Source organism: Lycium barbarum, chromosome 10, assembly GCF_019175385.1.
Source record: "Lycium barbarum isolate Lr01 chromosome 10, ASM1917538v2, whole genome shotgun sequence".
Taxonomy (NCBI): Eukaryota; Viridiplantae; Streptophyta; class Magnoliopsida; order Solanales; family Solanaceae; genus Lycium; species Lycium barbarum.
In genome coordinates, this window is record NC_083346.1 from 1,803,918 (window position 1) to 1,876,006 (window position 72,089).

Genomic DNA, 72,089 nt, shown 5'->3' on the forward strand with positions numbered 1-72,089 from the left:
TGTGCTGCTTAATCCTTTCAGTCTCCTTTCTATCATTCTCTTTTTTCCTTTCTAAGACACGACATTCAATTAGAGCATGACCAAGCTTTTTACAGTGTTTGCAGTATTTGGGGATATTTTCATACTCGAGCTTTTGGGCAAAGCCTCTTAAAGGTTCGTCATCATCCTCCGTACCAATCCAAACACTGTGCACCAAAGGCTTCATTAAATCAATTTCCACTCTAACTTTTGCCATGCTTGGTCTGTTTCTAGTTTTAGTAGCCATATCAAGTTCTATAGGTGTACCTGCTTCTTCAGTAATTTGCTTGATGTAAGGCCACGAGTGCATGTGGAATGGAAGTCCAAGTAGAAGCACTCATACTGGAACGATGGGAATGTCTCGCTCTGGCTTGAAATCAGGGGTCCACTTTTGAAGCCAAATTTGGAATCCATCCACTTCAATTACTCGTTTGTATAGAATCACCGTGTAATCCTCATCATTGTTGAATGTTAAGAAAATGTTAAAATTGTCAAAGACCCCAATTTGAACAGTACCTTTCATTGCAAATGTTTCATAGAATTTTGACCTTATTGTGTCAATTTGAGGTCTCGTTTTAAGATATCTCCCAACTATGGTTCGTCTGCAAGGAGTAGCCATCTTCCCATAGTATTCCTTCGTTTTGTAGATTAGAGCAGGCATTCCATTGTGTACGATCCTTCTTGCCATTGTTGACACCCAATTTTGTCCCTCCTTTATTTTAATTTTATTTACTCAGGCTTCTAAATTTATTGACAAGCTAAATACTTTATTGTTATGTCACTACTATTATTTTCGCTACGTTTATTTTCAACATCACGAGCATTACTTTATCACAAATTTTAAATGGTTCGTCATCGTTTCATTTTTAGGATTTGTACTCGTTAAATTAATTTGACTTTATTAAATCCTTTACTTTCTACATACTAATTATTATTTGTCTTCAAATAATATATATTGTACTAGTTGTCAAATTAGAAGCCCAAAAATAATATTTTCGGACCAACATTTGAGCCCATTTCACTACCCAATCCCTACCAGCCCATTTTAAATCCATTAATTCGGACCAACTAAAACTACCCGGCCCATCAGTTGGCAGCCCAACTGAAGTAGCCCACAAATGAGCAGCCCATCTTATTTTCGGTTAAGACCTAATATTTTGAGCAGCCACACCCCTGTTTGCTCCTTCCCTTTTCCTCTTTCAAGAAAGATTGACATTTTTACAACAATGGCAGCTTTCAAGTTATCCATTTTCGTGCACTACTATCTATTTTAAACAAAAGCCCAAGCTCCCTTCTCCCTCCTCCTCTCTCCTCACGCTCCTCTCCACTTCCCCTTGTCCCCCACGCCTATCTCTCCCACTCACCCTTGTCTCCCACACACCTCTGTCTCCTCACGTTCCTCTCCTCTGTCCCCCGCTCCTCTCTCTCATACGCTCCTCTCTCTCCTCACTCTATAAAGGGAGAAGAATTATTCAGTTGAAGGGGATCGATTTTCATATTTTGAGGATCGATCTTCAGATTTTGGGAATTGATTCAGTTTTTGAGGGATACAAACCATATTCCAACTTAATCTTCCTTTTTCCGGTGAACTTTAGCCGCGACCAACAATTACTCTATTTTCATTTTTCGTTTTGAAACTTTAGTTACTTTAATCGGGTTCGTTCGAGTTCGAGTGTAGATTCGAGGCCTCGATACCCGTTCGCTGCACCCAACAAAGGTAATTTTCCCTCCTTTCGTTATTTTAGTTAGTTTCTGGTCGATTACTTGCTGTTTTATTTACATTTTAGTTAAGTTTGTGGTATTAGGATGTTTGTATTATGGAATATTTCTTATGTTTACTGGTTTGTTTCTGGTGTAAATTTTGAATAGCATGCCATAAAATATATATATGTCGCATTCCTCTATTTTTTTTTGGTAAAAGTTTGATTGTGAAAGTTGGTCTCTTTCTTTTTAAAAAAAAAACATGTCTCAGATCATGTAGCTGGATATGTTTGTGAAGCTTTGTGATGGAAACGTGTATTAGAAATCATGCTTGCCAATTTATTTAACTATTACGCATATTTAAATGGAAATAATTAAGAAATGCAAACATGTTGTGTTTGTTCGGATATGGAAACATTTTAAAATGGGGATGGTCAGATCTGTATTCTCAAGTCCCTTTTTAGTTATTATTCATGTGTTTTGACATATGGGCTTTTCTTCTAATCTCTTGGTTTAGTGTAGTATGTTAGAATTAATGCATGTTTAAATCTTACTTCTTATTTAGCAAAGTATGATGTGAATTGTTTGGCTGTTATCATGGATTTTTCGGACCGTTTGTCGCGGTGTCTTTAAGTTCATAGCTGTACTTTGAAGTCAATTACTACTGCATTTTTTTTAAAGGGATGGTTCATTTGATAAATGGTTTGCCACAGTTGCTATGCTAAATAGCTGTTGCCTTCTTGAAATATTGTTGCTATCTTACTTCTTTTGTTGTGGCTGTTCATTGCTACTGCTTGTTGCTGCAACGTTGTTTGTTGTGGCTGCTCGTGATTGAGCTATTGCTTTGTTTAAAAAGTGACGTCAAAAGCTGCTATGCGCTGTTGTTATGCTTTTTTTTTTTTTTTTATGGAAAATGAATAAATTGTTACCAAAGTCCCACTGATTTGAATATGATACTATACTTGGGCCGAGGAGAACATTCAATTTGAGATCATGCCTTGTCCGGAAATGTTATCTCTCTTATATGTTAGGCGCTATTATTAATTACTTGAATTCCATTGGAGCCTGAATTCATGTTACATTAATTGAGTTTTCCGTGTTAATGAGTGGTATTTAGTTCAAATGATAAACCTAGTCACAGTTGGATGCTAATCTTTATCTTTTCTTTTCATGTACACTTCGGAGCAAATGAAGTCTCCACAAAGACTCGTTATCCGAACAGTCTCACTTTGAGATTCCGCGGCATTTGGACCTTGCATGCACGTTCCCATTCTTACGATATTCATTTGGACAGAAAACAAAGAGGGTGGTTAGCCAAACGGCGGACCACTGAAAGCGTTACTCTTCTATGGGGGCCAAATGTGGCTTTAGTTATCTTACTTTCATTCTTTATGCTTGTTTATGTGTGACTAACACTTTACTTGTTTTATTTGCTTAGATTAGGTGAACCTTAGCAGAATTAGTAGTTTAGTGTAATGGGTAGTTAATTTAAAAGAGAGCTAACAATTAATTCATAGGTTTCATTTCCTTTTTTAGGTTAAATTATTTATAGTATCGATACTATTTATTTTAGAATAATTGATTTTAAAATAGCATGACTACATATTTTGAGAATCAAGAGTCACTCCTACTATCTTAGAAATTTAAAACGTTACTAATTTTACACTAACGTTAACTTATTTTTTGTGAAATAAAAGGCGATCTAGTTCCCATGGATAACTGTTCCACTTTAATTTCTTTTCAACATTTGAATTACGTATTTGTTGAAACAACCTTTACATAGCTTATATTGAATGAGTACTTTTTTCTATAACATAGTTTATATTGAACTAATACTTTCTCTATAAAACCCTTTAAAAGGTTTATTAATATTAATTTTACAAACGACTGTTCTAATTTATTAATTGGCATAATTTATTTTTTTCAAATACATGTAAACGTTATACATCCCGTTTCTTTTAGTTTATTATAACTAAACTCTTTTATGTATATTGTTATTTCCTACTAGTCCTATTTTAAATAGCATCTTTATACATCTATCTATAACTTTAGTAATACTATAAAAAATATTTTCTTAAATATTATAAAATATTACATTTGCATTCTTAGCCTAATTAATCATAAGTCTGGTCGGTTAACCATTGTTAATGGGTCTTAAAGGATGCCTAATACCTTCCCTTTAGACTAATCGAACCCTTACCTAGAATCATTTGGTTTCGCAGACTTTTAAAACGGAGTTAACTTTAGAAAAAAAAATATAACTTTATTTAACTTTAGGTGTCCTAATTCACCATAATTAATTAGGTGGCGACTCCTTAAAAAAAATAAAAAAAATAGGAATCACTAATATGTTGTACTCTACTTTAACCCGGTTAATATGGGGTATGACAGCCATCACCGGGGTTTGATCTAATTTGATTGCCGATTTTGGGGGCTCTGATAGAGTGGCAGCATAAGAGCTACCTACTAAGAGCTCCTTGTTTGATGGGTTTTCAGAATGAGTAAGGGTTGGGACTGTGTAATCGATGGCGGGTCACCGGACGGTGACCCCATCGGAATGGAAGAGAGAGAAAATAGTAACTAGTTAACGGATCTATTTGTAACGGTACTTTTAATTTTTAGAGAGAAGGTAGACCTTCTATTTCTAAAACTTGATTGTAGTTTTCGGGGCAGGATAGTCCTAAACTTACCGCATGTGCGGGCGCTAGAAATTGCCAAACTTGTTAGTTTCTGGTGTAAAATTTGTGTGTACTCTTAATGTTCGCCTACAAAAGAAAAAGATAAAGCAAATATTATGCATGATAATAGTTTATCTCGTCTCAAATTCGATAATTATTTTAATGTTAGTACCTACGACCGAAGTTTTTGCACAGATTGCATGTAGGGCTGTTCACATTTTTGGTTAACACCAAAATCAAACCGAATAAAAAAATTGACATTTGGTTTGGTTTAGTTTGGTTTTAAATTTTAAACCGATAATATTTGGTTTGGTTATGGTTCTATTAAAAAATAATCGAATAAATAACCGATAAATTATATACATAAATTTTATAATTATTTATATATATAATATTAGTTTTTCATAAATAATTATAAATATTTATACCTTTTAATCATTAATTTGATTTTTGGTCTACTTATTTCACATGATTATTTAAGGTCCATGTTTTTAAGAATATGTCCAAGCCCATGTCTTTAAGTCTTTTAACTCTTTAGAGCTGTTTGGTGTGAAGGGTAAGTAAAAATAGTCCCGGGATAAAAATTTAATGCCTCCTTATCCCATGTTTGGTTGGAATAAAAATCAGGAATAACTAATAGTGAAAATGTTTCTATGATGTATATTCTACCTTAAACTATAAATAAAATTTATCGTTTAAACAAAAAAAAATACATGTCTTTGTCACGACCCGACTAGGGGCCGTGACAAGTACCCGATACTTGTACCGAGCACCCCTTATCTATCGTTTTACCTTTACTTCTCAGCGGGCCGTAGGAACTGTGCCATATATTTTTTTTTTCGTTACTGAACATTAACATTAGTAGCATCATCGTAAACATAGACTAGTAAACTTTGCTATCACGTTATACGGCGACGTGAACATTCCAAAATACAACACATCTAACTGTACATATCTGTCTACGAGCCTCTAGACATAGTACACATATACATAGAAAGGGGCCGAGTACTGTCGTGCCCGAGTATATACACAAAATAGTACCAAGGAACTGGGGCTCCGGAACAACTGGAGCGCTGTCAAATGCCGCTAGTAGAACTCCTAAGAATCAAACCCGCCTGTCTGCTGACCTGCGCGGCATGAAACGCAGCGTCCACAAGAAGGGACGTCAGTACGAATAGTGTACCGAGTATGTAAGGCATAAAAGATAATACAAGCAGGAACATAGAGTACGATTAACAATATCATGAGGTCGTAGGACATATAATGAGGCTAGAAAGTGACCTGTACGTAGGAACGCCCCTTTCAGGCCGGATACCGTGCATGCTTGTCCTTCCCTTTTTAAAACGTTCCTTTTTCATAGGCATAGAAAATAGGGTTTATATCGTGTCGTGTTTTATCATATTATATCCTATCATCTCATAGCGTGTCGTATCATATCATGTCGTAGCATATCATATGATAGTATATTATGTCATAGTGTATCATGTCATAGCATAGCGTGTCATAGCGTATCATGTCATAGCATAGCGTGTCATAGCGTATCATGTCATAGCATAGCGTGTCATAGCGTATCATGTCATAGCATAGCATGTCATGTCATAGCATAGCACCGAACAATGTCGGCTCGCCCACATAGCGCCGAAATATACCGGCTCGCCCATATATCCCGCGTCCGGGCATCCCGCGTCCGGGATGATAAGCCAGCTGATCAGGTGGCAATGAAACATGTTTCCCTTCCCATTCCCCCATGTATCCCTTCCCCCCATCCCATGTTCATATACATATCTTAAATACATATACATGTCTTATATACATTTACATATCTTATATACATATACATATTTCCATTAGAATGGTACAGTACTTATCGTTTGATAATCGGAACGAGGATCAAAAGTTTCCTTTGGATTCTACTCCAAAATAAGTCAAACGGAGCAATAGGGAAAATCCGGGAACAATGGGCCCACCTCGGGTCAAATGAGGCGGCGTACCAAATTTACGTACATTATATTTCATGACGTCACTTGTGAGGGTTTTAAGGTAGTCGGGTCATATTTATGCCAGTTCTAGATGTTTAGGAAGTTTTTCCAATATTTTACACAATTTCTAATTCAATTCTACTGAATGAAAAAGGGGAAACTTTAGGTGCGGATTCCGGAGAATGGAGTTGTCCCCGAGGCTCGTATCCAACTTATTACGTCTAAGACATGCCATAGAAGGAAGGGTGAAGCCTTACATACCTTTTCCGCTTCATACACGTCTCCAAAATCAAGTTTCAAATTCGCCAAAATCTACAATTTGGTCACAATTACCAAATGTTAATTGTAAGGCTTTAAGATTTCAATCTTAACCAATACTTGTCTACAAAAATTTGGGCAGCATCTCCCCTATAAATACACCATCCCCAAAATTCAACTTAGCCAATTTTTAATCAATATCAATCCGGGAATTCAACCCGGCCAAACTATCAACACAATGACAACAACCATGACTACAAAACACAATATAACACAACTAGTCTTCTTTCCAACATAATGCAATAGCTTTCATTCCAACTTCACATTTCCAAACCAATCTCAATGTTTTTACATTCATTACTAATCAAGATCATTACAATATAATTCGGAAGCATTTCATATCATTTCTACCAAATATTCACAAGATATACAAAATATACAAACTTTCCACCAAAACCATAATCCATCCAAAACTTCAAATCTTCAATCTACATATTCATAACATATTTCCATCTTCCAATTTCACCAACCATAATCATAATTCACATCTTAACAACTTCATTTCCATAATATCACAAAATCATTCCAAAGTGACATAATCTTCTACATTCCATATTTCCAACTTCCACCAAATTTATTCAACTTTTATTTCCAATATAAATTTCACCATAACCACAACTAGAATACAACATAAAATTCAACTCATATTATTTATACAACAATATACATATATGTCCACTTACATATATGCACACCCACTTTGTAAACTTCCATAATTCCATAAATTCTACTCATTTCTACATACTACAACATAAACCAACCTTCATAACATAATAAAAAGGGATTAATTCTTACTTTTTTCTACAAATCTTCTTCACTTGACCAAGTTGTCAACTTGAAGAAACAAGTGCTCTTTCTTCCAAAATAATTACACCAAGTTGTAAAGGACCCTTGAATTAGTAGAAAATGATTTTTGAAAAAAAAAAAATTTTTTTTTTTTTTTTTTTTTTGGTCTTGAGCTTGGCCGAAAATGGCCTTCTTATTTTTGCTCTTCTTTCTCTTGTTTTTCTTGCTCTCTTATTTTCTTGAACCTTCTAAGGATTATGACCTCTTTATATTAATTTAGCACATGGAGAATTAATTAAATCAAGTGGGCTTGGACATACATGGCCGGCCACCCCATCACAGTTGGGCCTGATTTTTCTCTTCATTTTTTTGGGCCAACCCGGTTGGTCCCGAGTTGGGCCTAGCCCACTGACCTTTCGACCTTAAAACGTCCATATCTCCTTGTACCGATGTCACCTTGGAACCCACGACCTATGGTTGGAAAGCTAATTCAATTATCTACAACTTCTATTTCTTGGTATTTTTCCAAATTCCAAACTTATAATACCGTTTTTGCCTCCCAAAGTCAGGTCACCCGAAAACGTTTTCTTAAAAATATTCGTTCGGAGGACTTCCACTTTGATTTGGCCCAAGGGTCCTTCTTGAGTTGTGTTTAACTTCACATATGTGATTCATATGACTTGTCACATGTTCCAAAAAAAATCTTGACGTGTGGGCCCCACCTCAGCTTACAAATAATCCGACGTTAAAAAATACGGGATATAACAGTCTTTTTTCAACTTTTTAATGTTTTACTGATAAGTCTCATGGCTGCTAGTCATAAATCGAAAAATCGAACCAAACCGACAATAACCAAACCGGTGGTTATTATTTTATTTGGTTTGGTTATGGTTTTAGACATTTAAAAACCGACTAAATTGGTTTGGTTATGATTTTAATCAATAACCGACTCAAACCGAACCATGAACACCCCTCATTCCATGCCCTTCAAACACATTGTTCTTTAATTCTAGCCTCGAATATCAGTGGTCTTTAATTTTTGTCCCTGTTGCTTATTCAATGAAAATATATATGCAGACCTGCTTCGCTCGGCATAAGTTCTGTAACATTTTTATCTTCGGAAATTGAACTTATGCCGAGCGAAGCAGGTGTTCTGTAGGAATTAAGTTATATGGCATAAGTTGTGTAACATTTTTCAGTTTATGTTAAGTGTTGAAAGTTTTGACTTTTTAGGCATAACTTGTGTGCATGTGATGATACATATGTAAAGCTAAATGTAAACTTTGCTGAGCTTAATCTAAACTTATGCCGTTTTTCAGATTATGTTGAGTGTTGAAAGTTGTCTTGTCCGGCATAACTTGTGGTATGTTATGATACATACGCCGAAACTAAACGTAAATTTGCCAAGCGAAATCTAAGTTAATTATGTCGTGCCAATAGTGTTCTAGGGCTAAAATTAAAGACCACAAATTCGATGGGCAAACATTAAAGACCACCCCGAAATAGGCGCATTTGTGCGATTGACCCCGTATGACCTCTTACCGACCACAAGTACTAAATAACTTTGTTCATCAAAACTTGAATAAATGACCTTATACTTTTTGCCTATGTACTGAGATTTGAACATGAGACCCGATGTATTTTGTATCTTAATTTTGTTGGTTTTTTCTTCATTTTATTTTCATACCTTTTTACAGATACAATATAATTTCAAGAGAACACTAATAGATCATTTCATCAAGATTTAAAAATGATAGCCCATAAATCTGAAAATGAGCACTAGAGTGCCATTAGAACTTCATGAACATAATTACTATATAAGAGTAAAATTGCCCTTCCAGAGAGAGAGAGCTACAAATACTTAATTTTAAGAACTACTGAAACGATGGTAATCATGCAATCTCACTGGAAGTTCCAAGAGCCAACTCGACTTCTCTTCATGTATTTTCTTCCTAATTTGGACAAAACGCGACAGCACTTCGCACTGCAAAAAAAAAGAGATAAGGTCAATAATCTATAGGATTTAATTTATATATATACTGACAATATGAAGCTGACCTGTCTTTTCAAATGAGCATTCTTCTCACGCAACTTTTCGATATCGCAAATAGGACTAGTTAGATTCTTTAGCTTTTCTTTCAGCAATTCATTCTCGTGGAGTAGCATTTCATTTTCAATGATAAGTTCTCTGTTTTCCACCTTGATCTCACTAAGAAGTGTAAGCACCATAAAAACTTCATAAGGCTATAAAATAAATAACAATATATATTACACACAAAAAAAAAATTAGCGGCGGACAACTTCTATAGCTAAAGAATAAAAATCTGTCACTAGCTATATTTAATCACAGATTAGCCATGAATTATCAAAAAGTCCTTGTTAGCTACGCACTTTTTAGTTATAAATTGGTGATGAATTTCATAGCTAATTTATCTTTCTTTATTGAAGGGGAAAAAGGAGAAATGGAAAAGAACTCACCGGTCAAGTTCTTGATTTGGAGAAGCCATTTGTCAGAATTTTGGAGCAAAATAAGGATAAAGAAGCTTGACTTATTTTTGTTTTCTATATCACTTGCTTCTCATAAGAGGGTAAAAGGTCTTTAAATAGACTGTTATCATAATGAAATTACCAAATGTAATATTTGAAGTCCGTATTATTGTAATTAGATTTAATGAGTTCTGAGAGATTATTATTTGTTAGAAAATGGTAAGAGATTAATTTTGTTATTAAATTTCATGAGATAAGTGAGTTTCAACCTACCCTAATGAGGCGATGATCGGGACACTTGGTCTTGAATTATAGGTAATTAGATTTTCCCAACTAATAATTAACAAATTCGAAATTTGATAACTACTTTCCAAAATGGGGATAAACATATACTCCATTATGAATGTCTCTCTGAGTTCTTTGTAATTACAAGTAAGGTTTAGAGTTTTTCCCCTATGAATTTGATCTATTAGAAGAATAATTTAGGTTATCTTTTGCTATTTTTAATGTTGTTGATGTTGTCATCGTCATCGTCATCATTAATTACTATTATTAGTACTATTCATACTGTGTTCTTGCTATTAATATAATAAATATTGCTGTTCTTCATGTCGTCGTGGTTGTCCGATCATAGTGACAGGCTTAAAAGTTACTACTAATATACTGCCAAGTTTGTGTAGCTTTGTTAACTAAACACCTCAATGATAAGGATTTGATTTTAGCGTTAGCCCAAGGGACTAGCGTCTCTATGCTTTCTTTAGCATCCTCTTTACCTGTTATATCCAGTTTCATTCCTTCCTTTTCAGCCAAAGCTATCTTTTTTCCTTGCCAAAACTTTGCAATGTCTTCAAATTTAACTATGTAGACACAAATAAGTATCACACAACATTCTGATTCTTTGAGTTGGGAACAAAAGATGGAAGCTTTATGTATCTTTAGAACGAACAATTGTGCAGTGACGGAGTCAGGACTTTTACTAAGGGGGTTCAAAAATATATAGAAGTAAACATACGAAGAAGGGATGGGGGTTCAACATCTACTATATATACATAAAAAGTAATTTTAAACTTATATATAGTGTAATTTTTAGCCAAACGGGGTTCGGATGAACCCTCTTGGCCCTTAGTAGCTCCGCCCCTGCAATTATGTGCTTCCCAATAACTATGGTGTCCTGAAGTTCGAGCTCCACAACAGGACACCGTATCTTGAATTTCTGTCTCTACAATTATATTTCAGGACAATATCCTTCATTAGGCGATTATGTTTAGGTTATTCACTAAGATGAGTAAGTTTAGGTGATTCACTAAGATTTTCCAATGATTCTTATGCAATTGCCTTAGCATAAAAAAGTGAAAATTGAAATTAAAGTTTAATCTAATGGAGCTAACAGATTTTGATTTAACTTGAGTATCTGGATATATAGAGGAGCTGCTCGTGCGCGCTACATAGACTTAGTGAGTCTTCAACGAGTATGTTTCGTACATTTGTAGTGAAGGTAAAATTGTCTCTGAGTTAGATAAATATTGTTTGCTGTACTTTATGGAATTCGATATAGTTTGTTTCCTTCATATATCTCTGTAGCCTGTCTACTTTGCGTTTAATTTTCACAATTCGATATATAGTAGTCACCCAAATCTTTTATGGTATTTTTGCAGAACTAATTAATCAAATTTTAGAAGTAAGATACTAAATCCCAAACACACAGAGTACCCCAAAAGAAGCCATGGCCATCAACATGCTCATACTACGTAGACAAGCAAAATCTTTAATCAATCGGATAAAACCATAGCTAGTGCAATAAATCAATCAACTAATACTTCAATTTCGAGATAAAATTGAAATAGACTATATATATATATATATATATATATATATATAATATAAAACTTCTAAATCTATCTCTACCCTATTCGAGGATATATGCTCTTAATACGCATGATAAATAGATTCAACTACATCATATATCTAGCAGATAGCCGAAGTAACAACAAGAGGATATTCAAATGTAGTGACATATTGAAAACTAAGTGTTAGTCCAGATTTGAGGGGCGCCCCATCATTGACAAGGCAGTCATTAACTCTGAGTCTCCTGAAAATCTTAGGGTTTACAAGTCTTGCTGAGGAGAATTCACCACAGGAGAAGTGAATGCCACTACAACTTCTTGAGCACGTGTTTGTGATCTCAACAATGTACATCGGAATGCCATTAAATGTCGACCCTGAGGGACCTTGGTGTACTTGGATGCTGGATTTTGAGCATGCAATGGCATCACTGTGACCTTCTTGAATAGCATCACCTTCCTTTACTAGTCTCAATGCGTGATTAGTTTGCATCCCTGCATAGAGTACCATAAGAAAATGTTAATAACTAAACTTGCTTCAAGATTTATTATCAACATTCAAGATAGTTAAAGAGTGAGGGGGAAAAATTCCCAAAAGAATAATAATAGTCAAAACAAGATCCTACTAGAAGCTACGGTATAGGACATGCATGGCAGTAGTTTAATTGACGAAAGTTATAGATTTTCCAACTTTACTTTCTTTCTAGCAAAACATACAAACAAAAACACACACACACCCACACCAGGTGATTTCTTATCATCTGTTCAAATCTTGGTGGACAGTGTTATTACGTGTTTGTGCTGTGTGGTGGGAGTTAGCACCGTAAAGTTAGTCGAGGTGCATGCAAATTGACCCGCACACAACAATTATTCAAAAAAAGAAGAAGAAGATGAAGAGATTAATGAAAGGGAGAAGGAAAGAAAGATAGTAAATATACCAGTGACGGAAACAAGCAACAAAATGATATACACCATGAAAAGGCTCTGTCCAATGTTAATGCTCTTCATAGTCATTCTTATTTGAGAATTATATTCTTCGAAGTGAAACTGCAACTAAGGAAAAACTTAGGTAAAGGGTAGTACGTATAACTCTAAGAGGGGTGATGAATTTATAGCTATCTATCACGTCACTTAAAAGGTAACTGCAGGTAAAACTTCGTACAAACATTAATTGGTAACTTTGAAAAATGGAAAAAATTCAATAGGTCAAAATATAATTAGGATATTTTTAATTAAATTAAGACGACTTCACGTAATGCTCTATACAGGCATTAATTGATAACCTTAAGAAATTGGAAAACAATCTTCTATAATATGTCAAAATATATTGGTAATGTAAGGAGATTTTTACACTAAAATATAGATTTTTACACTAAAATATAGATTTTCACCCCCGAACTTTGCTTTAAAAATCAAATTTCCCCCTCAACATTGAACAATAGACATTCTCCCCCCATTTATCCTATGCAATGTCTCTTTTATCTTTAACATTTTCAATCCTCCATTTATGTAATACCTTTTATATTATATAATTTTTTTTAACCTAGGTATTTTTAGATTTTATTTAAATTCATATTATAAGTAGAATACTCCTTTTATGAATTTATCACAAAATCTAATATTACTTTTTATGATTGATATTTTAATATTACATGCATTAAGTATACACACTCACACACACACATTCATTTATAATAAAAAATAAAATCTTTTAGGATTTTTTTTTATAGAATATACCTTTATTTTTAGTAATTATTTTGATTACGTGCATTGAAATATATTTATAAAGTTATTATTACCGGTTATTTTTACTTGTATAAATTGATATCAGAGTTTTGATTATTATTAATAAAAAAATCTTATTCTTCTCATTTATTTCATTACAGAACATCATTAAGGTATATACTCAACTAGTATTTCTCACTTTTCTTTTGCCGTCTAGAAAATAATATTTATTTTTTATAGGAAAGTTGTTACATAGATTAAAGAGATAAAAATCTTAATTTTAAAGAAGTAAAAGAAAAAAAAAACAAGTTGATAATGTAAGGGTAAAATAAGAATTTAAAAAAGTCAATTAAGATAAAAGGGGGAGAATGACTACTGTTCAAAGTTGAAGAGGGAGTTTAACTTTTAAAGCAAAGTTGGGGGTGAAAATGACCCCTAAAATATATGACGGCTTGAAGTTTAAGTTTTTATTCGCAAAGAAAGAGGTTTAATTATTAGTAAACATTACTAGTAGTTCAGGCATGAGCGAGTGGTCTATTCTTGATTGCTGGAGGTGTTTTGATATAGTTTGAGTGTGGTTGGCTCAATATGGATACCAAAGGAAGGCTTATTGCTGGTTCACACAATAGAAATGAGTTTGTTCTCATCAATGCTGATGAGGTTGGAAGAGTAAATTCTGTGAGAGAATTAAGTGGACACATTTCCGACGGTCTACCGGAATAGTCTTCTTTCCCCTAAAGGTAGAGATAAGGTCGCTTGTGTACATCCTACCTTCTCCAGACTCATTTATAAAATTACATTGGGTATGTTGTTGTAATTAAGTGGACAAATTTGCGAGATTTGTAAAGATGGAGAGCCATTTGTTGCTTGCAATGAATGTGCTTTCCTATTCCTGCTCCTACTGGATCCTGAAATGAAATAAAAAGATTCTTCTTCTTTTTTAAATGCAAATATTACCTAATTCATTTTTTCAATCCTAGATAAACCTCTTAATTAAAGTGTTCCCACAAATTCGATCACTCCACACCCAAATCTCTGATTTAATCAAGAAAAAGAAGTGAATAATGTCAAAAATCTTATCAAGGTTAATTATTGAAGAGTAAGTTTATCGATATTGATTTAAAGGGGGGGTGATAGTATATTGGAAGGATTTACAGATGTAATCTCCAAATTGATACAGTACATTTTATGGTATGAAATTTGATCCCAGAGTTTTGACACACACACATATATATCTCAAAATTATAGAGTCTGGATCCGTAGCTGAATATGAATATCTTCAGTTATGTTGGTTTACTAAGCCTGCAATAAATTCGAAATTTGGGTTTTTTGTTTATTTCATATTTCATACATTTATATAACGGAAAAGGGTAAAAAAATATCCCTAAACTTTAGAAAAAATAGTTTACTCGTACTCTCCGTTATACTTTTTGTCCAATTGTACCCCTACCGTTATACTACGACTCTGATTTACCCCTAATTTAAACGGATACACGTGGCAGTTTCGGAATAAAATAATGGGATCCATCCCCAATTTAACTTAACCAGATTTAGTTAAACCCGCCTAAATATGACCCGATTTCCTTCCAGAATATTTCACCTAAATCACACACACACTCTCCCCTCTTCTCTCCCACTTCATTGGAACGTTCATACACCAAATGGCACAAATCAAAAACTTATTCAGTCCAATATGTTATTTAGTAAAACTCATTCTGCCCATACAAGATGACCGAACTGCCCCTGCAATTCTATCAATATAAGTGCTGCTGATGCAAGATGTATGCTTAGCTTGCGGAGTGGGACCACTATGTTAGTTGTGAGTTAGTTACACTTTTAGTCTCCTATAGTTTAAATAAGGAGTTCCATATATTAAGTATTGGGCTATTTGTAATTTTGATTTATCACTTTTAGTCCCTCAGCTAAGTCACGCTTAGCAGAGGCATATGTACGCAGTGAGTATAAAAGGGCAGCTCGGTGCACTAAGCTCCCGCTATGCGCGGGGTCCGGGGAAGGGCGGGACCACAAGGATCTATTGTACGCAGCCTTACCTTGCATTCCTGCAAGAGGTTGTTTCCACGAATATGCAATGAGTATATGAATGAAATATATAGTCTTCTTCCTTTAGCTTCTTCTTAGTACTTTTTCAATTCCAAATTACTTGAATTTACATCAAATTTCCTCTGTGGGGTTCGGGTGGTCGGATTTGGGCGAATTTAACTAAATCTGGCTGAATTAAATTGGGTATGAGTTATTTTATTCTGAGTTGCCACGTGTCAGTCCGTTTAAATTAGGGGCAAATCAGAGCCATAGTATAACGGCAGGGGTACAACTTGACGAAAAGTATAACGGATCGGAGGTGAGGGTACGAGTAAACAATATTTGAAAATTCAAGGATATTTTTTACCCTTTTCCGTTTATATGATAATTTAACCACATCAGACTCTTAAAAAAGCAATAAAAAGATGTCAACGAAGGCAAATTAAGAAAAAGATGAATAGCATTTAACTTTGAAAATCACGAGCACCAAAGTACAACTAGAATTTCAGAATAATTAGGTAACTTATAAAAGTAGGGTTTCTCCTCGAGAGAGCTACAACTATAAAATTTTTGTTTTAGCAAATATCCAACTTTTTTCTCCTTGCAACAGTATGTTGTAATATTGCAATCTCATGAGAGTTTTTGGGGCAACTCTACTCTTTGTCATTTATTTTCTTCAAAAAATTGATAACAATTGATAACAATGCGTTCTGCAAAAGAAAAGAGACAAATAATGTCAATAATCTATAGGATTCACGTTATATAAATTGACAATATAAATAACTGTTTTACGCTATCTGTGAATTTTAACATGTGATAGCATGTTAATTATCACCTAGATTATACATATATTTTGGTTTCATTAGTCAATGTATAAAACTTAAACTTTAGTACATGCAATGAGATGAAAGCCAACCTCTCTTTTCAGCTTGTCGATCTCCTTAGAGAGCTCTTCCTCGTCAATACAAGTTAAGCAAACTGGATTACTCACCCTTTCACTCAGCAATTTGTTTTGCAAGGAGAGGAATGTGCATTGGATATCAAGTGTCTTGAATTCTCTAAGCAACATAAAAAACATTCATGAAGAATGTAAAATAAATAAGAGTTTAACATATGTACACTAATAGTGTAAAAACAAATTAATAGCTAGAAAAGCCTGTGGGTGACGGATTTCAAAGAAACTCACTCGATAAGTTCTTGTTCTGAATTAGAATCCCTTTTTGGAGAAGCCATTAGTTAATTAGAAACTAGAAATCAGCAATTAAGAATAAAGAAGTTTTTTTTTTATTTAGTTTGCTGTATGACTTGCTTCTCATAAGAGGAGAAAGCCCTTTAAATAGATTGATTTCATAATGTTCTTACCAAATAATATTCAAAGTTCATATAGTGTAAAATATAGGAAACTAATAAGTTCTCAAAATTTTGCATATCTTAAAAAAATGGGTAAGAAATTGATTTTGCTGGTCAATGGCATGAGATTTAATCGAGACTCAATTAAGATCTTGAAATATAAATATTTAGAAATAAATTTAAAATTTGACAACTACTTTGCATATGGGGTAACCAAATATTGTGAGTGCCGACTTGTTTGCAAAGAGCAAGTAGCATTTAGAAAAAAATAAAAATAGGAGACGACTGTCAAACATCAGAATGAATAACATACTCGATATTAGGAAACCTACAATGATCAACTAAATTAACTGGTAAACGTTGAATTCTTCCTCAACGACGGAAAATACAATTATTGCTTATTTAAGTTTGTCTAGAACTCCTGCTTATATAGATAATATATACATGAGATATATATGTACAAGATAGCTAGCTAGTTAGCAAGAGATAATTAAATACAATGCGAATTTCCTAATATATATATATCGTACCTGCATGTATAAGACGCAAGTTACTGCATATAGAAAACACCAATGAATATCCAGCGACCTTTTTTGCTCCTTAAACTTGGATTTCTGATAAAAAGGACATGCGTTTAGGGGTGTTAAATGAGCGTGTTACATTGAATTTGAGAGGGCCAAAATGAAATGTGTTGAGTTAGAAAATGGGCTAATATCACCCCAACTTTTAGATGAGTTGAAGTGGATCGGTCAAAATGAGCTGAGTTAATAAATGGCATGACTTAATATTTGAACACATCTGTTGCCATTTTCATTCTAAGAACATAGATTAATACTAATGTACCAAATAAGGTTGGATTTCAGTTCATCTCTGATAAAAAGGACATGCGTTTTCGGGGTGTCAAATGAGCGTGCTGGATAGAATTTGAGAGGGTAAAAAATAAATGCATTGAGTTAAAAAAAATGGCTTAATATCAACCCAAATTTTAGATGGGCCGAAGTGGACTGGTCAAAATGAGCTGAGTTAATAAATGACATCGCTTAATATTTGAACACATGTATCTATTGCCATTTTCATTCTAAGAACATAGATTAATATACTAATGTACCAAATAAAATTAGTAATGTGCCTAGATGTATCACGCCTTTCAATTAATAATTCTGTGCAGAGGCTCGGACGACCATGGCCAAAACGCAACAACTATAATTCAGAGAGACGAAATGATATGGTAGAAGAGAAGGGGAGGAGGAGGAGCAGACAATCGTTTGTCCGAAGTATGTCAATAGTGGCTAAAAGTTAAATATTTTTATTAAAAAAAAAATGAATATAGCTTTGAAAGTAGGGTGGATAGTACTGGCCACACCATTAAATTTTGAAGTATAATTCCATCCACACACGGACAGTATACATATAGTCTATATATACTACCCCACTAGATTCGACTTGCAAAATCAGAAAGGCATGATGTTGGTACATGATAGAGAGCAAAAACAACGACTAGAAATTCTATTTTTCAAATAGATTAACCAAACACAAATTCTTACTCTCCAAAAGTATTTTTTCAAAAAGCACTTCTGATTAAAAAAAAAAAACTTTTCTAAATAACCAAATTTTAAAAAGACTTGGTCAACCGGACTAAAATTTAAATAACCAAAGAAATAAGAAGTCTCAAAATTAGTCTATCATTATTAATATAAAAGATAATAGCAATAACATATCTCAGTCTTGAGATTTTCATAAGTCCACAGAAGGGAACACATCATCCTTCAAACTTACTAATATGTTTAAGTTTTAAATCTCCAACAATGGAATAAACAAAATAACAACATGAAATGAAACCATCATAATTTTAATCAGAGCAACCCAAAGCTTCTTTGATGTTAATTACTGTAGAGCTCAAAAGGGAGTGAACAGTAGTCACTGTCTCCATATGTTGCTGCTGGGAAATTGAATAATTATTGACATTATTATCATTGGCACAAATCAATATTTGAAAAGCCACTGTCAAAATTGAACCATTTGGTGTATTTCCAGTACTGTCCTTATCCGCAGCGAGGCGACCATCGGGACTTATGATGAAACCTGAGGGCAATATTGGAACTTTGGTGCTGTCTTCTCCATTGATAAGTGAAGTGACTGTTGGTAAATCAATGGGTGCATAGATTAAAAAGGCTCCCATTTGATCAATATTTGTTTCTTGAATAACTAACATGCTGTTCTCACTTGGTGCATAAGGCTACATATTGATTGCAACAATTTAAGAAATATTAGTGTTATCACTTAGTAGTGTTAAAAAAAAAAAAAAAATTAGTGACAGACAATTTCTGGCGCTAAATAGCAAAAACATGTTGCTAATCCTATTTAACAATTGATTATTAAAAAATCTTGTTAGCTACATGCTATTTAGAAATAGAGTATCGACGAGCTTCGTAGCTAATTATTATTTTGTAGTTATATATGTATATATAACAAAGATAAGTTTAACTTTTTTTTAATTCACTATTGTGTATAAAAGAATTCACATAATTGGATAACCTAAAAGATAATTACAAATAATTGGGTATCCTAAAAGATAGAAGATAGAAGAAAAAAGAAAAAAAGAAAAAGAAAAGTGGTATTCTTAAACCAAAAAATAAGACAGGAAACAACCAACTATAATAGGTTAAATTACATGATAATGTCAAAAAGATTTTCAAATTATCAGTTAAACGCAAGAAAAGCTAGTCTTATTTTGGTGTTTTTACAGTTAATTGACTACAACTCAAAAGTGAAATTGGACCATTGAAAATACCATTTTGATTAAAAAAAGCCTTTAAAGATGCAAGTTAGAAATTTTGATATTTCTGTTTTACAATTAAAGAGATGACTCCAATCATAAGTCATTTTATTTGATTCATGAGAAATACCATTACTTGATAATTTAACCAAAAAGTAGCAACTATAAATAAATATGAAAAATACCTGGATGATTTTAATACAGTTTTCCGGAAAAGTTCCTGTTATTACTCGTGCTAACTCAGTCACAGCATCCCCACTGGTCAAAACATCCCACTGATAAAACCAAAATTAAACAATAAACAAACTCATAATTAATCTTAAAAAATAAGTTCATGAGATGAGAATTGTTTAAGACCATATAATGAAAAAAACAATTATGTATAATTGATGCCAAGAGCTAAACATGTAGATAACAAAAAAATGGGAGCTCAACAATAGCAAATCAGTTGAATTTAGGATTGTACATTTAAAACTACGAGTCATATATAATATTTGTTGAAATTTTTGTGAGTTTCACAAAAAAATCTATATTCAGCGTCGAAAATATTTGGTCCGGATGAACCCGACATTCAGGATAAACAAAAAATTCAATATGGTAGGCCAACATTAAGTGACTAAGAATAGAGATTAGCCTGCATGTGATGTTATTTCTCAAAAGTACACATTATTTAGTCGATCTAATTGAATCCAAAAAAATTAGCTAATGAAGCGAATACTATCGGATGTCTCTTAAGAAGACAACAACTCATTCCTCAACCAACATGGAACAGTTAACCCAGTAGACTTTCACTTTTAAAAATAGTTGGATGATTGAGAATTTTTTCAGAGACAAATTTAGTTCATTGTGCTAACGAGGGACATAATTTAAAGAATGCTCTAAAAAAGGTTGTGTGTGCAAATATCCCAAGAAAATGGATGTCGCACTTAACTCAATACTAAAAGCTAATTATTTTACAACAACTCATTTCCTCGACCGATGTAAAACAGATAACAAACTCAAACTATATTCGACGAAAATCATCAAAACGAAATTTCACTAAATAAGGGTACTTTTAGGGATTGTATCGTTAAGAAACGAGTTATACATGAATTAATAATGCAGAAATTATTTTTTATTGGAAATTTAAATACCTGAGGCCTTGTTCTCTCATCTCTGAAGAAATTGAAAACTGTTTCAAATGAAAGAGGAAGCCATAGGGAAGTAGCAGCAGTAACAATCAACCCTTTTGGTTGGCTAATTTCTTCACTTTTTCTAGTAGAAATCCTAACTCCTTTGTTGGTCATCTCTGGTGAAGTAGGAAAATCTACTTTGTCTGACATACTTAGGATTTCACAAAAACTCTTCACCATCCTTTGGGATATTTGCATCACATTTTTCCTGCCTTTTGGATCATTAACCACTGGAAAAAAAAAAATAAGAAGAAAAATTATTTTGACTAATCAAATTAGGGTGTATTTGGTGTGACGAAAGTCTTTTTTCAGAGAGCATTTGTTTTCGGAAAAATATTGTTATTTCTAGAGTTTGGTCAGAGGGTGGAAACTATTATTTTTTAAAAGAGCTTTTATTGAAGATTGATAATAATAATAATAATAATAATAATAATAATAATAATAATAATAGCACATCGTAAAATGTTTGAATGAGATTTGTGAGTGTTAAAGATGATAGTAATGTCTGAGGGTCGTTATAGCGTTGATATGACTTAAAAGTTGAAATAATTTCCAAGAAAAAACTACTTCCCCCAAAAATGAGAGAAGTGATCAGTTTTCCTACTCCTTTGGTTGAAACATATTTTGAGGCAGTCAAACATCAGAAGATGACTAATTTTTTTATTTTTTTTTTAAAATGTAGCTTTCGAAAATAATTCATCATACCAAACACACCATGATATTTGGCACAGATATCTAGATTTAGTGTCATTTACACTTTACTTCTTAGCACTTTCATCGCATTTTTGAATGCGAATTGTTGTATATGAGCTTATGTTGATATGTTTATATGAATAGGTACAACAAGGACCAACGAAGGGTATTTCGGGCAGTTTTGAGTGATTCCGAGGCTGTGTACGTCGATTGAACGCTGCGAAGGAAGTTCCAGCAATTGAAGGCAAAATATGACCACTGAAGGGTCTCATGCGCTGGCCATGCGCCGCACAGCCAGCGCACAAAAACACCATTCCTGAATCTCAGACAGACCATGCGTTGGTCATGCGCCGCACAGGAAGAACATAAAGGAGGTTATGCGCTGGCCATGCGACGCACAACCAGCGCACAAGCGGCGTCAGTTGTCCTATTTAGATCGGGATTGGGCCCACTTATGTCATATTTTGCCCTAGCTTATAAATAGCCGTTTTTACATTAGAATGGAAGACTTTTGACCTAGAGAGAGAGGAGCCGCCGTGGAGGCCGGAGATTATTGGGTTTTATCTTTTCTTCTCCTTATTACTAGTTTTTATTTTTTCTTTGAATGATTTGTTGCTTTTCCTCCATGTCTATGTGGAGCTAAACTTCTCGTTCTAGGGTTGTGGTAAACCATGATTATTGGTGTTTGGTGGTTATTTCTTATCTTAATATGAGTTGTCGAGTTTGATTGCTTCGTTAATTCTGTTCATAATTGTTTGATTGTTTGGCAACAGTTAGGTTCTATCGACTATCTAATATACATGCTTGGGAAAGATGTTGTTAGATTAGAGAAGGATTAAAGAAGGCGTGATCTGATTATCCCTACAGTTGGGCTAGGATTTGTGGCTAGGATAGGAATATACCTAGACACCGCGTTCAATTAAATGCCATAAACGAATTGCGTTCTTAACAAGTCAATTCCATAGGAATATAGGTGGCGAACTGTTTTGAATAGGCGAGTAGTAGTTCGGGAGAATACTACGAGAGTTAACAATCCGGTAAATTAGCAATCGTCGACAATTCGGATTAAAGGGAAATAGTTCGAAAACTCAATATGATTGGTGAACCAACCGCAACCCTGTAACATTTGTCTCATTGATAATATAAAAACCCGCTCTTTCTTTGTTGAAGTTCACTATTTGTCTCTTTTATCTTCAATTAGTTTATAATCACAATCTTCGAATTTCATCTCTTGTATAGATAATTTGGATAGTTTAATTTAGTTGACGGTTAATCATAACTCCCTGTGTGTTCGACATCCCATTTCTAAAATCACTATATTACTTGTACGACCACGTACACTTCCGTGTGCATTTGGACCCAACAAGTTTTTGGCGCCGTTGCCGGGGAGTTAGAAATTAACTGTTTATCTAGATTCTACTTTTCTTTTTGTCTATTCAAGTTTTTTTTTTTTTTTTTTTTTTTTGTAATTTAGTAGTTTGGATATCTTTCTTGATATGACATCTTGGAATAAAAATTGGTTGAATATTGGTTGTGCCTATTTTGGTGATTCTTGTCTGATTTGTGGAGGACCCCACCCGTGGAAGCACTGTCATAATATTTGCGGGAATGGGTTGTGCGCACCTACCCAATCCTTTGAGCGGAATGTTTGTAGTATATGTGGTGGTCAAGATGACCATTGGAATGGTTGTCCTAAATATTATTCCCCATCCTCGAGCCCCTATTATGATTCTCTTATTGTTTATGATGTTAACAGGAGTAATGAAGTGGAGGATGCAGAGAGTCTTTCTCAGGTTACAGATATGATGAAAAAAATAGTAGAGCAAGACACATTGATAAGAGAGCAAAACGCAGAACTAGAGAAGGCCATGGAGAGGATTCGTGCCAAACTCACAGAGATGCAGGCCGAGTCTGAAACTTGTAATCTACAAGTTACAGGCTTAGCCAATACCCAAGACAAACCTCAAACAGAAGAAGAGAGTGAGTTCCTACAAGGAGATAACTTCGAAGAAGCAAAGATAGTGAGCCAATCTTGGCTAACAGAACAAGCTCAACAAATGAAATTTCATGGGTTTCTCCGCGATGGACTCACAAACATGGCGACACAATTGATAGAAGGAAGAACAGAGCTCAGACAAGAGATAGACAAATTTGACTCAGATATCCATGACCTACAGGCTCTAATGAATAAAAAGGTGGAGATGTCTGATGCCCAACCACCAGTTGTTATGGATACTGGCCTACTTGTGGAGCAGGAAGAGGAATTCCAACCATTCGATCAGAATATTGTTGATGATGCCAATATTGAGGGGGTGTATATGAGTGAGGATGTAAAAAATAAGGCAGTTTCGGAGTTGGGGCGTGTTGGTCCTCATTCTAAACATTTTTTTACATTATGTTTGGTTGGTGACATGGAAATCGAGTCCTCCAAGTTTTTGGAGAAGTGTATAAACAAGGAACAAAACCCTTATATCCTAAAATTTGCCACACCAAAAGGGCAAAACAGCATTCCTCACTTAAGGGCCAAGAAGTGCAAGATGCGATACCTATTGCTTGGTTCCTTTATTTTCACACCACCGCCCCAAGAGCGGAGCAGAAAATTTGATGCAAAATTAGGGGCGCAATTCATATCCTCAAGGTGGAGGGAAAAGTGGTGAAGTTGATTCACGTCGTGCCACGACGTTAACTAAGGCGCTGGTTGGGAGGCAACCCAACTTTTGTAGCATATATGTCATGTGTGTGTTCATGTTGCAGGAACAATAAACGCTCGAAGCAGTTAATGAAACAACTCCAAGTTTGTGTGTGCTATTCGTATGCGTCGCATGGCAATCACACAAGGGGTAAGCAGGCCAAAATTTTGGCTAAGTCTAAAGTTCAGAGAGGGGTGTATTGTGCGCTGGTCATGCCACGCATGGCCAGCGCATGAAGGGAAATCAGAGCAAAATTTTTCTAAATGTCAACTTCAGAAAGGGGGATCGTGTGCTGACCATGCAACGCATGGCCGACGCACGGGTCGGCCCAGTTCAAATTATTTTAAAAAAGAATAAGACACGGCCGACCCCCCACTTAATCCCCACTTCTCACAACCCCTCCCCCTCCCCCTCCCCCCTTCCCCCCTCTAAAACTGCTCCCAACCGAACCCAAACACAAAAACCCTTCTCCCAATCCCTTCCAACTCCAAGGAAAGTAGTGTCAATCATCTCTTCCACGACACAAGGTAAGAATTCGTGTGTTTGCATCAATGAAATCCCATTCCTTCTTTCCCCTTTTTTGTTGGGATGAGAGATTGATAAATAAGGGTTTGTGGGTTGGGCGAATTTGGATGGATGTTTCAGTATTGTGTTGTTTGTAAAAAGTGTTGGATGCTAGAACAATGATTCCCAAACATAAGGGAGGGTTTTACAACCCCCCATTGTTGCACACCTTCAACGGATAGTTCTGTGCTTACAAGTTGCTTGATAAAATTCCTCAATTAAGTTTCGTGTGAGTTTTGTGAAGTCTTGAGTAGCAAATAAACTTGAAACAACATTCTAAACCATAGGGCATTGCCATGAACACCCATAGGTCATTCAACATGTTTTTCCTTGTTTTGTAAGATAGTATTTATTTTCATTAATTTTGTCGTTTTAGGCTAAAAATTAGTTAACTTCTTTGTTTTGAGTTTTTGTGTATCATAGTCGGAAGTACGTGTGGGGTCGTTTCACGACCCCACTGGAGAGTCATCAAAGCCATGAGATTACCCGAACATCAAGAAAGATGAACATTCAATGCATAAACACACAACTTGCAATAAGTGTGGGGTCGTGACTTGGTTTAAGATTTACTAACGAAGTTGGATGTTTGTGTTTTGAATCTCCAGAGGTACAAAGAGTTCCCCTTAGCTGATGGATACGTGCATAAACGGCTTGTCAACAAGGTGGCGAGGTTGAGGATGATGACTAGGCCCTAGTGGGCCTCAGGGAGTATTTCTTGCCTTACTTTGTTTGTAAATTTTTCCATCTATATGCTTCGAGGGCAAAGCATAATTTAAGTGTGGGGTGGGAAATACGTCCCTTGTAACAACATTTTGAGGTTAAGGATGGTGATCAAGTTGCCATAGGTTTTCTTTTTGATCAGTGTTTGAGTCTTTGAGTCGGAAAAAAAACAATTGTTAGCTTTTTGAGTCCCTCGTTAGTGGCACACATCATCCACCCCCTTGGGTTTCTTATGACCTCGGTTCTTTCCTAAGGGGGGACCTTTGAACCGGGTTAGATTTTTTAGTTTTTGTAGAAGAGTCGTAAGAGTCAAGCCTGTCAGACCACTCGAATGCTAGGTGCTCAGGTCAGGTGGAATGTGGAAACCATGAGTTCTTCTTGAAAATCTTTAAAAAGCATGCTTAAAAATAGTCAACCTACCTCGAAACATTTCCATAGTAGACTGCATTGACTCATGTATGACCCACTTGGCATGATTTGTGATTGTTGCTTGATTTGATGGTTGTATGAATCTGTTTTGTGTTGATTATGTGTTGTGTGTAATGTGAGGAAACTCTGGTATGATCCATGCCCGATAATAATGACTAGAACTTGCCCGGTGTGTTTGTGAAGTGAAATTGAGTGAGAAGTTTAGGAAGTGATCTAGGCATTTCTTTGTTAGCCAAAGTTTGAAACGTCGCTTGCCTACCCTTTGTGTATGTATATCCCTAGTCAACCCCATTGAGCCTTTAGCTTTTCTTTTTACAACAGCCAATTAGCCTACTCTCGTTGTTCTTATTGACCCGATTTGATCCCTGTTTTGCTCCTTAGGCACTTTGAATGGTAACTTATTGAATTGGAGTTAGGATGTGAAGTTAAGGGAGGGTTGTTGAATGAAGTTAAAAGTGAAGTCTATGGGTGTGTCTGAAGGGTAGATGATGGTTAGTGGGAAGTGTAAAAAAAAAAAAAAACTGCAAAACAGGAACCGTCTAGTTTGTCATCTGCATTCTTAATGTCATCTCCCACTAGTCTGTCGAAAACAAGAGGATGCTTAAACTTGAGAAAATAAATGGGTGTTGATAAGATAGAATGGGTAGCATGTGGATGAATGCTATGAGTGATGAAGGATGGTGCAAAAATGAACTATGAGTGTAAGGTATTAAAAGTGCTTAGAGAGGTTAGTCACTATTTTCCAAAATATATCCTACCCGTCCCTTAAGCCTACATTGCAACCATACAAGTCCTAAGTGATCCTAAATTCACCTCACTCTAAGTTGCTGAACGGTAACACTAAGGACAAGCCTATGGTTCGTCATTTTTGAGCATTGGATATTCTTTGTGAGAGTGAGCGATATTGTTGCATTTTATGTCCATTGAAATAAGTCGTTAACTTTGTGTGAGATATGGACAACTCTCTTTTGGGTAAGGCCACATAATTAACAGGAGACGGATGAAGTACTCCCTCTCGGGCAAGTAACAGGTCCTTTATGTCTTGAGTGGTGTCTGGAGTCATATGCATGTTTGTGAACGTATCGTTTCTTGAGAGGTTTGGTTGCTGAAATTTTGAAGCATAAGAAAATAATGGTTTTAAAACAATGGCATGACTTTCAAGAATTGGCTCAATGTGTATGTTAATGCAATTTCGAAACTTGCATATCCACCGAATCCTGATGTAGACCTGTTTGAGTGGCATGGCTAAGTAAAGTACTAGGGAATGTAGGATAAGTAGTTGCTCGAGGGCGAGCAAAGTCTAAGTGGGGGGTGTTGATATTTGGCACAAATATCTAGATTTAGTGTCATTACTTCTTAGCACTTTCATCGCAGTTTTGAATGCGAATTGTTGTATATGAGCTTATGTTGATATGTTTATATGAATAGGTACAACAAGGACCAACGAAGGGTATTTCGGGCAGTTTTGAGTGATTCTGAGGCTGTGTACGTCGATTGAACGTTGCGAAGGAAGTTCCGGCAATTGAAGGCAAAATCTGACCACTGAAGGGTCTCATGCGCTGGCCATGCGCCGCACAGCCAGCGCACAAAAACACCATTCCTGAATCTCAGACAGACCATGCGTTGGTCATGCGCCGCACAGGAAGAACATAAAGGAGGTTATGCGCTGGCCATGCGACGCACAGCCAGCGCACAAGCGGCGTCAGTTGTCCTATTTAGATCGGAATTGGGCCCACTTATGTCATATTTTGCCCTAGCTTATAAATAGCCGTTTTTACATTAGAATGGACGACTTTTGACCTAGAGAGAGAGGAGCCGCCGTGGAGGCCGGAGATTCTTGGGTTTTATCTTTTCTTCTCCTTATTACTAGTTTTTATTTTTTCTTTGAATGATTTGTTGCTTTTCCTCCATGTCTATGTGGAGCTAAACTTCTCGTTCGAGGGTTGTGGTATACCATGATTATTGGTGTTTGGTGGTTATTTCTTATCTTAATATGAGTTGTCAAGTTTGATTGCTTCTTTAATTCTGTTCATAATTGCTTGATTGTTTGGCAACAGTTAGGTTCTATCGACTATCTAATATACATGCTTGGGAAAGATGTTGTTAGATTAGAGAAGGATTAAAGAGGGCGTGATCTGATTATCCCTACAGTTGGGCTAGGATTTGTGGCTAGGATAGGAATATACCTAGACGCCGTGTTCAATTAAATACCATAAACGAATTGCGTTCTTAACAAGTCAATTCCATAGGAATATAGGCGGCGAACTGTTTTGAATAGGCGAGTAGTAGTTCGGGAGAATACTACGAGAGTTAACAATCCGGTAAATTAGCAATCGTCGACAATTCAGATTAAAGGGAAATAGTTCGAAAACTCAATAGGATTGGTGAACCAACCGCAACCCTGGAACATTCGTCTCATTGATAATATAAAAACCCGCTCTTTCTTTGTTGAAGTTCACTATTTGTCTCTTTTATCTTCAATTAGTTTATAATCACAATCTTCGAATTTCATCTCTTGTATAGATAATTTGGATAGTTTAATTTAGTTGACCGTTAATCATAACTCCCTGTGTATTCGACATCCCATTTCTAAAATCACTATATTACTTGTACGACCACGTACACTTGCGTTTGCATTTGAACCCAACACACCACACCCTTAAAGGAAAAAAGAAACTTTACAAAGGACATGTTTCAAGTTAAAATTTGAGATAGTTGCAAAGAAAAATAACTTCCGCCCGAAAATGTAAAAAAAAAAAAAAAAAAGTGATCATTTCTTGGCCCCTAAAAAATATTCTCTAATAGACAAATATAAAAAATTAACTTATTTTTCAAAAAACTTCGTTTGTACCAAACTCACTTTTATTTTAAAAGAAAACTTTAGAAAGAAGGCCATGTTTCAAATAAACAAAGAAAAAGGGATGGATTTAAACCCCCTTCAAGATTTTCTTTTTAAATTAAAGCTACCTTGCGGTGACGGACAATTTGACATGCATAGCTCCCTCCTTTATAAATTAAAATCTAAAAGTTAAGCAGATAAAGAAGGGGACATAAAAACGAACCTCCTTCAAGATCATGTGTAGTAGGACATTTTGTCCCCATTGCAAAACTATATCTCTCAGACATTCTTTGTAGTGTAATAATCCATCTCTTAGCGCCATATGTTTGACGACCACACACTAATTTTCTATAAATACGATGAGTTTGATTTTTGTCATCTACTTGAACATGTTCAAGCCAAGTAACCTACAAGAGAAAAAAATAATCAATAGAACAAAATCTTGAAATTTAAATATCTTAATAATACCAACAATAAAAAGAGAGGGTATAGAAAAAATGTTTTTTTTAAAAAATGAACGTGATATCTAACTCAACCACAAAAGGTTATTAAACAAAGTAAATCAAAGTTCTCGATTCTGCCGGAAATTCGCTCATCGAGACGCTTCCAACAGACATGAATTACCATAAATTTGACGTAGAAAACATCCGTCAGGACCTTGCATTTTTTTAGTAATGAGTATTACAAGGTGAGGATTGTTTAAAACCATATGAGGAGACAACTGTAGTCCCCTCCATCAATCTAAGATATCATTAGTTAAACACCATATGCCCTTGTGTCCAGGTTTGAACATTTAAAGCATGGACAACATGACATGGGGGTTCAACATTGTTAAACCAAGAATAGAGATAGGTTTGACACTAATAGCATGTTACAAATTATGAATACGGAATCTTAATTCAATCCCAACAGATAGCTCATAAGGCCGTAGAGGATTGTCAAAGACTATACATGAAGACACCATATTGTTTTGTAAACCAATATACACTTAAACAGCCTTTGTTGCATGTCCAAGTCTAAACATTTTAAGCGTGAACAATATAACATGGGGATCCAAAATTAAATAACCTAGAATAAAAATGGGTCTGACTCATACCATATTAAGGAAAATAGACATCATAAGATAGGCATTGCTCAACTCATTCTCTCAATCAATGTAAATATCTGGTACAAGTAAATATAGATAGATAGATAGAGAGAGAGAGAACATGATAGGCAATATTCTTACCTGACTTTTCCCATTGCCCAAATCTTGAATTATACAACCAGAAGGAAACTTCCAAAAAGAAGGTCCACCACTTTGAATCTCTTTGAATATATCATATGAAACGTCCACCATTATCCATGTTGTTAGATCTATTTGTCTACAACAACGTATGAAGAAAAAATCTCTAGCTCCCACAAGAGGAGATAAAATATGCAACTTTTCATACATCTGTTTCAAGAACAACAACAAAAAAATAGATCATTTTATATGCTGCAATTTTGATGTATATTTAATTCCTAAGGAAAAGGATAAAAGATGGATTATTTTGCCAATTGTATAGAGCCTCCAAGATTCCCAGTATCAATAACATCAATAGTCCTAGCTTTTGTGACCATAGTAGGAAACATGTTCATCCATTTGATCTGCATATACAAAATCATCAATATTTAAGTATATGATTAACGACTAAACAATAACAACAACAATGAGCCCGGAGCCTAAAGGGTATAAAAATACACGGTTTTTTACCAAAAGGGAACGTTAAAAATTTATTATACCAAAACGGGTATATCGTGGGCTGATCCACGATATACCCCAAATTTTTTATTTTTTTTAAATTATCAGAAAACGAAAACGAAAAAAAAAAATTACAAGTATAACGTGGACTGATCCACGTTATACAATATAAATTGTATAACGTGGATCAGTCCACGTTATACAATTAAAACTTGTATAACGTGGACTGATCCACGTTATACAATTTATATTGTATAACGTGGATCCTTCCACGTTATACTTGTAAATATTTTTTTTTTCGTTTTCCAAATAACGTTGTCTAGATTTAAATCATATTCGGTTATGTTATCAATAAATTTTTTTTATTGATTTTTTAAATTTTTAAAGCATGATTAACTCAAATAAATATTTTAACACATGCAAATAATTAAATGTGTTATATATGCGAACAGAAATAAAAAATTAAATATAAGTTAAATAAACGTCACACATTAACTAAATGGTAAATGTTAAATTACATACTAACTATTAAACTGCACAAGACATGTTATATATTCTTGAAAGAGTACATAAAGAAACAACAATTGTGCAAGTTAAGAAAAAACATAAAAACCAACAAGCAACAACAACTACTGATTTCTATCGGGACAGCGATTCTTGTTATGACCTGTTTGCTTGCACGTACTACACTTTCTAGCCATGCGAGCAGGAGCTATATCCATTTCATTCCTCCTTCTAGTTGTAATCCGCGCTCCTGAAGTTCGCTCGTATTCAGTGTTTGCAATTAAACTGAAGGGAGAAGGTGGCCAATATGCCTCATCACCCAACGGTGAAAAATTTTCACTGTACGTTTGCTTATAAAACCTGCAACTGTAGTACTTGCTAACATAGGTCTTTGGTTGAATTCCGCGAATATCACAAAATTTAATTGCATGTGAACATGGCATATGGTAGTTTCTCCACTTTCCACACGAACATTTTTTCCCTTCGGCAGAGACTTTATGTATATTTCCGCCCTTACCTTCGTGTGCAAATGTTAGAATCTCAAAGACCCCTTCAGTTGCATTGTATTGCTGCATGTCAGTATGCTTTAGGGACCTCTCCCAGTATTCATCAAACTTCTTTTCAACAGCGCGCGGCCAAAATTTTTTATCCGCAATCAACAAATCAGCAAGGGTGCTTCTCTCAACAAACCGATCAACAAGATTTTTAAACGTATAACGGACCATGGCAGTAACTGGCAATCCACGAGCTTTCTTCAATAAACCGTTATAAGATTCGGAGACATTCGTTGTCATAGCCCCCCACCTATGACCGTTGTCCTTATGCAATGTCCATTTTTCCTCCGGAAGAGCTTTTAACCACAAATACGCTGGAGATGACATTGTTTTGATTTGTTTCATCCTCATTTTATACTTCTTCTTCTGGTGCTCTGTAGCCGCCAACCACATTAGCTTCTCAAGGTCAGTATTGAGGAACTTTTTATTGAAGTTGCTTTTCAAATGCCGAACGCAAAACCTATGGTGTGTGGATGGTGGTTGTAACCAATCATGTGTTTGGACACATTGCAAGATTCCTTGATGACGGTCAGAAATAAGTCCAATTCCTTGTCTCTCACGAACAATATGTCTCCACAACAACACAAGGAACCACGTCCAGGACTCAAAGCTCTCACGTGCAACAATAGCATATGCAAGTGGAAAAATGTTATTGTTTGCATCAATTCCAACAGCAATTAGCAGTTTCATCTCATACTTACCGTACAGATGAGTACCGTCTATTGAGATGACAGGCCTGCAACTTTTGAATCCATCGATGCTTGGTTTATAAGCCCAGAACAGAAACTTGAAGATGTGTTCACCTTGCATTGTAGTTGATTGGTGCTCCCACTCAACAACGGTCCCCGGATTGAAATATTTTAAGGCAGCCATGTATCGGGGCAATGTCTTGAAAGAGGTTTCAAAATCACCAAATACCATTTCAATAGCTTTCTTACGCCCCTTTTGTGCTTTTCTATAACTAGGAGTAAAAAAATGCAATCCTTTTATTTTTTGCTGAACAGACTTAATACTGATGTATGGATCGACCATAATATATGGTATCAACGTAGTAGCAATTAGGTGACTGTTCAAATTGGAATGATCCTTTCTGTAATCATCCGTCAGACAACTGTGGTGGAGATCCGCTTTGCCTGCCTTCCACATACCACTTGAAATTTCTCTAAAACGGATCATCCACTCACACCCCAACATATGACGCTTGCAAATAACCCTCCAAAATTTACCTTTGGATTGATCACAAATGAACTCTTTCTTTTCTTTGAGACAATATAGTCTCACTGCGCCTTTCATTTCCTGCTTGTTCTGAAATAACATACCTAATTGCATAGTACAAGAAAAATTATCAACCCCTTAAAAATGGTCCAATAAATAAAAAGAATATTCATTGTCACCATACTAACCTGATCTGATAAATTCAGGTTTATTACAATCCTAAAGTGCAGATCGAATTGGACCGTCATCTCTCATGAAGGCAAAATCATCCGGGCCTTCTTCTGTGTTGTCCAAATATGTAATCGCATTAGAATGGTAGCTAACGTTACCATCACTCGGAGTAGTAATGTCTTCATCAGAATGACCATCACCATCAGATGAGTGATCATCGTTTGTTTCTATTTGATCTAATGGGATATCACTATCTGACTTATCGGAGTGATCATTAGCTACGTCATTATTGCTCACAATTTGTGTGAGCTGAGTCAACACGGGGTTTTCTTCAAAATCGTTACACCTACATAAATAAATAAAATTAAAATTTAAAAAGATTATATTAACCCCAAGGACAAATTAAAAAATAAAAAATAATCAAAATAACATGCCGATTACAAAATGAAAAATAAAAATAAAGTTATATTATAAAAATAGTGCATGAGAACAAAATAACATGTTGTATTCTTTTTATTTTCCATGAATGAACAATGAAAGACGTTAGTTAGAATTTGCAGTATAATAATTTACATAGTTATCCTGAAAGTTATATTATAAAATAGTACATGAGAACTAAATAATATGTTGTATTCTTGTGATGGTTAAACGCACAAAGACATTGAATAGAACGTAAATGAGAAAATTTTCATAAAACATCGTTATATTTACCTTTCTGTAAATGACTCTACTTGAGTAGGGTGATATCGAACTATACTCCCGCCATCTAATTCAGTTGTATCTGGAGCACTACTCGGTCCAGGAATATCACAGCTCTGCATAGTCCAACCAAAGTTATGTGACTGGCTACCAACTCCTACCATTGTTTCTTGTTGAAGTGTACCTCTTTGAAGCCCAATATTCATAGCGGGAAGATACGTAGTACCCCGAATATCAAACTCATCGTCAGTGGGTGCTCCAACATTAGTAGAGCGTTCAACAGTTGCATACATGTCAAGTGTGGCTATACTGATATGATTGCTAAATATGTCAGGACTTCGAAGAAATAACGATAAGGAGTCATCGTCCGAAATAAGAGTTTCCTCGTAAATGGGAAATCCCCTAGCTGTAATTGATGTTGGATATCGTCCAGTGATAACCACCGAAAGATTTGGATCAGATATGGCCATTTTGCTTATGAAAACATGTTGTAGACGATCGTATTTGAGGGAAATTGGAAAGCGCTGTACGGCTTCCGGACGACGGTTATATCTAACTGAACCTTCTTCATACACAACTTCCCCACCCCAATATAAATTAACTCTTACATAATTTTCCGCCATATGTTTTTCAACATAATACAGAAGTAGAAATTAATGGAGAGTGCAAAAGAGAAGTTGAGAGTTCTTAAAAAATGAAGTCTACAATACAGAAGTGTAGAATTTAGTGAGGAAAAACTAATGATTCACGGATTTTATATAAAACTAATGATTCACGGATTTTACTATTCGATTTTACGCAAAACACGCTTGATTTGACGATTACATGGCAGATTAGATGATTTTACACAAACAAATTTATAAATTATTGATCGTTTTTACTTTTACAGCAGCATGCGTGATTTGACGTAAAAATAATTTCTCGAATCAATTACCAATCAATAATATGTTCATATTTTGTAAAACGTTAATGATTCACGGATTTTACTATTTAATTTTACGTGATTTGACGTAAAAATAATTTCTCGAATCAATTACCAATCAATAATATGTTCATATTTTGTAAAACGTTAATGATTCACGGATTTTACTATTTAATTTTACGCAAAACATGCTTCATTTGACGATTGCATGGACAACCGCATGTATTGTGCGATTTTGGAGGAAAAACGTTGGCAGCCACCAACGTTTTACAATTCATATTGTTGCAAAACGTTGGCCAGCCAACGATTTACAATACATATTATTGCAAAACGTTGGCCAGCCAATGTTTTGCAATAATATGAATTGCAAAACGTTGGTTAGCCAACGATTTGCAATTGGCCAACAAAATTACAGCCAACGTTTTCATATTTGGCCAACAAAATTACAGCCAACGTTTTGCAATTCATATTTGGCCAACAAAATTACTCCAACGTTTTCCAGCCAACGTTTTGCAATAATATGAATTGCAAAACGTTGGTCAGCCAACGATTTGCAATTCATATTTGGCCAACAAAATTACACTCCAACTTTTTCCAATTCCATTTTGTTGCAAACTTTACACACATTAAATATGCAGAAACGAGGTGAACCAGAATTGAATAAAAACAGACAGAAATTGGCAAATAAAAATAGTAATTTTTCCCAACTTGAAGTTACCCACTATATAATAAAAATTTAATTTTTACAATGTCCCTTTTTCCCCCCCGTGCCACACCGAGTTTGACGACGTTCTCGTTTTGATCTACGTTGGTGAACCTCCTCTTGTATCACACCTGTATCCTGTAAATGCCATAAAAAACATTGATTGTCTACGTAAAATCGGACAGCATCTCCCCTGTAACAAGGAGTTCCTCCAATACCATATACCAACACAAACAACCAAAGCAACCAAGACAAAACACCACATAACAACTACAAGTCTCAAAAAAATTTGAATTAAAAGCTAACCTGTGGCTCTAAAGTCTGTACATCCGGCACAGGAATGTGTGAGGATCCAACATCAAATGCCATGGGAGACTATGCAAAATAAATAATATTTTTTACGATTAAAGTAGCCATTACTTTAAACAAGATACAAGCTATTTGAGTGGTTAGAATACTCACATCGGTAAAACTCAGTCTCCTCCCAATTGAAGAGCTCTGTCCAGTGAATGCAGGTAAAGGCCCCTCAGTCATCCCATAAGAGCTGCTTGTCTGACCACTAAACTGTTGGGCCATAACCGCCAGGCTAATAGGCCCAGACGATGCGAATGCCTGAAAAGGCCCCTCACTTCTGATTACCGCTGGTGATTGAACCTCGGGAGCTGACGTCGATGAGCTGGACATAAAATCTATTATTGGGTGATATGCATCATCATCTGCATGCATCGTTGAGCTGGGCAAATCTTGATCAAAACGAACCTCTTCCTCATCAACCAACTGGTGATCCACGGGAGTTCGACCCCGTCTATTACCTGATTGGCGTCCTCTACCACGCGCCGCAGGTCTTGGTACATTAGGACGTTGATGACGAGGCACTTGCATAGTAGGCGGCTCAACATACTCTGCCGGTGGTGTATAATATGGAGCGAAACTCAACATCGTCCCCAGAGAGGCAGCAGCCATGGACTCTGTATTAATGTGGCTAAACATCTCTGCTATTTCCTTCACTTCATTAGACTTGGTTGGATCTTGGATAGTCTGCTGAGCCAACCTGTATGATTCTTGATGTCCTAAAGCCTAAAAAAAAATCGATATTTGATAGTGGTCTAAGACACATATAAAGACATCAAACATCTAATGGAATGTAATGTACGTACCAGTGCCTCATGCCTGCCTGCCATGTGTTGGTATCCTCTATCCACTTTATGCGCAGGATTTCCTATGAAAGTGCGCGAGTGACGTCGATACCAACAAAAATACTCTGATAGTGACTGTGGATCTTGAGTTTCATACTCGGCCTGAATTAAACTATCTCGACGATTTCCCCACAAAAAGTCTGTTTCTGTAAAATATTCTTGATCCTCCACTTTTATAGCATACCGCTTGTCACGTTTGTAATGAAAAGGATCAATCTCTGCACATGGACCCGGAATATGTTGCTTCCTACCAAACTGTCTGAGAACGCGGTCTACCATGTGCCACTCTCGATAGATCCCACAAATAAGGGGAACTTTCGCCATCCAAATATCTCGGCCACGCAGACACCACTCAGGGAGTCTGTTGATGATGACCTCTGAATAAGGCTGCCACACAAACTACGATAGAAAGAACATAAATTACACATAAGCATAACTATTCAATCAAAACGCCATTAACAACCATAATTATGATAAAATACCTGGCCATCTATTGGGTTGTCCAATACATCCCTACATATGGGTAAAACATCACGTGCCTCATTTTCGTGGGATTTACGATGAGTCCACCTTCGTGCAAGAGCCGTGTGTGGCGGAAGAGCCCTGCATGGTGGCTGCATCGGTATAATGCGCTCCCAAGCCCAAACCTATATTAAAAAATAAAAATAAATACATAAAAACCTTATAACTATCAAATAGGACAACCAAATAAAATTATATAATTTTAAAGGTCACGTACCTGCAATAAGGAAATGAATCCACACACATCATTCGCTTTCCTCAACGAAGCACGGCATAAACAAGTATATAAATATGACAATGCAGCCGCTCCCCAAGCTTGTTCATTCATTGCTGTAAGGTCACGCATGTCAAGCAAATAATCTAAATTCAGTAAGTCACCGGACTTATCCGGAAATATCGTGCCGGCACAAAGCCATAGCAAGTACAACCTAACCCGCTGTTGCACATCAATTTCTGGGGTCTGATCTGTAATAACATCTAAGCCTCTAATATATTCAATTAATTTATGTACTTCTAACCTACTAACACCATTAAAACAATCCAGACCGGGTGCCCAACCAGTAAGCTCATGGATCAATTGTTGCCACCCACCAATATCGATATATCTAGCATTAAGATTATTCAAGGGATAACCATCAACAACCAAGCCAAACATGACCTCGATATCTTGTAATGTGATGGTCGCCTCACCTGTACGCAGATGAAAGGTGTGCGTCTCAGGACGCCATCTCTCTATAAGTGCAGTGATGACTGCCCAATCATATGATACACATCCTACCTCTATTACTCCCCTAAATCCACACAGGCCAAAGTAGTCAAGGATGCGAGGATGAAAAGGATGACGCCTCACATGCTTCCAAAATTCAGTATCCGCGCGGCGAGGAAACAGGCATCCGGTCGGTCCTCTCAAGGAACCATCCCACACAGCCTCTGATCGATGCTTCTCCTGGAGTGTTAACACATCGTACACTTCTGGCCCCGGATGTACGCATACCCGTGGAAACTCCATACCTTATACAAAAAAAAAAATGAAATCCAGATCAAGTTATTTGGAGTAACTCACTATTAAAAAAATATATTGTATAACAATCCATAACAAAATATATTGTATAAAAATCCATAACAAAATATATTGAAGAAATTACAGGTTCTGCAGTCATAAATTACTATGGTAATGCATAAATACATCAAACAAAGCAACATTCACAAAAAGAGAGGAAAAAATTCGATTCTTTGACACATTTCACAATTCTTTTTTCCTGTACCGAAAATGTCATCATCGGTCTATTATTGGCAATATCCAGTTCCACAATGTTTCAACTTGTAAAATGTGGATTGATCCACGTTATACACTATATTTTGTATAACGTGGATCAGTCCACGTTTTACAAACATCCACAACACTAACAAAAATAACAGCAACATAACAATTCCTAACAAAATATATTATTTAGTTATTCAGATCTTTTATATATAAGAATCCACAAAAATAACAGTAACATAACAACAAATTTCTTCAAAAGTGCTACTAAACAAATAGGACCTTTTATATAATAATGCTTCTAACAATCATATTTTAAGTTCAAATTAAAATAACACAAAATAACAGAAACGTATTAAATAACACAAATAAAAAATAACAATTAAGATATATAAGACAAACAGATCTATATCTATTATAAATATACAATATTATATGAGTTAGAAAAAATACCTCAATTTAAATAGCAATAATAGATAAAGCTGAAGAAGCTACTTCAAAAATTAGATTGTTTTGCAGGGTTTAAAAAAAATAGAGGAGAAGGAAAAGTAGAAGAAGATAGAGCTTCTGTAATTAATGGAGGAGAATGGAAGATTTTAGCAAGACAACGAAGGGAATGAAGAAGACAACGAAGGGAATGAAGAAGCGGCGGAAGATTTTAGGGGGAAGGGAACGAAGGTAAATATTTTAGGGCAAAAGGATCAGTCCAAATATACAATATAACTTGTATAACGTGGACTGATCCACGTTATACAAGTTTTAATTGTATAACGTGGACTGATCCACGTTATACAATTTATATTGTATAACGTGGATCAGTCCACGTTATACTTGTAATTTTTTTTATTTTTTTTCGTTTTCGTTTTCTGATAATTTAAAAAAAAATAAAAAAAATTGGGGTATATCGTGGATCAGCCCACGATATACCCGTTTTGGTATAATAAATTTTTAACGTTCCCTTTTGGTAAAAACCGTGTATTTTTATACCCTTTAGGCTCCGGGCTCGAACAACAATAGCCATTAAGCTTCAAAATTTCAAGCAATTGAAGTAAGGCTATATGAATACTCGGCAACCATGATGTTCCATTTAAACTCATCTTAATTTAATATTGTGGAGGATAAATTATAAAACCGTCTATATTTTCTACTGATATCATACAGCCATCTATATTTTCTATATTCAAACCCATTATTATCTACTGATATAACCATCAATAACCATCTATATTTTCTACTGATATATAAATCGAACTAAAAGAATCTTAAAAATTAATGTCTAAAGTTATATACTAACATGAGTAATATTTAATCTCAAGTACTAATTGGTACCGCCTGTATATATTTATTCTTCCATTGTATATCCTTTTTTACTAGAGTTGCATGTATTCCAAGAAATTATAATGCAATATCCTAGGCAAATCCCATATCCACAAAAGGGTAAAGTTCAAAAATAGCCATTCTCCGGACACGTAACTAAGAAAACCCCAAATATTCAAAAGACTTTAAAAATAGCTAATTTTTGGAATCCATGACATTGTGTTAGATTTAAAAAAATCAAGACTGTCCTAAAAATTTTCACTTCTCTAAGTTTGAAATCCATGACACTGTCATTGTGTTTCCGCATCAAAAGTTGCAAATTTTCAACAAATTCTCAAACATTGTTCTACAGTTTTTTTTTTAAATTTTTTTTTCACATCTTAGATCTATAAATTGACTCATCTCCATAAAGGAGCCGAATGAAACCAAAGTTTCATGTTCGGTTTTGAATTAGAGATGTTCAAAATAATGAATCGACATCGACTATAACCCTAGCCTTCCAAGCTAACGATGTTGGTTCGATTCCCGCTACCCGCTCTATATCTATTTATTCTAAATATTTTAATCTATTCATTAAATCAAATTTAGTTTATTAGTATTAGTACATCATTGAATATACAATTCCAAAAATTCTTTCACATCTGATTGTTTATGTTTTTTTTTTCAAACAAAAAGTAAAAATACGAAGAAAAAAAATCAGAATGAAAAGCTAACTTTAAAAAATCAGTCCTAAAAAAAGGCTATGCCGAACAATTTTTACTTAGTAAAACACATGAGAGAGTTGGGTGTATAAAGAAAGCAAGTCTTAGATCCTAGTGACACTTTTTAAAATTATACCTGTCGGGGTCCAAAGCAGACAAATATTACTAGTGAACCGAGCTGTTATATATGAAAATGTTCAAGAAATTTTAAACACTTAACCGGATCAAGAAAATTTTGGATCAACTCAATTGGAGTCATTGACACAACTCCAGAATCCTTTGATGATTCAATTCGAGCACTTGATGATCTATAAGGTCGATGTGAATTTGAAAATATTTTCTCATAACTATCACGACGAATAGAATTCCTAACACCATTTAGTGATTTTATCCAAAGTGGCTCTTCCACTTGCAAAACCCGAACAACTTCATCCATTGCAGCAACAACAATCTCAAGAATAATTGATTTCTCCACATTATCATGATGAAATTCACTTTCTTGTGGTGATGGAGTAATTATTGGGATATTATTAATATCTATTGAATTTTCGTGAACATTATTATTATTGTTTTCTTGAGGAGGATATCCGATGGGAGAGTCTCCTATAGTTTGGCTCAACAAACTTTCATCAGATGAATTTGATGAAGATCCAAGAGTAATATTTTGTGGTGCCAATTTTGAATTCATCACAAAAGACCTTCCAACAACACTTGAGATGAGAGTGGATATTCTTTGGTGCTGCAAAAAAAATATTGTTAATTGAAATGCCATGAATAGTAATGAACCAAAGCTAATCAAAAGGGTGAGCTCATACATAATTGTGATTAGATGGGGATATATATAATACACCAGTGAGAAGAGGCGGATTCAATATTTAAACTTGGTGTGTTTCAACCTTTAAGGGGTCGTTGAGAACAAAGTTATCCTCTAATTATAATTCTATAATCTCAAAATTATAATCCCACATTCAATATGAGATAATATAATAACAAGAGTTTGGTATAAAATAGATAAATAAAATCAAATTGTGAGCTAATTAAATGTTTTTTGGCAATTCACCGACATTTTATTAATCGCCAAGTAGTAAACCGACAACCTGGTAACTCATCTCAGGTCTCCTATCCATAAGCTAATTAATGTTGAAGAGAATAAAATTAATAGTTCCTGAAAATAATATTTTAAAAATATGTGCGAAAACTATTTTCTCCTTCTTTGCTTAAAAGTTCAACTACTTGCTTTAATTTTAACATACATTTTCCCCCCATATGCAATGTTTTGTTTGAGCAATTTCTATATGGGTGAAAAAATTAGTCCATGAAAAATATGATTTAGTTTGAGCGGCTTTAGCTTGGCCATATTTTCATTACGGATCAATTTGGGTGCAATTCTAGTCAGCAGGTCTAAAAGTTGGGTGATTTAGACTAAATATGTAGCTTGAATAGAGCCATAAAGCTTGAGAAGTTAGATATAGCCGCAATGAAAAAAGAATTATTAGTCTATTTGCTAACTAAACAAATTACAAGAAAACACAGAAAGAAAATAAAATTTGGTAAGATTTGAAAAATCGGGTTGTGGTCTATTATAACCCCAACTCAGCCAAAATAACCTATTAACCTAGCCGTTTATTTATTCAAGCCGTCTTAATTAGCCTAATTCAGCCCGCTCATTTGACATTCCAAGTTTCTTTCATACATCAAAGGATCCAAAAAGGAAAAATCATTAGTTCCTAGTTGTAAAACCAGATCTTCTTTGACTTGAATTGAAAAATAAAAAAATTCCGAAATCTAGTTGAAACATAATTTTTTTCCATTTAATAAGATTCCTTGCTAAGTTATGGAACTAATTGTAGAGTTAATGTATATTGAATAATTTTACATGATTCTATTATCGCTTTTAATGGGAGGCAGCTCAATCAAATTGGTGATCAAATGAAAACAAAACTTTAATGAAAAACCCTAAACTTCGTTAATAAAATTCATATATTAATTAATGAAGCAAAGGGATTTTTTTTAATCTATAAATCAATTCAACAAGACAAAAAATTGTTTTAGGAAAACAAATTTGAAACTAAAAATTAAAATCATCAATAATATGATCAAATTTACCTGAAGGAAAAAAGTCAGACACGAAAGAGGAAGTGAATTAATAAGAGGAAGAAATTACTCTGATTTAGTCACACATTCGAACTAAATCTGGAAATATTATTCATTTTGGGCCTAACGCAAGAGATTCAATGGACTTGCCATGGAGCCGGCCCTACTTTTAACTAATCGTTTTTTTCTAGATTTTTGCATCATTTAATGAAACTAAATACTAATTCGTCATCACGTATCAATTAATTTTAATTAAATTGACAGAAAATGGACTAATTAAATTCACCTTTGTTTGAGTCCTTTTGTTTTGAAACCAAAACTTGATCTGCTTAGGGTCAAGCCCTACTTCCCTACTCAGCTGGCTTCGTTGGTCCTCATCTGGATGCGGACATTCCTTGAAAAATCTTCATTTCAAGATTGCCGGAAAAGAAAAAAAAAACCATCACTGTTGGCCATTATCTTTCTAAATAAACATAAAATATGAAAGGACTTTATATACCACAAAAAATTATGGTGAGTGTGGTAAGTAACTCCACAACCTTAACAGATGTTTAATGTTTGAGCTCTAGAAATGATGCCGCCTATGGTAAGGAGCACTTTACTCTCAACATGGACCTCCTAAAGCGGGTACCGAACACCAAGTGGAAAACTCAAAAATGAAATTCTCATGGAATGAGAACAAGAAGAAAAGAAACTCATCCCCTTAAAGGATGAATTTTTGACCGGCGATTGGCAACCGCATGTTGCCTCGACTAACCCAAATCTGCTGTCGTGTAAGACCCACTAAAGAGGAAAGCGACCTTTACTAAAGAATTTTCCAAACCCAATGATCAAACACGATATCTCTAGTTAATGATAGAGGGATCTTAACGAATAACAACCTAGAACAAACCGTTTCATGTCTAAAGATGTATGTAAATGGTAGAACAATCATCCAAATAAACTTTTTCTGAACCATTTTAGCAACTCAATCAAAACAATTGTATAACAAAATCAAAAGTATAAATCTTTTTCTAATTCCAATGGGCAAACAACAAAAGACATAAATAGAAAAGACAGGAAATGAATAAGAATTAACATAAATGCACAAAAACACATATAGAAAACAAATTATTCACTTAGGAAAATGACAACATTTTCTTATACCAACGTTTCTTTTTCTTTCTTTTTTTCTTTTTTCAAAAAAGACCATATATGAAGGTGCTTTTTTTAAAAAAAAAAAAAAAATTAATCTTACATTTCAAGTTGCTGAATTTGTTCCATAGTGTGTCTGTGACACTGTCTTTGCCTTTTTGATCTTCTTTTAGAGCTTGATGATTCTCCAACATGTTCTTCCCCAGAATCTGCCATTTGCTTTGCTAATTTCTATTCAAAAACAAAATAAATAAATAAAAGAGAAGTGTTAGTATTAAATTTTACACCATTCATTAATATATGAAACAATAAAAACAAAATAAAGAGAAGAGAGATAAGCGAGATTTTTACATACCTTTGGTTGATGGATAGAGACAGAGAGAAATATTATATGTTCAGAGTAAGAGTAAGTGGTCTTTTTATATAGTAGAAAATAAGTTGATTTAACATGTTACAGACGCCAGATCAGATGTAGGGGAAATCAGATTTTTCAAAGTCTAAACACAAGATAAGAATTGTGATATGTTTTTTGGTTAGGGATTAGTAAATAGGCTCTGCTATTTATATATTGTCTCACTAGAGGAGGCAAATTTAACCATATTTGTATAATCCGCTTGTGATTAAACCGTATTTAATCTGTCAATTTTTTAGTATCGGTCAACCTATTTTTTACCCGCAATAAAATTGGTAAAATATGGATTGAAAGCGGGTATTAACGGGTTGAACCCTATTTATACAGTCGGTTGTTGGCCTCATTGTGAGGATTTTTATGTGTAATTGTCGGTGATTTTCTTTATTTACTTAGCTGAATATATGACTCTTTTGTATTGATGATTCCTTTGTGTTGAGTCACAGCTAAGGGTGTTCATGGTCCAGTTTGACTCGATTTTTAGTTAAAATCAAACCAAATCAATAAAATCGATTTTTTTTTTAATAGTCAAACCAAACCATTATAGTATAAATTCTATCGGTTTTGGTTTTATCTGTTTTACTGGTTTGGTTCAGGTTTTGCAGTTTTATCGGGTTTAAAAATGTATTTTATAATGCATTAGAAATTGATACGAGTGAAGTAACATAACCCAAAATGCAAGCAATTACTACGCAAATTTGCCTCGTTATCTTTATTAGAAAAGAACTCTTAGCTTCATTCCCCTAAGAAAATGGGGAAACGAAACAAGAACACCACTCAAGAATATTTTTTTTTTTCTTTTTATCAAGAATCCAAAAGGAAGTCAACAGATAGGGAAGTTGGTAAATCAATTCCTAACAAATAATCAAGTCCACTCATCACTCGAAATTTCCCAAATTCTTCTTCCTTTCTCCACCTTATAAGATATAGCATCAATGGATTAATCAAGGAGCGTGCTAATAGGTAAAGAACTAGCCTCATCAACAAAAAAATCAATTTCAATCACATGATAAAATTCACCTATACAAACTCATCTTTCTAAGAATTTTGAGCAAGATCTTTTCTAACACAAGCATTGTATAACTAAACAAATTGAAAGAGACAGGGTACTGACTGATGAAAAGGGTTCGCGATAGAGTCCATTTCAGAGCTAGACTTTTCTTTCTAGATAGTATTTGAATTAGTATTGGACTTGGAAGGACCCAAATTTATGAAGAATATACATAAAATTTAATTAGTGTCATATATATATATATCGGTTCGGTTCGGTTTAGTTCTTTTTTTTTTGTTCAACACCAAACCAAACCAAATGTTATCGGTTTCTTAAAATTTTAAACCAAATCAAATCGAATTGAGCCGGTTTTCGATTTATTAAGTCGGTTTGACTCTGTTTACCGGTTCAGATCAATTTTTCGGTCTCATTTGAACACCCCTAGTCACAGCCATGTATATCGAAGAATCATTAAATTAATTGTACATTCTTTTTAGTTAATGTTAAGTTTTCTTCTTCTTCTTCTTCTTTTTTTTTTTTCTCTTTCAAGTTCTTGTTTGTGATCAAATATAGAATATATGTGATTTAATACTTACCAAAAAATTGGGAAGTAGAAGTTTCAAGAAAGAAATATTTGGGAATAAAGTTCCCAGAAAGTTGGAGTCTACAGGGATTTAGATTATAACAATAAGTATTCTAGGTATATATTTTAAATATTATTATTCTAATTTTATCTAGACCATGTTAAATACCTATTTTGCAATATTTGTAAGAAATTATTTCTCTCCTTGCAATTACACCGTGGAAAATATTTTCAATTTTTAATCACCAACTAACATTGAAAAATATTGTTTCATTTGGGTGAGACATTATTCTCCGAAAAAAGAATGTTTGTTTCACACAGTTTTCTACCCAACCCCTTTTTCAAACCAACTTATTTTTTACCCGCATTATATATAGGTGGGTTTTGTTGCGACCCATTTTTGTCTCACTCGTTTCAACTCGTCCAAATCTGACCCGTCCATTTGCCACCGCTAATTATCTGTATAAATAGTCGAGAGTGAGATTTTATGACGTGTAAACACAAGATAAGACTTGTGATATGATTCTCTGTTACTTCGCCAATTTTTTTGTTTGACAATATGGCATAAATGGTCTGGCTTTTACACAACGTCTATGCAAATTGCACGTGCATCATGGTTTCCATAAATGGTACGATAATAATGATTTTTTTTTATCACATAACTATGTTTTCTTGTAGAAAAATCACATAACATTCACCCAAAAGATACGAAGGATAAGGAGACAAATGGGCAACCAGGTGAAATTTTGCCAAAAAATCAAGTGAGGTTATCTGAAAAAGGAACTTGTGGGATTGGCCGCGCATTGCTTGTTGTGGGTATCTATAGAAGTTATGTCTGCCAAAGAGAATATCACAATTCAGATCTCAAAATGACTTGGATCAAATCAACTGATAATGTTTTCAATTCTACTTCTATTTCTTGGTCTTCTTTAGGACCTAATATGACACACACACACACAAAAAAAAAAAAAAAAAGGAGTAGTAACTTTGTAACAATAAAACCTTGAGGGAAAGAGTTTAACAGTAATCAGTAAAGAGAGAATAACAGAATCCTAGCTGCGAAGAGAATACAAAAAATTGATCTTACAGTGTAAGGAAAGGAAGCTGGAACTTACCATGAATTTCAACTTCATGGAAATGAGCAGACTTCTGTGAAGTAAGTTCTTCATGTATGTATGAAGTAAGTTCTTCATGACATTGATCCTCATCGGCTTGATCCAAAATTAGGAATTTCAGTCACAATTGACACTTCTCCATCAGTTTCATTATTTGGAATTTGGGGAACTTCTTCTGAAGATGAATTGATTATCTAGGTTTTGTAGTATGTACCTGGTGGAACATCTCAGTTTTCCTCTTTCTGTTCTTTGTATTCTTCTTCCCTTTTCCTAGCTGCAAGAATTTGAACTTGATGATATCTATATGCTTCTTGGGCATGTTCCATGTTGAACAATTATCCATAGACATCTCTTTTTGAATGGCATAGAAAACCAAAGCATTCTCATCTTCTTCAATATTCATAGATTCAAGAACTGAAAATTTAGGCTCCCTCTCACTTTTTCCCAAATTAACTGCAGCATCTTCCTCCTCCAGTTTTATAATCCTATTTCCCAAAACCAGTTTAACATCTTCCTTTCCATCTTGATTATCACCATCCTTTCATTGATATCATCCTTCTCTTGACTTCTTAATCAATAGAATGGAAGTGGACGTAGGTATCATATTTGGTCCGAAGTAATTTTGTTGCGATCAGAGGGAGGGATCCCCGGAGCACATCCAGTAAGAATCCGACATGACGTTCTGACAAAGATAGTGTATTCAATTTCGGCAAAGTGGGAGAAGAAAAAAAGGAAATTTAGAACAGGAAACCTCGATTAGGAGCGGAGCGGAGTATTGCCTCGTTTCTACAACAATTATGTGTACGATATGTTGTTCGGCTATGGCTCCAGCAATGATAGCAATGGATATGAATGGTTAAAGAAGAAAGAGCAAAACTTAATCTTTGTTGGGAGAAAGAAGCCGAAGAGGCGGCAATTAGGAACAGTGAAGAAAGACGTGGCGTTTCATGTTTTTAAAAATTCAAGAGACGCAGTTTTTTTTTTTTTTTTGGTGAATCAAGAGCAGAAAATTCGGAAAAATAAGGAATATTGCAAAAATTTTAAAAAAAAGATAAATAAGAATTCGCTTTTATATATTTATATAGATTAGACTCAGAACTAGGATACTAATCATATCATGCAGAAAGAGTGCCCAAAAGAAGTGAGCAGTACTAATAATGATCGTAACTAGTGCAATCAATGAATCAGCTAACTATACTTCTACCAAAATCAACTATATAATATAAAACTTCTACAGTCAGAACTCTCTATAATGTCACTCGCGTATAACACCTCTCTATAAAAACTAAGTTTTTTCGGAACCAATTTTTTATGTTATATTTTACTTCTCTATAGTGATTAATTTGCATATAACTACTATTATAAATTTAGTTGTTGCCGTTATAGGTAAAATGTTGTTATAGAGAAGTAAAATATAACATAAAAAATTGGTTCCGAAAAGACTTGGCTGTTATACAGAGATGCTGTTTTATGCGAATGCCGTTATAGAGAAGTGTGACTGTATAAGGAACTTTTTTACTAAAATTAAGACAATTGCAGCCGGCAGGTTATGCTTTTTGCAAACATTAATTGGTAACATTAGAAAATGGAAAAGAATCTTCTATAGTAGGTCAAAAATATTGATATTATAAGGAAATTTTAAGACTACCGGTGAATAAAACTTAAAGCCTAAAATATATAGAGGCTCGAATTTTAACTTGTTTATTAATGATGACGAAAGAGGTTTAATTATTATACTAGTAGATGTTCAGTTCATAATGGACGAGTATATTCCCTTTGTTATAAAACTATATAATTGGAAATAAACAAGAGAAGCAAACTAATAACTTTGTAGAAAGGAGAGAGAGATTATATTTCACTTTTTGTTGATATCCCTTACAAATTGAGAACTTAACCATCTATTTATAGAGATGGTAAATCTCTTGATGAAGTCATCAATGATAACACCAAGAGTTAAAATCAAACTTGTGTTGCTTCATTTCTTCATTTCATACATGCCACCAAATGTACATGTACTTTGCTTCATTTTCTTCATTTCATACATGCCACCAAATGTACATGTACCTATTCTTTTTAGGACATGTGGAAAATCTAGACTCTATGGACATTCATATATATATATATATTTTATAACACTCCCCCTTGGATGTCCATTGATAGATAATATGCCTCGTTAAAACCTTACTAGAAAAAAAAAACCCAATGGGAAAAATTCTAGTGAAGGAAAAAGAGTACATATTTCTAATAATATACTTTTTGGTTGCCTCATTAAAAACCTTACAAGAAAAACCCAGTGGGACAAAACCTTGTATGGAAAAAAGAGTACAACATGTATTAACTCCCCTTGATGAGAACTTCAGTCCAAATATTTGAGTCTTCGCATTCCAATCTTGTGCATCATCTTCTTGAAAGTTGTGGTTGGTAGAGACTTGGTGAACAAATCAGCCATATTATCACTTGAACGAATCTGTTGCACGTTGATATCACCATTCTTTTGGACCTCGTGTGTGAAGAACAACTTTGGTGAAATGTGCTTTGTCCTATCTCCTTTTATGAATCCTCCTTTCAATTGGGCAATGCATGTTGCATTATCTTCATATAAGATTGTGGGTATTTTATCACATTTCAAACCACACTTTTCTCGAATGAGATGTATCATTGACCTCAACCACACAACTCCACGGCTCGCTTCATGAATAGCTATTATCTCAGCATGATTTGATGAGGTAGCCACAATAGACTGCTTTGTAGATCGCCAAGATATGGCAGCGCCCCCACAAATAAATACATAGCCTGTTTGAGATCTAGCTTTGTGTGGGTTAGATAAATACCCTGCATCGGCATAACCAACAAGACCGGGACTGCAATTGCTAGAATAAAATAAGCCAAATCGATAGTCCCCTTTAGATACCTCAATATGTGTTTAATTCTGTTCCAGTGTCTCCTTGTAGGAGCACAACTATGTCTCACTAACACATTAACTGAAAATGCTATGTCAGGCCTTGTGGTATTGGCAAGATACATTAGTGCACCAATTGCACTAAGATATGGTACTTCTGGATCAAGAATTTTCTCATTCTTTTCTTGAGGTCGGAACGGATCTTTATTCGCATCAAGTGATCGAACAACCATCGGAGTACTTAATGGATGTGCTTCATCCATATAAAATCGTTTCAACACTTTCTCTGTATAGGCAGATTGATGGACAAAAATGCCATTTGTCAAATGTTCAATTTGCAAACCAAGGCATAATTTTGTCTTTCCAAGATCTTTCATCTCAAATTCCTTCTTTAAATAATCAATTGCCTTTTTTAAATAATCAATTGCCTTTTTGAGCTCTGCAGGAGTTCCAATAAGGTTTATGTCGTCAACATATACAGCAAGTACAACAAACTCCAATATTGCTTTCTTTATAAAAACACATGGGAATATTGCATCATTTGTATAGCCTTCCTTTAACAAATATTCACTAAGGCGGTTATACCACATGCGGCCGGATTGCTTTAAACCATTAATAGATAAGGTGTCTCGTTAAAAACTTATTAGGAAAAAACCCCGTGGGAAAAAGTCCTAATGAAGGAAAAAGAGTACACATATCTAGTAATACGCTTTGAGAGTTGCCTCATTAAAAACCTTGCCAGGAAAACCCAAATGGGACAAAACCTTGGTCAAGGGAAAAAGAGTACAATGCGTATTTGCTCCCCCTGATTAAAGCATCACATAATTCTTGACGATGATGTAACAAATCTTGTATACCAACTTATCATATCTTGAGATTGGCAGAGCTTTTATCAGATCTGTCAAATGACCATTTGACGAACTGGTTGATGATCTGCACCTTCCTTTCTCAGATAGAGTTGCATCATCGCCGTATAATATTATTGCAATCAGGACAAGTACATCATGACTTGCTTCATAATCTGTTGTTGCCTTTCTATGATTTGACTGTCATGACAATAATCCTTCATGGAAATAGATAACACATCTGGATTGAATTCTTATGTCGATCAGATGAATGCCCTGTATGTCCAAAACACTTGACAGTATTGGTTAGGACAAATATATTCATGTCAGGACTTTCATTTGCAATATGCAGTTGATCTATTTCAATAACTCCATGTTCGAGTAAATTATATCATGCCTGTAGTTATAGTAAGATATATAAATGCATCAACTGCACAAATATATGGTACTTCAGGACCATTTCAATTTTCTCATTTCAGCAGATATAATCAAGTGCTTTTGGAAACTCTTCAAGAGCTCCAATAATATTCAAGTCATCAACTTGCATAATAATATGAAAGGTTCTGATTATCATATAGAGACAAGGGTAAACATGATCTTATTGGTACCCTTCGTCAATAAATATTCATTAAGGCGATTTCAGTACATCAGCCTTGATTCATTTAATCCATTTAAGGATTTATAAACAAGTTTCCCAAGAATTTGTATATGCTTCAGGCATTTTGAATCCTTCAGAAATTTTCATATAAATTTTGTCAAGTAATTCATATAGGATGTGAAAACATCTATTTCTATTTAAATGATATGACATCTTCTGGTGTCTGGACAGCAGGTCAAATAAGCTTTATGCTTACCAAGATGCGTCATTTCACTTGATAATAATTTCTAAGTCAGCATGCTTTAATAGACGTAGAATTTAGATCCTCACAATCTTTTACAATATTGCGCTATATTGTATCAAAATATTGTCGACAAGATATCATGTCGTATCGGTTCGCAATTCGACATAACTTACTGAGATCTCATCACTTCATTATTTTCAGGTACCTGAACCTCGCATAAGGTTTGATGAAGTGTTATGTCGTCGGCTCTTCAAGAGCACTTTGCCTTCTTATTATGATCATTTGCTCCTCCTTTTTTTTCAAGGATTATTATATTTGGAACCGATTGATCTACCATGCTCCATGCATGTTGTAGACTCTGTCCTTCAGGGACATTAGGAGCATTTTGCAGATGAAATATGAAATAGTTGGGTCAGCAAATGCTTTATCTGAGGATCATACTGATGATAATTCACAACATATTTCTTAGCTGCTTATTCTCTCCCCCTTATTTTAGTGACATATGTTCCCATTTTCTTTGGGAAAATCCATCTGTGTGCATCATGGTATATCCATTAATCATGTACCACACATCAAATGCTAAAAGATGGAAATATCTAGTTCCTGACCCTGAACCAAATATGAGGGGAGAATTTAACAAAATTTATTAATCTGAAGCATACAAGTGTTGTTGTATGCAATATATCATATCTCAGACTAACATCTGAAACTCTGTTCTCATAAGCAATGGTTTAGCTGTATTATGGAGGCATCTAATGCCAAACCAACTTAGATATAAACCAGCATTATCAAGATGATTGTCTTGATTACATATTCTGAAAATTGTGCTTCCAACTCAATCATTTTGAGCAAGCAACTTCGTAAATGTCAAACTGCCAGTTGACAATAAACATACATGTGACCGTCTCATAGATGCATCTATTTAAGACATCACATTATAGGTGAAGGGGCCCACATTCACCTTTTATATTTTTCAAAATTTTGGGGATTCAGTCCCAACATTAGCTGGTGTAATCAACTTATCATGAGAACAAGCAACACAAACAAATTCTTAAAGAATCTTCTAGTTCTTCAATTTGTTTTAATACTCAATTAGCACATCAGATTTAAATCAGGACGATCAAAATGGTCTTGTCAACTGATAAAATTATCTGTACCCGTAAACTTCAAGTTTACTATGACGAGTGTTATTTCTTTTAATAAACTTCTGGTTTAGTATTGCATGAAATTGTATATCAATAAACTTCTGGTTTATCGTGGTATGTGATCTCATCATGCTCGGGTAACATTGCACTTGTGTATTTCTTACCCATAGTAACTTGAATATATTTAATATTCCGATCATTTGTAGTCTCAATATGATAACCATTTTTATTGTTAGTAAACTTCAGGTCTACTACAGTGTTCCGATCGTACCAATTACGATCTACGATGAATGGTATTATCATATATAACATCTTCAAGAGACTTCAATTTATTTATCATAATCAAATATTATTTGGACATTGCTAGTGTCATGATACTTGCAAATAAATAATTATCTCTTCTGGAGATGGATCATGATATTTTCACAATCAAATGCACGTTTATATTTATAGGCTTTGCTACATATTATCATATTCACTTCAGGGAATGGATATGTATTTGTAACATTTATCAAAAGTTCTCATTCTTCAGGAATAGAACAAAATCATCTCTGCGTGTTCTGAGCATATCAAATTATGATAGCTTAATACCTCTTTTAAGATGTTGCTACTTCAGGAGCAAATCAAGGTATCCACATAACGTAGAGTATTTTTCTCTAACATATCTTCAATTGTAATCACAATATGCTTATGATAATATTATCACTTCATGTGACATAGGCATAAATTAAAAATTATCATAAAAAACATGATTAAGATAATTTAAATATTACATATCTGGATCATTACAAACTAAACTTCCGTGTTGTCCAGTAGTTAAAATTCCATGATTAACAAGAATAGATACAGATAGTAGCTATATTCAAAAAGCATTTGTGCAACTTATTGTAATAAGAAAATATTGAAGTCATTGACATATATAATAACATAATCAATAAATCTACCAGACTTATTTGAGGTATATGTAGCCATAAATTTACGTGACAGAAAAATACTTACATCTCAATTACTTTCCTTTGAGGTTGAGTAATAAAGCTACGAATTCAAAGTGCAAACCTTCCTCATCAAAAGGTTTTCGTAGACAGAGTGTTCGGATCAGTATCATACCCCAATCAAAAGAGCAACTCGTCAATCTATTGGAATCCAATTAATAGTGGTAGAGTCTCGTGCTGATAACGTGTTATAAAACTATATAATTGGAAATAAACAAGAGAAGCAAACTAATAACTTTGTAGAAAGGAGAGAGAGATTATATTTCACTTCTTGTTGATATCCCTTACAAATTGAGAACTTAACCATCTATTTATAGAGATGGTAAATCTCTTGATGAAGTCATCAATGATAACATCAAGAGTTAAAATCAAACTTGTGTTGCTTCATTTCTTCATTTCATACATGCCACCAAATGTACATGTACCTTGCTTCATTTTCTTCATTTCATACATGCCACCAAATGTACATGTACCTATTCTTTTTAGGACATGTGGAAAATCTAGACTCTATGGACATTCATATATATATTTTATAACACCCTTCCTTTTATAAGCAATAATATCATGATGAACATGATTAATTAGCAAAGAAGTTCAATTTCGTGCTGTTTGTGTTTTCTATCCTAGTTTCTGTAAAAAAATCTTATTCGCACCGTGTGTTTACATTAAAATTTTTCATAATTAAGTGATTTATGAAGTAAAAGTATATATTAATTAATCATGGTCATGTAATATCTGTGAATATTCAAACACATGTCATGCATTCATTGGGTTGGTATAGACATACCTTCCTTCTCTCTCATTTTTCTTTTGCAGAAAAAAAACTTCTTCTTTTGTTTAATCATTCATTATTAGAAAATGTGTTGGTCCTAATCTAATTTCGTGTCGTGCAAGTTCCATTAAATTGGAAAATGCATCCTACTAATTATAACCACGTTTCACAAAGCCCTCAACAAGAAGTTAGAGCAGAGCCAAAAAAAAAAAAAAAAACATTGAAGAACAACTTTGAAACCTCCAGATAGAATGGGCGAGGCAAACAATTGTGTAAAATAAATTCTTGTATTATTTTTGTTGAAAAGATTTGGTATTTGAGGAACGAGGAAGAGGACATACGTGAGACATCAATTTGTTTTCCAACTAATGTGTGTATGTTGCTGTGTGTGGGCGCTAGAAATTGCCAAACTTGTTAGCTTCTGGTGTAAAATTTGTGTGTACTCTTAATGTTCGCCTACAAAAGAAAAAGATAAAGCAAATATTATGCATGATAATAGTTTATCTCGTTTCAAATTCGATAATTATTTTAATGTTAGTACCTGCGACCGAAGTTTTTGCACGGATTGCATGTAGGCCTGTTCACAGTTTTGGTTAAAATCAAAACCAAATCGAATAAAAAAATTGATATTTGGTTTGGTTTGGTTTGATTTGGTTTTAAATTTTAAAAACCGATAATATTTGGTTTGGTTATGGTTCTATTAAAAAATAATCAAATAAATAACCGAACCAAACCGATAAATTATATACATAAATTTTATAATTATTTATATGTATAATATTAGTTTTTCATAAATAATTATAAATATTTATACCTTTTAATCATTAATTTGATTTTTGGTCTACTTATTTCACATGATTGTTTAAGGCCCATGTTTTTAAGAATATGGTAAGAGAATATTTTCCTTGATTATTTTGTTCCCTTGAATGGGTTGATATACATGATTTATAACCTAATTGTAGGCTAAAAATTAGGAACTAATTTGACTAAATAATTCTAACATGTGCTATCCTAAAATAGAAGATTACAAAATATATTTGACTAAATAATTACATAATCTAACACACTCCCGCAGTCGAAGCGGGAGGTTTACGAACGGTTAGACTGTTCCGAAAATCATCAAATAGTACGCGCGGAAGACCTTTGGTGAAGATGTCAGCAATCTGATAACGGGACGAAACATGTAGGACACGAACTTCGCCTCGTCTAACCTTTTCACGAACAAAGTGAATGTCCATTTCAATATGCTTGGTACGTTGATGTTGTACCGGATTTCCAGGCAAGTAAATGGCACTCATATTATCACAATAGACCAAAGTTGCTTTACGAATAGGACAATTGAGTTCAAGCAACAGATTACGAATCCAACAAGACTCAGAGACAACATTAGCAACCCCTCGGTATTCTGCTTCAGCACTTGACTTAGATAGAGTAGGTTGGCGCTTGGAAGACCAAGAAATCAAGTTATCCCCAAGATAGACACAATAACCCGATGTGGAGCGTCGAGTGTCTGGACATCCTCCCCAATCAGCATCTGTATATGATAGTAGTGACTGGAGAGAGGACTTGTATAAATGTGTGCCAAAGTCAATCGTACCTCGAATGTAACGCAAAATACTATTTAATGCTTCCATATGCTGGACTTTGGGGTCATGCATAAACAAGCAAACCTGTTGGACGGCGTATGATATGTCAGGCCGAGTGAATGTCAAGTATTGCAAAGCACCTGCCAGACAACGATACTTCTTAGGATCCTCATACGGGGCGCTTGAAGAAGCGTTGAGTTTGCCTTTTGTGTCAACAGGAGTGGGGCAAGGCTTACACTGTGACATGCCTGCCCTGTCAAGAATATCCTCTGCATAAGAACTCTGAGACATAAAGAGACTATTTTTGTCTCGGGAGACAGCAATTCCCAAAAAATAGCTCAACGGACCCAAGTCTTTCATTGCAAATTCCGTAGCTAACTTGGACATAATACCGAGTCTGAGAGAGTCTGAAGATGCAGTTAGAATAATATCATCCACATATAACAAAATGTAAGCAATATCTTTTCCACGACAATAAGTGAAGAGAGAGTTGTCAGATGTACTATGCGAGAAACCAATGGTTGCCACATATTCAGCAAAACGCTGATACCAAGCCCGTGGTGCTTATTTCAACCCATAGAGAGACTTACGCAAGAGACAGACATGATCAGGACGAGCTGGATCCCGGAATCCCAGAGGCTGATACATATAGACGGTCTCATTCAAATTGCTATGTAAGAAAGCATTCTTTACATCAAGCTGGTGAATGGGTCAAGAGTGAGAAAAAGCAATAGTAAGAACCACACGGATAGTTGCCGGCTTGACCACCGGACTGAAAGTCTCGTCACAATCAACACCTTCCCGTTGAGAGCTGCCATCACCTACAAGACAGGCTTTATGCCTCTCAAAAGAACCATCAGATTTCTTTTTATGCCGAAAAATTCATAAAGATCGAATAATATTAGCATTTGGAGGACGAGGGACCAACTCCCAAGTCTTACTATCAATAAGAGCATTATATTCATCTTGCGTAGCATTTTTCCAATTCGGGTCATTAAGTGCACCAACGGGATTTCGAGGAATGGGTGAGATGGAATTGTTGGTGACACTTAAGGCTTGATTATGGTATTTCAAGTTCGGCTTAAAAATCCCATGTTGACTACATGTAGTCATGTGATGGATGGGTGGGGGGCTGGCAGGGAGGGTGCTGCTGCCGTGGTGGGGCAGCGTGGGAGAAGGAGGGGTCGGCAGCAAGGGGACTGCAGTGGGGGCCGTGGCAGTGGGTTGAAGGGGCTGGCAGGCAGTGGAGGTGGACTGCTGGGCAATCGACGATGACGGAGAGGAGGTGGGGGGGGAGGGTCGGGTGGCGGGTTGCACGAGAGGGAGGGGGCTGCATTGGCGGAGCAGTGGCCCGGTCATGCAACAATTGGATTCTCAATGGGGAATTATCATCATCCAAAATTCATATGAGGTAGGAGATGGAGTATTTATTTGTGGAAAGGAATTTTCATCAAACCACACATGCCGGGCTATGATTATTTTTCGGCTTGCTAAGTCATAGCATTTGTACCCCCGATGATTGGAAGGATATCCTAGGAAGACACACGGAGTGGACCTAGACTGCAACTTATGAATTTGTGTGGAGGGAAAGAGAGGAAAACATAGACAGCCAAAGACTCGGAGATGAGAGTAGGATGGATTCTTTTGATAAAGAATGTGAGTGGGTGTCTTATATGCTAAGAGTTTAGAAGGGAGAATATTATGGAGGTACGTTGCCATGGCCAAGACGTGATGCCAATAGGAGGGGGGCATAGATGCATGGGCAAGGAGTGTACGAACAATATTATTGATGGATTTAATTTTCCGTTCCGCCTTACCATTTTGGGGGGAAGTGTGGAGACAAGAAAAGCGGAAAAGCATCCCGTTTTGTTCACAAAACTTATGAAAAGGACCATTGTCAAATTCTCGCCTGTTGTCACATTGAAAGGTTTTGATTTCTTTTTCAAACTGAGTGCGAATGAAAGTCCGGAAAGACAAGAAGCAATTATAAACTTGGGACTTTGTTTTGATGGGAAAAGTCCAAAGAAAATTAGTGTAATTGTCAAGAAATAAAACATAATATCTGTGACATGAAGAGCTAAGAATAGGTGAAGTCCATAAATCACTGTGAACAATATAATGTCAAAGGGCATAGTAGTAGTTGAAAGAGAATCATAAAAAGGCAATTTAATTAATTTCCCCAGAGGGCAAGACTGACAAACATTGTTTCGAGCCTTATTACATTGAATCAAATTACTACTACGTAAAGAACTAAGAATAATATCCCCTGGATGACCTAAACGGGAGTGCCATATATGAGGAGAGATGACACTAAAAGCAGATGGTGCGGAAGACGAGATGGCTCGAAATTTTTTGAAGAATGGATAAAGATCGCCCGAACTCTCACATCTCATGAGTTTGTTCCCCGTCCGTAAATCCTTCACATAAAAACCAGAATGATCAAATTCAACAGAAACCATATTAGCGATAGTAAATTTACGAACGGAAATAAGGTTTTTGATAAGTTTAGGTGCATGTAGGACATATTTTGTTGAAGGTATGTACGACCATAACCACGAATTGGAATCATGGTACCATTACCAACAACAATGCCATTATTTTTGCTCAATTGATAATAAGACGAGAGAGTACCTTGGGAGTTGGTCATATGAGATGTGGCTCCGGTGTCCATGTACCAATTCTTGTTGTTATACCCCATTTTAACCGGGTTGAAGCGGAGTACAACATATTGGAGATTCCTAAATTGCTTTCATTTTAAGGAGTTGCCACCTAATTGATTTTGAGGTGAATTAGGACACCTAATTATTAACTAAGGTAAAGCTTACTAAACCTCCGTTAATAGTCTGCTTAATCAGTGTGATTCTAGGTAAGGGTTCTATATTATCCTAAAGGGAAGGGGTTAGGCATCCTTTAGAATCCGTTAACTACGGTTATCCGGCCAAACTTAGGTTAATTAATTAAGGTTGAATAAGGTGCTTAAATTTTGAGAAAATGGCTTATAAATGTTGCTAAGGTTTTTTAAGAAAAATATAAGAATGTTGCTTAAGATAAGATTTAGAGAAAATATAATAATTTGCATAAAAGAAGATTTTAAATGCCATATAAAATAAAACTTGTAAAAATTGATAAGACTTTAAAAACAAATGCTATTTAGAATGAGATTTGTAGAAAATATAATAATTTGCATAAAAGGAAACTTCAAGTGCCATTTAAAAATAAATTTATAAATGTTGCAAAGACTTTAAATAATAATGCTATTTAAAATAAAATTTGCATAAAATGTATAAGTAGAAGAAAAACGCGAGTTTGTGCGGTGTTTTAATAAATATTTGAAACAACTCAAACGGTGAGATATTAATTGACTTTGCGATTAAGAGCCTAAACAAAATATAAAAACAGCTAATGTGAGCTTTCTTTATCCTTTTATTAACTATGCTTGAAGATATGCATAATTGACTCAAAACTTAAAGAGTTATTTATAAAATATATCTGCGTATTAGTGAAATTCTGAAATTCCTAAGATAGTAAGAATAAAAATGATTTCTTTCACCCAAAATATGTAGGCATGCTATTTTGCAAATCAATTATTCCAATAAAAATACTATATATGTTGTAAATATAAACAGAAACTTAGGGGACTAGTGATGAATTTCTTTCTTAAATTGACTACCCGTTATGCTAAAGCTAACCCACTAATTTTGTTAAGGTTCATTTTATCTAAGAAACAAAGTAAAATATTAATTGTGCAATACAAAATTTAAGGCATAAAAAAAAAAATAGAGGGGCAAATGCTGTTAAATGGGCTCAGCCCATTTTCGGACTGTTAGTCATGTTGCTGTTGAAATGGGTTCAGCCCATTTTTTTTTTAAAAGGGCTATTGTAATCTGTTGCTGTTTGCATGGGCCACGACCCAATATTTGGTTTCCTTTGCTGCGGACATAACTAGACAGAGGAGATAGATTGCGTTGGGCTTTTGGCCCAACACCGAATACGGGAGAAGAGCGAGTCCCTCGGACTCGTATGCGGTGGTTGTTGACACCCAATTTTGTCCCTCTTTTATTTAATTTACCCGGGTTTTAAATTTACTGACAAGCTAAATACTTTATTTTTCACAATATTTTATCGCTACTACTATTAACATCGCCACTTTTATTTTCAACATTATGAGCATTACTTTATCACAAATTTTAAATGGTTAGTCATCGTTTTCGTTTCAGGTTCGGATTCGTTAAATTAATTACAAGACAACACTTTGTAAAATCCTTACTTTCTATATACTAATTACTGTTTATCTTCACATAATAAATATTGTACTAGTTATTAATTTGGAAGCCCAAAATAATTAAATAGCGGAGGAAGGATCAACAATTTTCAGCCAAATTAATGGCCCAAAATACCAATACAATATTATTTCCTACCCAAATAAACAACCCACATTTTAATACCCCAACCCACATTTATATCAGCCCATATTTAAATTAATAGACCGGCCCAAACGAATTATTGGCCAGCCCATTACCCGACCCGGTCCGGCCCAATCCCCATTTTTTCCCCCTAAACCTAATCCCTTTCTCTCTCTCTCTCTTTCCCTTCAACAGCCGCATCTCACCTTCTCTATCTCTTCTTCTCCTTTTCTTCTTCAAACTCACCATCGCCGCCCCTATTTCTCTTCACACCCACGTTCCTCTCCTCACGTGCTCCCTCTGCACCTCCACACTCCCCTGTCCCCCACTTCGTTCTGCCATCCCCACGCTTCTGCGACTCCCACTTCGACTTTGTCCCCCACGCCTCACGCTCCTGTTTCCCCTTTTCGTCTCTCTCCCACGCTCTTCTTTCTCTTCCCTTAAACCCTAATCAATACTATAAATAATCCGAATTTGGGAGGAGATAAGGGAGGATTTTTTTGGTGATAAACAGAAAACAACACTGTTGAATAGCAATCCTTACTCTCTACTTTCTAGCATTTTATTCAATTCGCCCGAAAGTGAATACAAAACTTTAGTTCACAAAAAATCCGGAATACTTTCATTCGGACTCGTTTGGCTCAAGGTTCGGGTCTATTCATAACGAGAGAGTAGATTCGACGCCGTCGACGCCTCACTTCACTGCACTCGCAAGAGGTAAACTTCGATACATTTATTACTCATGGTCTTTAGCTTCTGTTTGGGTTAATATTTTAGTTTATTCTACTGTATGTTTAGTGATTATGTAGTTTCTTTGTCGTCGCGTTATTTGTTTGATGTTTGGGAGCTGTTAGGATAGGTTATTAATCGTTAATTGAATTTGAAAATTGCCCATTGTAATTCGGATGCGTAAGACGGAATTTCCAGAACTTAGGACACATTTAAAACCGAGTATACGTATGATATACAGTGGATTATCAAGATAAGAAAAGATATACATTCGATATACATATGATATACATACCATGGTGTGTGTATTTTGAGTATATTATGTATATGATTAGAACAGGCCGACACTACCTCTCTTTTACTCTATCTTTTTCAAAGAATATGTCCTGTCATGAATATAATCTGCTTTGAATTGTTAGTTGCATTCCCTATTTAGTTATGTATGTGGTAGGTTCTGTTAGAAAATTATGATAGGCATTAACACATTTAGATATAATTCTTGCCTTAATATGTACTGGATGTCAACTTGATTATTCTGCTATCATACTTAGATAAAAATCTGATTTAGTTGTTCAAATGATTGACTCAAAATGACTGTTTTGAATACTGATTTAGACCATGTGAGTTTTTGACATAACTGTCCCTAAATTAGGAGTCTATGTGAAATTTTATTTGATTATATGCACTCTTAGTATAAACAGCCTTGCTTGTCTACCATTCTTGTATGGCATTTTGACCACTTTACCATTTACAACCTGGTCTAAACTTGCGTATCTGCTGTTTTAGTATGTTTAAATAGGTTCAAAATCAACATGGGTCAATCTCATTACTTGTTTGGCATGGTATTCATATCCTGATTAGCACATTTATTATGTTCAGTCGAGTTTCAGTTTTTTTTCCCCTCTATGTGGTTAGCAGTATCCATTAACATATCTCACATTACCTACGACTGTTTTAAAAGGACAAATATCCCCTGCATCATCACATGACTATTCGCTTATTCAAAACAACGACGAACTTGATTTAGCTTCAACTGTTGTGTTCATGGACTGTTTTTCGCGATAAGTTCGTTGGGATTGCCTGTATGATACAACTTACTTGTATTAGTGTAATCTGTATATTTTAAACATGAAACTCAGCATGTTAACTGTGCATGTTCAGTCTACTTGATCCCTTTCTAGTTCAAGCTACTTACATTTCGGTTTTCATAAACATGTTCATGTTAGGTTGAACTAGTCGAACATGGAAATTAGCTCATTTAGGTGTACTTAAATGATAGTCCAATCTAGTTAATCAAACCACTGCATATCAGACTTATCCCCTGTATTGAGTTTGTCTGGTTCAGTTGAGCATATTCACGCATTAATTTAGTTTGCTAAGTTGAGGCCACTGGTTTAGTAATTTTCCCCTTCTTTCCATTTCTTTCAATTCTACTTCTTTATACTCGCGTTAGCATGTTAACATTGGGATTCCTGTTTGTTTTGATTCAACCGTAGCTAGCAAAGCTGCTGCCTTGATCTGCATTCTAGAATAACAGAGGCCATAGATCATTAAGATCAGAATTAAGTTAGGTATGAAGTTAACAGGTTGCCTGTTTGATTGATCATTAAGAAAAGAAGAAAGTATGCTTTGTCGAGTTATAATGTATTTTTGTTTATTCTTAAGGATGTGGGAAACCATGTTAATAGAACCCACTGTATGGTTAATTTTAGCACTGTCTCCTCTCACCTTAAATTCAACTTGTGTTTCAAATCTCACTTCCAGGCCTTTTTCTCTTTGAAATCTGAGCTTTAAATCTTTCACATATTCGTCTTCAAACCCAATAAAGAATTTTCAAATAGTAACTGTTCTATCTAACCTTGCTTCTTCACATTTCATGAGTAGTTTATGATTTTCCCATAATGACTTTGCTGTAACAAACTTATTATCATTGGTTACTACATGAATAGAAACCATCATGTATATATTAAGATGCGTATATGAAAGTATACCCAGTACACATATGGGGCTAAAGAGCTGCTTTTAATAGTAATCATTCTTCTCTTAAATATGAGGTTATTTCCCAGTTTGAATTGTATCAAAGCAGTATGATCTTTGAGTACTTAAATAGGCTTTAAATATGCAAGAATGTGCTTTATTAACTATCGTTATGAGTTATTAAATTGGTCAGCTCTGCGTCAAAGTAATTATGTGCTATTCTAAGCTTTAGTAATTCCCAAACATCCTGTAAGATGCAGATGGACATTATGCAGTTATAACGATATACATTTATGATGCAAATTGGTAAAGTAGAACTCTTTTGTTTAATTTTGGTGCATTGCATAGGGAAAACTGTTTTTTCCGAATCAAGACCTTGCTGTGCATTGGTTAAGTTTGTTCTATGTGTGTATGAAACATAGGTATTGGACTCAACTATGTTTAGTCATTGCCTTCAAAAGAGAAAACTTGTATAAGAATAAGTATGATAAGTGTGAACACAACCATGCTTAAAAGAAATGAGGGAAGGAACTTTAACTATGAATTTTGTATGATTACATTAAGTCCTTAAACTGCATAACCTATGTCTGTTGGTCCTTCATTGTTTCCTCTTTCCCTGATCAGTTGTCTCTGTCTAGAGGAATTGAACATTCTCCATGATAATTGAGGTTTAAAGTTAAATACTATTTTATAAGTTGAATGACATGTCTGTGCCTCTATTCCTCCCTTCTCTTCTTCTTGATGTACTGCTAAGATAAGGATAATTTGCCTAAGATAATCCCCCTCAAACACATAGCTTCCAGTTACATTCCTGGCGAGCATTAGTTAAAAAATATCATCTTTTCAGTTTTATAATCATTGGGTTTGGTTATTAGGAAACGTGAGAGAAAGTGTTTGCTATAATCAGCTAGACTGATTCTTTGCTTTAGTGCAAATTTTGAGACGAGATTGCTGTTGGTGTTTGCTATACTGTTTTGAGGGTATATTTTACGTGTTTAGTCTTATTCGTCGATTATATACTAATCCTTTTCATTTCATTTTTTTTTGCACGACATCTCGCATACGAGTCCAAGCGACTCGTCATATCCTTCCGCATTTGGCGTTGGGCTAAAGCCCAACATGACTCCTCTCGTGTCCACCCCCTGTCGGCAGCAATATATAAATCTGGGCCGAAGCCCAATAGTATGAAGAGTTTGCAGCTGTTGGCCTTAATAAATGGGCCAAACCCATTTACTCTTTTACTCTCTTTATTTTATTGCTGTATATTTTATTTGCTTTGTATGACTAACATCTTATTTTATTTTCCTAATTCAGATGAATTTTAACAAAATAGTGGGGCTTAGTTTAACAATGGTTAATTAATTTAAGGAAAACCGATCAATCCCATAAGCTTCACTTGTTTTCTTGTTATTGATTTTCAAGAGCATGTCTTTATAATATTTCAAGAAAAAATTAAAAATGTATATTCTATGTCCGTTCTCGCTCTATATCACGTTACAAACAATTTTCTAGAACTCACATTGTAATGCAATATATTTTTCGATAGATGTAAATATAAATTCAAGTATATTTTATGAATACATTTTCAAGAATTATACATATTTTTAGTCAAATTTATTAAATAAAAAATGAGAAAATGAAAGAAAGTCATGGCCTTTTCGTTGTATTTAAGAACATAAGTCTAGACATTTACATTCACATAATATCATTTTATTTAAAGATCATTTTGCGTCAAATTACCTTTTTTTAAAAGATTATTATTCATAGGAAAATCATCCTAGTTTATCTACAAATCTTATTTTTTTGGATAACATTACTATACTTTTACTTATTTATTTAGGGACTTAACAATATCCTTAAATATCATTTAACATTTTCCTCTTTTACGCAAAATTATTATGTCTTCCACAAATATCATTCTAAACAATATCATTTTACTTTCGTTTAAAATCTTAACAACATTTATAAGTCGTATTTCAAAACAACATTATAAAATACTCTTTTATACAAATTATTATTATTTTTACAAGTTCTATTTTAAATAACATTCTTACATATCTATCTATAACTTTAGCCATACTTACAAAACTGCTTTCCTTTTTTCTATAATACTATATTTACATTTAGCCTAATTAATTTTTAGTCCGGTCGGTTAACCATTGTTAATGGGTCTTAAAGGGTGCCTAATACCTTCCCTTTAGACTAATTGAACCCTTACCTAGAATCTTAAGTTTCGCAGACCTTAAACAGAGTTAACTTTAAACATAACTTTAATAAACTTTAGGTGTCCTAATTCACCATGAATAATTAGGTGGCGACTCCTTTAAACAAAACAAACAAAATAACAGGAATCTCCAATACGTCATACTTCTACTTTAACCCGGGTTAAAATGGGGTGTGACAGCTTGGCGACTCCACCGGGTTAAAAAGGGGTGTGACAGTGGTCATGCAAAAAATGAAAAGAAAAGGATTAGTATATAATCCAGGAATAAGGTTAGACATACAAAATATAAATTTAAGCAGTTCAATAGGTTGTGCATATACTATGTATGTTTTAGGTATATCTCATGTATACACAATCATAAGAATGCATAGAAGGTTAGTATCGGAAAGATTTTGCCCCCGTCTTCCCGATGTTGCACAAGTTCCAAGGGATTTCATGAATCTCAGGCATAGCTAACACAGGGGAGGGTTCAGGCTTGATCCGTAATGACCAACTAACCTTCCTATCAATGTGCTAACCACAATAAACTCAAAATATACACTCATATACCCATTTCCCACGTAAAACATCTACTGCTTATAACGCCACATGCTGCTTGCATTCTTACTCCTACTACCCATTCTAACAATTAAAAAAGGGGCAGAATATATGAATATAGAACAAAGACCTCAAATGCTTGCATAGAGCAAGCCAAACCAGACCATACGTATTCAAGTCAGAGGAATACAATTCAACATTAGAAAATAGGCAAACTTGCACCACCACATTTACTAGCATCAAAACAGATTAACAAAACTTTGCTAACCACAAACCAGAACAATCAAAGCCAGATAAAGTGATGACCAAAAAAAGCATATTGAATTTTCTTCAGGTAATATTGCCGAACAACTAATTTAGCTTCTTACGGCCATGATCTATCTTCAAAATATGAATTACTCTTGGCCAGGCTTCAACAAATGGGTTTATTTTCCAATTGAAAAATCAGTAAAGAATAGTATAGATCACCGAATATTTTTGTCCGAGAAGGTCTACATATTAGATCACTGAATATTCTTAGCAGAATTGATTGAACAAATGCCACAACAAACATTACTCCTCGTGAATGGATATTGACAGAAAAGTTGACTTATAATGTGAAATATTCTTGACGTGAGCTAAAACGAGCATTATGCGCACTTGAAAACCCGGAAAGAAAAAATAAGAAGATATCTTTTAATATATTGCAAACTAAAAAAAATGATTCTTTAGGAGGCTTCCTCACATTTTACTACTTTGGTCCAGATTTTATTAGCCTTGCATTTAAACTTTCCAAGTTCCTTTTTTACAGCCAAACACACATAGCTTTCCCTTTTATGCTTACTAAGGCTAAGCAAACACTTAAACTTTCAAAACTCCTAATCTGTTAAGAACGATGACATCCCCCTCAGACAAACAGGTCAATACCCAGCCATGAACCATTTTAACCAATCTTTTATCATAAACAATCAACACCCCTATATGGATAAGCAAATCAGCTCTACAGCAAACAATCAAGCAATGTTTTATTATCAGAGGTACTCATCTGATGTAAGCTTTATGCCCTTTTAATCTGGTTAACTAGTTATAGTTCAATCATGTTTTTATCCATCCGACAGTCTCAAAAACAGATTCTCGATGCCATTTTGTAAGATAAGGAGAATAGCAAACACTTTGAACACTTACTGACAGTAAAACCAGATTCTTTCCATGTTGAAGTAAATTTTCAGGAAATCAAAGTCATTTGTTACCCACAATTGACTGAAACAGACTGAATACTTAATACTAACGCGTTTAAACCTTTTATAGTATTAGTAACTCATTTGATCAGACCATAGTACTGTCACACCCCCTTTTTTTCATAAATAAATAAATAAATTTATTTATTTAAATTTATTTTAAAAGGGTTTTTCCAATTAAAGTGACGTTTTGAAGAGGGATTATTTTATTTGTTACAGAGTCGCCACTTGGAATTGAGTTTTGGTGTTCCAAGTCACCTTATGAATCCCTAATCAAAAGGAAATGACTCTATTTTTATTGGTCTGCGAAAACAAAAGTCCGGGTAAGGAATTCTGTTGACCGAGGGGAAGGTGTGAGGCACCCCTCGAGTCCCGTGGTTCTAGCACGGTCGCTTTATCAACTAATATTCGGCTTAAATTAATCTTGAAGAAAATGTGTTTATTTAGCTATGCCTATGATTCGCTTAAATATTATTGACCTTTTACTAGTCTTGACTAAGACGCATAGTTGCGACCTCAGCCTCGACTTACACCAGCTAGACGCGTAAACGCGACCTTAACTTGTGTATCGCACCTAGAATTTTTAACCTACTCGCCTTATTTAAACAATGGTAATTATCTTTATTTAAAATCTTAGGTCAAAAGGTGTAATTAATCCAAAACAATTATTTTGTCCCCTTTTCACTCTTTGATAAGACTTACACCGAACATATCATTAATAATTTAAGCACGGTTATGCTTAGACTAATATTTGCTCATTTAAAAAAATGTTATCAACCTAAGAGTGCTCCCTAATAATTTGAGATAAAGAGACGAGTAAAATAAATTTTTAAAGAAAATATGCAAGAACTGAACTCGACCTACAAAGATTCAATATTTGAGCATTAAATAAAATATTCATACTCATGCAAATTATTTCAACGATAGAGATCCAAAAACCCAAACTATGAAGGGCATTTCCATGTTATGATAATAATGATTAAAGACAAATAAATTTAGATTTTAACTTTTAAAGTATTGAAACGGAGCACCGCAACAAAGCACTTAAAATACATAAATTATTCGTTTCCTTTAACACATTAGTAATAAAAATCAAACCTCCATTTAACTGTTTCAGTTGTCTATATCATATAACTTATCAAACATAAACTTCTCTTTCTTAATTTCATAACTAAAAGTGTACTAGCAGTTAGAGTTCTCAACTCACTTTTGAAACATTTAAATAGTAATGATTAAAAGATTTATATCAGTTTATACTCATTATTAAAATGGAAAAACAAACAAACATATGCAGATAAATCCAACGAAATATTAATCACTAAACATTTTAACATTCAGCAAATAGAAAGAAAGAAGAAATACCACTAAAACTCATCCATCATGTTCATAATATCACCAAAACCTTCAATAGACATGCATGATCTTCAACAAAAGCGTCAACAGATTTTAAACAGAGCCAAAACGGATTTTTCTTCATGTATTATATATTGAAAAAAAAAAAACACCAAATAACTACTAGAAAGATTCGGTTGTTACCTTTGCGTAAATATCTAGCTGAAAAATAATAATATGAAGCTACAATATTCTACCGATTTCCTAGTTAATAACGACTAACTTCAAGTACACGAACTCGAAACCACCAACGGAAACCTCAAACTCGAATTTTAAGAATTTTTTTTTTTTTTTGTGTGTGTTTGCTCTTTTACGTTTCTGTGTGTTTTTTTTTTTCCTACTCTCTCTTGTTCTTCTTTTTCTTTTTTTCTTCCTACGTTTTCTTTTTTTCTTCTCCTCTGCTTTTTTTCTGGTTTTGTGGTTGTATATCTATCTGTTTCTGTGCGTGGATATGCATTTATATAGGTGTCCGTATGTGTAGATGGTTGTGTGCATGTGTATTGGTGAGAAATCGTGTGAGAGTGGGAGTGTGTGTGTGTGTGTTTGGTTGCATAAAAAAAAGGGATTGAGAGAGTGGGAGTTGGGGAAGGGGTCTTGGGTAGTTAATTTAGGATGGGGACGTGAGGGTGATGGGGTAGTTTAGGTTGCTGGATTTTTTTTTTTTTTCAAATTTCTTTTCTCTTAAAAATAAAAATGAAAACGAGATTTATTCTGAAATGTGACTCTATTTTTAAAGTTTTCAATTTTTAAAGCTAACTAAAATTGACATAAAAATCAAAATATCTAATCTACATCTAAAAGAAATATTTAAAAGCTAAAAGGGTGTAAAAACTTATGTTCGGTAAAAAATTAGGTGTTTACAAGTACCACATCTATCTTAATAACAAACCAGCAACCAATAACCAAAAAAAACACATTTTAAGCAAATAATAGGCAGTAACTAGACTAATATGTGCCTTGCTGCCAAATTAAAGAAAAACAGCAACATCTAAATCTTACTACACAATAACTAACTGCTTAATCCTAACAAGAACACCATATAAATCATGATGAATTAAGCAAAATCAAGACAATAGATGCCTAATATAGGCAGACTAGGGCCAACATAATACCTAAGGCGTATTTAACTGAACCAGCTAAAAAAAAAACAACTAAATCATGCTTAATATATTAGGCTATAATAACACATAAGACACATTGGACTGCATGAAACTAAGCTAAGCTAATATACAGGACTCAATAAACTTAAGCTAAAACCAACATATAAACAAACTTAGTTATTAAACAAACTAACACAAAGGAAACACATTTAGCTAACTCAACTGGCACATAAGAACACATACATACAGATAGCTTAAAACTGAAAGGAAATGCGAAAAATGGAAAAAGAGGAAGGGGGAATTACCTTCTTTGGGTGCAGCGAAATGGGTGGGGGGTTTCCAATCTACACTCGAAAACTATTAAATCTGAGCGTGCGATGCTCGGATTCGCGGCAGCAACAAGTCGAATGAAAACAAAAAAATTGATTTGGGTATTCTTGACTACTAAAAACTAATATTTTTAAGGAATTCAAGACGGCTCAAGCTTTAATTCTTGGGGAATTTCGTGACCAAAAAAATCCCCCTTAATGGATTCCGAAACTCCTATTTATAGGGGAATTTCTAGGGTTTGTTTGGGTTTCAAAATCTGAAAATTGAGTGGGATTTCGAATTATCTAAGTTTTCAAAATGAATAATAAAAAAATGGATCCGTTGAAATCTCAACAGATCTTCACGTGGAGGTGGCAGAGGCGTGGGGGGACAGAGCGAAGTGGGGGGGGGGGGGGGAGAAGGGACAAAGGCGTGAAAGAGATGGAGATGGAAGAGAGAGGGAAGAGAGATGAAGAGAAGGGAGAAAGGGGGGAGGTGTTGTGCGGCTGGTGAAGGAAAAAAGATGAAGGAAACCCTATGTTAAATTAACAACGGGTCGGGTCGAAATTGGACCGGGTATGGGCTGGTTTGGACTGGTAAATTGAAATGTGGACTGGTCCGAAAATTGGATTTGATAAATCAAAATATGGGCTGGTCCAAAAAATGTTTATGAGTTGATTGGGCTTTGATTTGGGTCAGGTAAATCAAAAATACAGACTGAGTGCAAGAAATAGTTTGGCTTCTAAACTTAAATAAAAGGCCTATTTTAATTAACCATATACTGAGTGTGACAAAATATTACCTAATACAAAATATGTAATTATTAGGGCTCAGGTAATAAAATTATATAATGTTGTAATAGCCGTGCAATTAATATTTTAACAATAAATAAACGCTATCATTTAATTGTGCGGAATAAAATGTGATGCGTATGCAGAAGGTGATAAAAAATGCTGAAACGCAAATTATAATAATACTAGTAATAAATAATAGTAACGAATAGTGGTAATAATAATAATAATAATAATAATAATAATAATAATAATGATAATAATAATAATAATGATAATAATAATAATAGTAATAATAATAATAATAATAATAATAATAATAATTGCAATAATAATAATAATAATGGCTAGTAATTGTAATAGAAGATAATAACAGTAGTGACTACACCAGGATAATGAAATGCTGGTATTAATAAAAGCTAATAATTATAGTAAAGAAAAAAAAATGCAAATAATTTTTTTTTTTTAAAAAAGTTGCCAAAATATTAGGAGCGTGAAATAGTTATTTCGGAGGAAAGGTGGGACAAAATTGGGTGTCAACACTTGTCATCGGGCGGATTCAACGACATTGTGTGCATAGCTTGATCAATATCTGTGGGCGCATACCCACCATGTGATGACGAGGCTGACGAGTAGAACGACTATGGAGGACGAGGACCAAGAACTCCCTGCTGCGAAGGAGCTGGACGCGACTGCTGCCAACCGCTGGGCTGCTGCCACCCAGCCGTGGGGTACGGGCACGGTGGAGTGGCCCACGGCTGTTGCCCCCACGCTGCCCACGGTGGAAAATACCACGACGAGGCAGCGGGTCCCTGCTGTTGTGCCGCACGGGGCTAGTATGCTTGTGCATTGGTGCAGCTGCCCCCGCCGCTGCTTTGTCTATTGCCGCTGCCACCCCGGTTGTTACGGTTGCCACCGCTGCGACCGCGGTTATTTTTCTTTCCACGATTCTGCGAATTTCCACGATTGTTGAAATTATTTGCAGAGTTAGTGGGCTGTCCATTTCCTGAGAAATTCTGAGGAGTAACATTGTGGGAAACAAGAGCAGCATTCGAGTCGGAGTCGTGAATGGCGTCCTCGGCATGGCTATCCTCCTCAAGCTCAAGCATCTACCGGACAACGTTAAAAGATGGGAGAGGAGTACGGTCCTACACCGTCGTGCGAAAAGTTTTATATTCCTCCGACAATCCTCGCAGAAGACGAAGCACAAGTCGTTCGTCGGAAACTTTGTGACCGACGTTGGCGAGATTGTCTGCAAGAACTTTCAGCCTGGTACAGTATGCTTTCACATTCGGAAAATCCACCAATTTTGTGTTGGTGAATTTTGCATCAAGAGCAAGAGCCCTAGCCGATTTGTTGTCCTGAAAGAGATGAACAAGACGGTCCCAAGCTTCGGCTGCGGTGTCCTCTTGATGAATGATCGTGTTGAGAAGATCATTCGATATCGTACCATATATCCATTGGCGAACAATGTCATCCAGTCGTTCCATAGGGCCTTAGCAGCAAGTTTTTCGGCTGCAGTTGCCGGTGGTGGCAAGGTAGGGCAGGCAGGAGGTAGGATGTGGTCAATGACCAAGTTTGCACGACAATGGAGTTTGAAGAGGGTATCCCAGTTATTGTATTGGCTTCCTTCGTAGTCAAGCACAATAGGGATGCATGATTTGATATTGGTGACGGTAGTCGCAGGATGCAACTTGGAGGTGTCAACC

At 34.9% G+C, this 72,089-nt stretch overlaps 4 protein-coding genes across 4 annotated transcripts in view; all 4 read right to left on the bottom strand.

Moving 5' to 3' along the window:
• Positions 1-18,063: 18,063 nt before the first annotated feature.
• Positions 18,064-43,749, bottom strand: LOC132615039 (homeobox-leucine zipper protein ROC8-like). The gene is made up of 9 exons (XM_060329596.1): positions 43,626-43,749; positions 42,675-42,792; positions 40,515-41,033; positions 30,343-30,435; positions 30,035-30,241; positions 29,030-29,213; positions 20,833-21,101; positions 19,885-19,974; positions 18,064-19,159 (listed from the first exon to the last, which is right to left on the bottom strand). Exons 1-9 carry the CDS (start codon positions 43,736-43,738, stop codon positions 18,773-18,775), a joined length of 1,980 nt encoding a protein of 659 aa, XP_060185579.1. The 5' UTR covers positions 43,739-43,749; the 3' UTR covers positions 18,064-18,772.
• On the bottom strand, positions 35,183-36,029 carry LOC132616108 (uncharacterized). Its single transcript, XM_060330707.1, has 3 exons — positions 35,760-36,029; positions 35,604-35,672; positions 35,183-35,435 (listed from the first exon to the last, which is right to left on the bottom strand). Exons 1-3 carry the CDS (start codon positions 36,021-36,023, stop codon positions 35,331-35,333), a joined length of 438 nt encoding a protein of 145 aa, XP_060186690.1. The 5' UTR covers positions 36,024-36,029; the 3' UTR covers positions 35,183-35,330.
• On the bottom strand, positions 37,475-38,556 carry LOC132614837 (serine/threonine-protein phosphatase 7 long form homolog). Its single transcript, XM_060329383.1, has 2 exons — positions 37,706-38,556; positions 37,475-37,620 (listed from the first exon to the last, which is right to left on the bottom strand). Exons 1-2 carry the CDS (start codon positions 38,022-38,024, stop codon positions 37,589-37,591), a joined length of 351 nt encoding a protein of 116 aa, XP_060185366.1. The 5' UTR covers positions 38,025-38,556; the 3' UTR covers positions 37,475-37,588.
• A 27,464-nt stretch (positions 43,750-71,213) lies between the features above and the next one.
• The window catches only part of LOC132615256 (uncharacterized), an 878-nt gene continuing 2 nt past the window's right edge, over positions 71,214-72,089 (bottom strand). Inside the window, exons 1-3 of the mRNA XM_060329823.1 lie at positions 71,831-72,089; positions 71,589-71,741; positions 71,214-71,489 (exon numbers count right to left, since the gene is read on the bottom strand). The exon at positions 71,831-72,089 is cut by the window's right edge and continues 2 nt beyond it. Coding sequence (XP_060185806.1) covers positions 71,214-71,489; positions 71,589-71,741; positions 71,831-72,089 — 688 coding nt within the window. The remainder of the gene's footprint in view (positions 71,490-71,588; positions 71,742-71,830) is intronic.

What these genes read in the sequence shown, in the direction of transcription:
- LOC132616108 (XM_060330707.1), bottom strand. Translation starts at nt 36,023, where the DNA reads ATGCATGCAGATGATGATGCATATCACCCAATAATAGATTTTATGTCC. An exon ending in GGAGACTGAGTTTTACCGAT is followed by an intron (nt 35,673 to 35,759) that starts GTGAGTATTCTA and finishes TATTTTGCATAG; the next exon opens with TCTCCCATGGCATTTGATGT. An exon ending in TACAGACTTTAGAGCCACAG is followed by an intron (nt 35,436 to 35,603) that starts GTTAGCTTTTAA and finishes TGGCATTTACAG; the next exon opens with GATACAGGTGTGATACAAGA.
- LOC132614837 (XM_060329383.1), bottom strand. Translation starts at nt 38,024, where the DNA reads ATGGAGTTTCCACGGGTATGCGTACATCCGGGGCCAGAAGTGTACGAT. An exon ending in CACCTTTCATCTGCGTACAG is followed by an intron (nt 37,621 to 37,705) that starts GTGAGGCGACCA and finishes TCTTAATGCTAG; the next exon opens with ATATATCGATATTGGTGGGT.
- LOC132615039 (XM_060329596.1), bottom strand. Translation starts at nt 43,738, where the DNA reads ATGGCAGATTCTGGGGAAGAACATGTTGGAGAATCATCAAGCTCTAAA. An exon ending in TCCAAAATTTTCTTGATCCG is followed by an intron (nt 30,436 to 40,514) that starts GTTAAGTGTTTA and finishes TTGTATATGCAG; the next exon opens with ATCAAATGGATGAACATGTT. An exon ending in TTGGAGGCTCTATACAATTG is followed by an intron (nt 30,242 to 30,342) that starts GCAAAATAATCC and finishes TTCTTGAAACAG; the next exon opens with ATGTATGAAAAGTTGCATAT.